The sequence below is a fragment of the Colius striatus genome, chromosome 2 (genome assembly GCF_028858725.1).
Source record: "Colius striatus isolate bColStr4 chromosome 2, bColStr4.1.hap1, whole genome shotgun sequence".
In the NCBI taxonomy this organism is placed as follows: Eukaryota; Metazoa; Chordata; class Aves; order Coliiformes; family Coliidae; genus Colius; species Colius striatus.
This window is the reverse complement of record NC_084760.1, coordinates 43950953-44011133: the sequence shown is the minus strand read 5'-3', so window position 1 is coordinate 44011133 and position 60181 is coordinate 43950953. Positions and strand designations below refer to the sequence as shown.

Below are 60181 nucleotides of genomic sequence, written 5' to 3'. Positions count from 1 at the left end.
GCAATTGGTAAGGGCCTCTTGTGCATTTCAAATGCACAGATATACAAGACTGCAGGTGGTATAAGAGACCTGTTGAAATCATACAAAAATAACACTATTTGAATCTCAAGTTGAGTATCCCAATTAGAATAAGCAATGATTAGCCTGGAAATAATCTCAGCCTATACTTGAGGCCAGCTTTTCATCTGGGATAAGCCTGGACAGATCCTCTGAAGATGTCAAAGCTGCAGTCTTTGCCACCACCTGAACATTTGGCCCTTCAGTTCTGAACACATCATCATGGTAAAACCAGCATAGCATCTAGCTAAACCATGTACAGGACTAGTGAGAACAGTCACTGGCTCTATTTTATGGTGTATATTTCAGTGTTTAAACATTTTATTTGGACAAATGTTAGTGGCTTTGGTTTGTCTGTGATTAAGATTTATCTTTTGTGAAGATAAATCACAGAAGCCATCTGTATTAACCCTACCACGTTTTACACAGCAACACAGTGCACAGGTTTCCTGTGAGCATTTCACTCGCGCTCACAGTGCTCAATGCTTCCTGTGAGAAAGCTGTTCAATGTTGGAGATAAAGAGTTTGAGTCATAAACATGCTTTACATTTGCTGAAACTTGGACTGAATATTTGAAGAAACTCAGCTAGGACATCTTTGTTTGAATATAATGGCTTTTCTCTTTTTTTTCCCCTCAGTGTAATGTAAGATTGATTTTAAAAACACTTTTTCCTGTGTTTCCTGTGGCTTTCATGTAACATAGTATTTCTGTAACTGGAATGACAAGCACATATCTCCAGGAGAGATGTTAAGGAAGCAGTTACCTTTGGGCCACTATTAACCAGGTAGACTGTTTCTCCAGGCTATTACAGCCTGCTCATGCGGTTAATTTGCATTTCATATGGATGTAAAGAACCCAAGAAGGTGTGATCAGGTTACCACAGTCACAAACCAGACATTGTGTCAGGAACACACACACCACACCACACCACACCAGGTAAATCTGATGCTGCAACTCTGCAATCTTCTACCTTGACAAATGAACATGAATTTTCCCTCGTGGTTTGGGTTTTTTGCAGCTTACAGCCAGGAAACTGCTGACACTGTAGCATGCCGGCAAAACCGAGGCTTCTGCTCCTTTGTTGCCTGCTCTGCTCCTCTGGTTGACATTGGGACCTGCCGTGATGGGAAGCTGAAATGCTGCAAATGGTAAGATGAATTCCTCCAGAGAAATGCTGCTGCAGCAAGAGCAAGTAGACTGTCTGGGCTTTTCCCTCTTTTGGCATGCAACAGGCCATCTTCTCCAGCCTCTTACATTCTCCAGTAAAAAAAAAACCCAAACAAACATCTCTGATGGGATTTGTGCTGGTAACAAAAAAGCAGGGCCTTATTATGTCAAAAATGCCAATCTGCTTTCTCTGAAAAACTACAGGGAGAAGTCAATGAGGAGCAGGAAGGAATGTGGAGTTTGCATATCTAATATTGCTAACAACATATCACGTATCATTAGCAACTTCTTCCAGCATTCTACTAGAAGCTGGTACCCAGGCAGAGCCATCTCATCCTCAAACTCTGCCTCTCCTAAGCAGGGTGGACTGAACTGACTTGAGTCAGCTCTGAGGACTTCTCCTCAATCCACACAGACAGCAACATGGAACTTCTCCCTACTCCCTCCTCCCCCTAAAAAAAGCTTTTTGGCACAGAACAGCCATTAAGCAAGTCAAGACTCATACCAGTGATACAGTTCTCCCTCTGGGTTAGTTTATCTGTGCCAGATATTAGTCCAAAGTGCCACAGGATAATTTCTACCCTCTAGGAACAAAGTATGTTTTCATCAGCACCAGTGAGAAAGCAGCTGCGTTTATAGGAGGTGTGCCATACACAGTGATGCTATAATATCTGCAGCTGGTGACATTAATATCAAAGGAACTGTAACAGATCTACCCCTTTTGGGACCCCATACATATTTTTCTTATTATTTCTTACTATTATTTGCATTTATAGTTATTGTATAATATAATAAAGATAAAATATGTAATATTTAAAATAGAAAATATAATGTAAGATATAAAATATAAAAATTATCATATTTAATACACAATATAATATATATAATTTGTATTTAATCTAATTGGGTTTCTGTGAAGCATAATTTTGAAGGACACAAAAGAAAGTGATAGGCCTTGTCACCCTTTTTCATAGAAAAATGCCACAGAGGGCATGAAGGAAAGTGAAAGGATGAATCACTTTATCCACTTCAGCTCTTTGTGTCTAATCTAGTTTTATTCTTCAACAGAACCCTGGCAGGTATTCTGGGTCATCAGCAGCTGCAGACAGATAGCTGTGCTGTGTGCTGAGTGGTAACATCCACATTCTCCATTGTATCTGCATTTTTTTTACAGCCAGAAACACAGTCCAGATCATGAGAGCCTTTAACCCTGTGTGTTACCCTATGTCTGCGGTAGTGTGAGAGAGAAAGGTTTAATTTGCTTGTTTAGATGGAAGTAGATAGACTAGCTAAGCCCTTGATTTTTCTTTGCAGGACACCTAGTTCCTAAAACTAGCATCTCACTGACCACACAGAAAAGAGCTTTGGGACATCTAAGTCATCTCTCATTTTTGACGTCATGAATCCTGGCGTCAGTGCAAATCTGAGAAGCTTTGTCCATGAGGATGAAGAACCTTAGGAGCACAAGAAGATCTGAGGAGGAGTTCTTGTACTCCGATAGATTTACAGCTTCAGTTCTAATAAAAGCAAAACACTGTGAAACTGCATTGCTGACATTTGCTTATGTATGTCAGGGTGTTTTTTTCCCTGTTCTTATTGTCTATAAAAATCAACCTGTAAATGAAGTTTATTTAACTAAAGTAAGTTAAATTAAGAGCACGTGTCATTGAGTCCTGTTAAATCGTCGTGCAGTGTCTGGGTTACAGCAATTTGTATGGCAACATTTTTATTAATAAATCAAGAAGCGCTAGACCTCAAACCCTCTGCCATCCAGGGCACAGGGCTGAGGTTCAAGATACAGGCTTGCTCCTCCACTCCTCATCTGCTATCCCAGTCTGAAGTCCTGGGAATGGCAATACAAAGAAAGCCCTGGGTGGATGAGCTTCTTTACATCCTGAAACCACCTCACCACATTCACGACATTCTGCTCTTGGTTCCCCTATTCAGCCCAGACCAGTATCATGTCAATGGGACTTTACTCCTCTGGATCCTAAACTAGTCAAACTATTTATCATTGCCTTGTGATATCTGAAAGCAGTGTCACAGAATCTCAGAATGGTGGGGGTTAGATCATAGATCACAGAATCATTTCGGTTGGGAGAGACCTTTAGGATCATTGAATCCAACTCCTCCCCTCACACTGCCAAGCACCTCACTGACCCATGTCCCTCAGCACCTCATCTATGCATCTTTTAAATATCTCCAGGGATGGTGACTCAACCACTTTCCTGGGCAGCCCATTCCAATGCTTAATAATTCTCTCAGTGAAAATGTTCCTCTTAATGTCCAATCTAAACCTCCTCCACTACAACTTGAGCCCATTTCCTTGTGCTCTATCATGCATTACTGGAGAGAAGAGACTGACCCCCACCTCCAGAGCTCATCCAGCTCAACGCCCTGCTAAAGCAGGTTCCCCTTGATCGGGAGGCACAGGAATACGTCCAGGTGGGTTTGGAAACCTCCTGAGAAGGAGACTCCACACCCTCCCTGAGCAGCCTGGGCCAATGCTCTGTCGCCCACATCAAGACAATTCCTCAGAGCTATAAGGATCAACTACAAGTCTTCTGGACCAAGTTTATTAAAATTTATTGAGATATGTAGATATGAATTATGAACACTCCAGCTAGCAATCAGTGTCTCCTGGAGAATTAGTTTTCCAGCGCTATTCACATTATTGCTTAGCTAAAATAGTGAATATCTGTTGTGAGGGCCAAATAAGAAACTGCTCTGTATCCTCTTATGGGATAGACTTCTGCATCTTGGTGACCTGCCCTCTGGGATAGATGATGGTGGCTACAATATGGTTTCAGTAGAAAACCACCGTAGGAAATATTGGTCTTTTCCGAGTGATTCAAGAATTGCTTTAGAGTTTCCTCAGACTGAAAAGTTTGTTTGTGGAGAGTCTCTTTGCTTTCTGGTGGTTCGTGTTTTGGCATGTACATGTGTGTGTACGCATATTTTCTCTCAAAATTCCAGATTTTCTGTTGAGATGATGTGTCTCTTAAACTGTCAGAAGCTCTGCTTAGCCCATCTGAGATGTCTGTGGTCACTAATCATACTGCAAAAAAAAAGATGAAAGAAGATTTAAAGTTTTATACTTATAGCTCGGAAAAGTTTTGAATTAAAAGTGCAGATGGGATTGAATGAGCACCAAGAGCTGTTATTCCTGAATAACATGTCAGTGTTTAGTAAGATATTCACAGTCCTGCTGCTGCTGAACTTTAATCATAAACTGCCTCTCTATTTTACTTAATAATGAATTGCCCAGCCTCTGTACCTGAAGCTTCCTATTCATGTTGAAATCTCTGTCATAGAGAGGAATTTCCACTGCTCACATGCTCACACTTTGTTGTTAACACCTCTGTTATTAATATTCAACAAAGCTTTTTTAAAAGCCTCCAAATATAAGAGTAGCTGTAGCATCTTAGAGGTAAAAAAGAAACAGGAAACGAAATATTAGAACCAGTGGAGTTATAGTGTAAATTTTCATGGAATTTTAGTCTCTGCAGTTTCATGTTGGACTAAAAGATATAGGCTGAACTTTAGGATTCCAGTAAGGAATTCAAGAAAAAGGTACCATTTAATGTTTTGGTTTTGTCTAAATGGGGAGAAACATGGAACTGGAGAAAACATCTAGCAGGAGTGCATCACTTTCAGGCTGTTCTTACTGAGAGACCTTTCAGACTTTGCAATGGGGAACATGCACATTTCCTGTCAATCTGACTGAAATGTCCCAGGTCTTCAGACAGTGTGCACATTAAGAGATGTATTCTTTGAGGCCTATGTTGCCCATCATGAGCAGTTTGAACCAGCTAATAGGACCAGTGGAACAAAAAGAGTTAATTTCTAGCTAAATTCTTCCATCTGCCAAAGAGATTTTATTGCCGTCTTTCCCATGAGGCACTCGAGCTACATCATTAAGGTTACAGAGAGAAGTAGTGAGGAAATTCTCAGGAAATTCTACATCTGAATGTACAATCCCTGCTCCCTTGCTGGCTTTTTCACTAGAGATGTTTTAGATCTAAGAGACCAACTGGACATGTAAAAGCGAATAATAAACCTGTTCCCCCAAGAATCTTCATCAACTCTGTAACTCACCACAGTTCGACAGCAAGGGACTCCTTGCTGGCAACGTCCAAAGGACCTCATCTTGGGTAGAGGACAGTGGTTGATGGAACAGGTCCCCCCAGCTTGTTTGCACTGTGCAGCATTACTAGGTGCACGCATGAAACCTGCACAAAAAACCCCACTCAAACTCTTGATTTTCCTTCTCAAAGAAGGCTAAGAAAAAGTTAGGGTTATAGTGTGACAGCAATAATCTAGACTGCCTGCAGGCTGAGCCAGTCTCTACCATCCTATTCCCTTATTTTGCAAAGCAAGATGGCTCAGGGCATCCAACAGACCCATTTGGCATATCTAGCTTCCCTGGGGCAACAAGCAGTAACCCTCCCTTTACTCCCACTTCTATTTTAGCTTCTCTGTACTCGTAATCTGCCCTCTGCATTTCGTTTGATTTTGTGTCACTCTTACCTGAAGTGCCTTGGAGCACTAAGAGGAGAACCACAAAGAAAAAGGAAAAGATCTTCATATCTGAATTCGGGGCGACGAAATACAACAGCTACTAAGAAAAAGCCAGAAAAAGGTCATGCATTTAACCTGCATTTGCCATTACCCAGTACAAACACTATACATAGGATACCATTTGCTAATAAAAATTTACATTTATGCAATAGAGTAAGTGTTCTAGAATAAATCTATTGAAACATCACTGTTTGAGGGAAGAGATATTTGAAAGCACTTTACGTAAGATCAAGAAAATGAATTTATGCCTGTAAAATTCAAAAGAATTAGATGAATATTGTGATATCCTATTAACAGCAAAGATAGTCTACACCAGCTCCAGTGAAGGCTCCTGTATTTGTCGTTATTGGCTGTAATCATCAGCCAAATACATTAGTGAAATACCGAGTGTTGTACGTTTCGGTGGTTTATCAGGATTTAATTAAACCACAAAATTATGCATCTTGAAACAATTAATTACCTTCTAAAGAAGCAAAGAATATTATCAAAAAACATGTACTTTTCTCCACATCAGTTGAAACTGCTGTGAAAACTACACCTTCAGCTCAGCCTAGAGGACCTCAGGACATGGGGCATGGTGGCCAGTTTGTCTTACCTGTTTCCTCCCAAGCTTCACAGTGTGATGTCTTGCCCCAAACCAACTGTTTTTATGTGTTCCTGTTGATGACAGAGCTGCCACAGACCCACTGGTCAAGGACATGGATTTCTCACAGCAATTCCCAGCAGTCAAAATGTCACTTCCCAGCAGTCAATGAGAAATTGTGGCCACTCATGAACTCCCTCCCTTCTCTGGCAAATGAGATGGCTCTTCCAAAAAGCAACTTGCATCACCCCAGGTTGTGTATAACACCCTGATCCATCACAGGCTGTGAAAAAGGTATCCTGGGACATATCCTGAATGCTACTGCTTTGGATCCAGTGGGGACCTAATCCGATAGGGCTGTCCCACAGCCACAGTGCCTGGTGCTGACTGCAGAAAGGTCCCCTCTGAAGCCTGGAGATACCTACCACAGCTCCTAAGTGGCTACATTAGGAAAGACTATCTTTTGCACAGGAATTTTTAAGAAATCCAACTCCTGATAGGTCTTGTGAACTTTAGATGATGTCTGGAGAGCAGAGGGGAGTTGAGCACCCAGCCTAGTGCAGGCAATCCTTTTACAGCAGGTCAATCACCCAGGTCAATCACCTAGAAGAGCACATTTATCTGTGCACCAAGAATATTTTCATTTTTGTGCATTTACATCTATATTCCAGTCATTGCAGAGGAAATAACTATCGTTTGAATAATTGAATTTTCAGGGAGACATCCACTTACACTTACTCACTTGTTAGGTGGCCAAAGGAAACATCCTTCACAAAACTTGTTTTGGACGGATGTGTGCCCACAGAGGGTTTGGAGTAGAGGGACTAGTGGCAGCACTGGACCCTGAAGGCACCCAGGTGAGCCCAGAAAAAGGTGTTGTGTTTTGATCGTCATGCTAAGAGTCTAGAAAAAAAATACAGCCACCTCCTACGCCAGTCCTTCCAAAGAGCATCCATCTCCACAGGTCACCTGTTTCCCAGAAGAGGGCAACGAAGAGCTAATACTGAAATATCTCCAGCAGCATTCTTCAGTCTAGCATGTAAACTATTCTGACAGCAGGGTTTATGGACTTTCTTCTTAACTTTACTGATGTCTTCTTGTTCCTAGCATTGATATCTTAGTAAATTATGCTTTCTGACTATCAATCTGCTGTGGACTCTTGCAACGGACAAGAAGCCAGTCCTTGCTCTGAAAATCATGTTGAACCTATTAGATAACAAAGCTAGGTCCATGGAGAAGGAGTGTAGGAATGCCTTTGCCTTGACAGCCAAAAATGAGCACCTTAGGAGGTGGGACATGCTTGGTCCCTCTAGAAACCATCAGTTTCTGTGTGACAGGAATCGTATTTACTTAGGCTCAAGTGATATGATAGGAAACATTCAAACAGGTACTTTAGCCACCCAGAAAGCAGTAGTTATTTAAAAGCCCATTCCAGTATCATTTAATTGATGGAAGTTATGTGTGTGCTTTACATTAGTCAGAGCATGTTTCTATTATTTGGGTTTGGGTTTTTTCTTAAAAAAAATTACTTAAACAATGAAATTATGAAATGTAAAGAGGCAGAAATAAACACTGTGAATATTAGATCTATGAAAGCGTTCCTAGAGGTACAGGATTCAGAACTGAGCTTTTGGGATCTGGCTATCAGTCACTTCCTGAAAAGGATCTTGAAAAGAATAAAATTTATCTTTCCCCTTTGTTTCCTGCTTTGTGCCTGTACCACCTGCCCAAAGTGGTTCAAAACAGATCAAAGCTCAAATATCATAGAATCATAGAATGGTAGGGATTGGAAGTGACCTTTAGAGATCATCTAGTCCAACCCCCCTGTAGAAGCAGGTTCACCTAGATCAGGTCGCATAGGAACATGTCCAGGCGGGTCTTGAAGACCTCCAAGGAAGGGGCCTCCACAACTCCTCTGGGCAGCCTGTGCCAGGGCTCCCTCACCTGAACAGTGAAATAGTTTTTTCTTATGTTTAAATGGAACTTTTTGTGTTCCAGCTTCATCCCATTACCCCTTGTCCTGTTGCTACCTACAACAGAAAAAAGGGATGTCCCAACCTCCTGACACCCACCCTTTAGATATTTATAAATGTTAATAACATCTCCCCTCAGTCTCCTCTTGTCCCAACTAAATACCCCCAGTTCCCGCAGCCTTTTCTCCTATGAAAGATGGGATAAGATCTTCAACTAATTAATTGTATCTTACTTTAAATTTCTTGAAAATGGCCGTTAAGTTGTTATTTTAATTACAGTATACTATTATTGATTCTAAATATTATTTTGGCTACAGAATCTCACAAAAGTGATACATTTCCCTATGTATTTCTTGGTAATTAAACACGTGAATATTGGATGTGAATTAATACTATATACTGCAAGCTGAATATCTGATTCAGTTCAAAGCATTTTGACATCTGAATGTCTGATTCAGTGTCCTTTCTCTGCAGTACTGTAAAGGGTACTGTGTGGAGCCCTAAAAATCCTGTTCTTTTATACAGAGGACATATGCAAGCACATATATATATATGTACATGTATATATTTGTATGCCTGTGTACATATTTGTACATATTCATAATATATAAATATTCTAGGAGAACTAAAGCCTATATTTTCTGACTGCTTCATATTTTATCTTAGCTGAAGAACATAAAAATAGAAAATCACAAGCCAGATATTCTAATCTGTTATTTACTCAGAAATAGAATATTAATTTAATTCACACATATTAAACTTAACACATATTCTATAGTGGTGGCATTTCTTTCTCTATTTCTTCACAATCCTAGTAGATCCACATTGTATATATATATATATAAATGTTGTTAATATTAATAGATGGGAGGACTCTTCTAGATCCCAGCTGTCTTTTTATCACTCAACATTCCACAGACTCCCATCCTTTGTAAATGTTCAGGCCCCAATCCTTTTGCTCCCACTCAGCCAAGTCCCATCCAAGATGCCACCCAAGTGTCCCACCTGGCCTCCCTGGCTTCTCCAGCAAGGTTTGCTCTCCTCTCTCCTGACCCTTTCCCACCAGATCCAAGTAGAGTCCAGAGTGTGAGAAATAGCTCTAGATGTTGGCATGAGGGCAACTAGGTTAAAAGCTGTGTGTCTATACATCACTTCCATCATGCTGCAGCTTACCTCTGATGATGGGATGTCCTTGGCCAGCTTGAAGCCGCAGGATCCTTCACCTTCTCTTTGCCATTCTCTTCCTCCAGCGTCCTCTGTTCAAATGACAGGAAGGGCAGACAGACCTTGGTACAATTGCCTAACTCTTGTCCTCACAGCATGTCCACAATTTACAAAAACCAGTATGAAGTCCACTGTGGGAATCGTCCTGTTGTCAATCCAGTGGCCTTGACCAGACTTGTGGAATCCTGCCCAGATCTGACGTGGCCAAATCCTGCCTGGAAGTCAGAGTTACTTCTCTCCCCGAGCACAGAACCCGGGCTGCATCTCTCCCGTCTGCAGAGACACTCACTTCAGAGAAGACACAAGCAAACACAAAGCTTCCAGTTGTTTCCAAATCCCTTGAAATATGCAGGTAAACATAAGCAGAAATTCAGCTTTACATCTACAGAGGAGCAGTAATATGTGTCTGTGCTTCACCAACGGTATTGCAAATCCAGGCTTTATGTCATATGGGGAGTTTACCCAGATGGAACCAAAGCATAGATTTAGACAATTTGAAGGTGAACATCAGAGCTGCCTTTCCATTCAGGGCACTCAAGCAACTACCAATCTCATACACTGGCCTTGAGGAAAATGTTCCCAGTACTGAGATTTCTTAAAATCACTCACATAAGTGTCCCATAAAGAGAAACAGTGTGTTCCAGTTCCCTTCCTCACCCAAGTATGCCATCCCTCCTGGGCAGCAAGATATATGTTCTTTCTGTTCACGTGGCCCAGAAAGTCTATAAAGCACCACAGCAATCACCAGAGGAAGTCAGTGACACCAGCAGTGACACCTGTTTCATTACACATTGACTCTTATTGCAGTGGGACATCATCTCAAAGACACAGTTGGTGTAAAGGGAAAATTCAAGACTCCAAGACATCATAAAAGTTTTAGGTTCCTCCTGTTCCTTTTGTCTGAGGTGATTGATAGCATTTTTACACATATGGTCCAATTTCAGAGCAACAAAGGCTCATAAAAGTTTTGGGTTGCTGCAGTACTGGGTTACCTGGATCAGGAAGAGTGGCGACATCTTTCAAGCAAACCTAGTTTTTTTCCTTCATACAGAAAAGCTATAACAAGGCAGGCCCTGGGCACTCCTGCTCCAGCCCAACATCACCACTGCAATTAATGTCTGTGAAATTTGGTGCCACTCAGCTCTCATCTCCAGCACCAGCCTTACCCAGAAAATTACCCTTCTATATTATCTTCTATAACTTCTTTACAAATCCATGTTGCTTTTTTCAAACCAAACCTTCCCCCCCCCCCACCCCCCAAAGGAGACAGCATAGACATAGATGTGCAACTGTTAATATGGAAAACAACCAGAATGAAACCAAATCAAGTCTCCAGGAGAGAGATGGGGAGCTCTGCTCCTTCTGCTCATGCTGCAAAACTCAGAGGGGAGCATCTTTTGAAGGTTGCTGTTAGTTATTTGAAAAAGATTAGCTACAGATGCTGTAAAACTAAGCACTGTGCGGCAGGGAAGTAAAAAGGAATTAATTTAGTATTTTCCTACAGATTTTTGTTTTGTCTCTCCATAAACCCTCCTGTAACTTCAACGTTCCAGGTCTCAGCTCCTCACGACACAGCATCCAGCTCTGATCCAGCCCAGCTGTACAACAAGGTCTGGTCTAAGGATTTGAGCAAGATGGGTTTAAGAATTGTAATACATAAATCTCTCTGATAAGTCTCTCTTTGCACACTTAAAGATTCCTGAGAAGGAGAAAAAAAAAAAAAGACAAATGGAGATTTATGCAAACATGAGCCATCAAATAAATAACCGCGATGCTACTGTAAACCCACTCATCCCATGTGCTGTTAAATTTCTGGTTACAGCTGTGAATTCACAGTTCCCTCTCACTTTTCCTCTTTACAACACCAGATACAGAAGCACTGCACAGCCCCGCTACAAGCTCCAGGCCAGGACACCAGAGATCCAGAGCTCCTGCCTGGTAGGACCCAGCATAGCCTAGTGTCTGATGGCCCAGCTGACAGTAGCCATGGGCCTATTGGTCTTCCCACCATAGTCCTAGCACAGAAACAAACTCCCAGTGGTGTGGGTTAGCAAATCTACTGCTGCAAGACATGGCTTGAATTTAGGTTGTTGACTCAACAATAGTTGTTGATGTTTTTTAGAGAGTAAAACTTCTGGAGAGGAGTGGCATAAGCAGAGACACATCCAGAGGAGATGGGGTAGCACAAGGGAGTGAGAAGGTCCCAAAGGACCAGGGATTGGGCATCTTGTCAGGATGGGCATAAGGAAAGGTGGAGAGAAAGGGCATTTCTTGCTGTCATGGAAATGGACTATGTGAGGTTTATAATAACCAGAAAATACAAAACCCACAAAACCTAAAGGAAAGGTTTGGTCACCAGTAGGCTTGGGCAACAGAGAGATCTGCATTTTCACCTTTTGAGATCTCTCCACTTTTTGGCTACCATTCAAAATTGATTGGATTAGAAATGAAACTTCTTCCTAGTACACTGCTTATCTTGTATAGGTTATTTGAGAAAAATACATGAGGTTAGCAGGTGTACTGGTTATCCTGACAGAGGCTGGGAAGCCTGAGGAAGACTGAGTAAAAGCTGATATCAGAATGGCAGTGAACAGGGAAAACAACAAGAAAAGTAATCCAGAGGGGAGGTAGTAGAAATGAAAATGTGATCTATTCTAAAATTGTATGTGAAAGATTGTATTTATGTGTTGTGAGTCGACGCTGACTAGATGCCAGGTGCCCACCAAAGTCTCTCTGTCACTCTTCTCCTCAGCTGGACAGGGGAGAGGAAATATAACAAAAGGCTCGGAGATTGAGATAAGGGCAGTGAGATTGCTCAGCAATTACCTTCACAGGCAAAACAGACACAGCTTGGGGAAATTAATTTGGTTACCAATTAAACCAGAGTAGGATAAAAAAAATTAAAACCTGAATATTAAAACATCTTCTTCCATTTCTCTCTTTTGTCCAAGTCTCTCCATTCTCCTCCACCACAGTGGTGCAGGGAGATGGGCAATGGGGGTTATGGTCAGTCCATCACTGATGGTCTCTACTGCTGTTTTTTCTCAGGCAGAGGCCTCCTCACACTTCCCACTGCTACACTGTGAGATCCCTCCCATGGGAGACAGTCCTCCACAAACTTTTCCAGTGTGGATCTTTCCCACAGGTGGCAGTTCTTAAAAAACTGCCCCAACATGAGTCTCATCCACAGAGAAACATTCCCTCAGGAACAAACTGCTCCAGTGTGGGTCCCCCACGGGGTCACAAGTCCTGACAGTAAACCTGCTCTGGTGTGGGCTCCTCTCTCCACGGACTCTCAGGTCCTGCCTGGAACTTGCTCCAGTGTGGGCTTCCCATAGGGTCCCAGCCTCCCTTGGGCACCCACATGCTCCAGCGTGGGATCCTCCCTGGGCTCAGGTGGGTCTCTGGTCCCCTGTAGCCTCCATGGCTGCAGGGGCACAGCTGCCTCACCATGGGCTGCACCACAGTCCAGCAGTGGATCCATCTTGGAGCCATCAGGCATTGTCTCCATCAGACACAGGGGAAGCTTCTGTCAGCTTCTCACAGGAGCCATCCCTATAGCTTCCCACTACCAAATCCTTGCCATGTGAATCTAATACAAAGTTTTCACTTCATACATCATAATTTCATCATGCACTAAACTATTAACTTTGGATATAGTAAACTGAAAAGTAACAATCATAGAGTCACAGAATCATGGAATGGTAGGGGTTGGAGGGGACCTTTAGAGATCATCTAGTCCAACCCCCCTGCAGAAGCAGGGTCACCTAGATCAGCTCACATAGGAACATGTCCAGGCGGGTCTTGAAGACCTCCAAGGAAGGAGACTCCACACCCTTCCTGGGCAGCCTGTGCCAGGGCTCCCTCATCTCAATAGTGAAATATTTTTTTCTTATATTTAAATGGAATTTTTGGCATTTCAGCTTCATCCCATTACCCTTGTCCTGTTGCTAGATATCATAGAAAAAAGGGATGTCCCAACTTCCTGACACCCACCATTTAGGTATTTGTAAATGTTAATAAGATCTACCCTCAGTCTTCTCTTTTCTAGACTAAACAGCCCCAGTTCCCTCAGCCTTTCCTTGTATGAAAGATATTCCAGTCCCTGATCATCTTTGTGGCCCTGTGCTGGACTCTCTCCAGAAGTTCTCTGTCCTTCTTGAGCTGAGGAGCCCAGAACTGGACACAAGACTCCAATGCTTATTCTTTTACTTAAGTGGCAAATAGACAACCAGAAGGTTGGATGTAAAGGAGAAAATGTTATGAAGGGAAACAATGACAACACTATGACTGCAAATTGGAGAACAAAGCTGCATACCAAAGGCAGAACAGGGAGCCACAGGACTGAAAGGAGTAGTCATTGCAGGCTCTCAGGTATTTTGCATAACTCTGTGGCCTAACGCATCTTACATAAACTTGGATGGTCTAAGATGGATTGCACAAAGATCAGGGGCTTTGCAGTGAAAATAGTCTCAAAGCGAACCCTCTTTTCTCATTGGACAAAACCCATCACCCAGAAAAGGACAAATGTGATTGGAAAAGGCTTTTTTCATTGGCCACTGACTGCACTGACTGCATCCCCAAACCTTTATATTAAGGAGGTGTATTTGAGTCTGGTGCAAGCTGGAGAAGAGAGAGACAGAAGCAGTGATCCTCCATCTCCTTGCTGGTAACTGGTTCTGGTCCTTCATCTCTTTGCCTTCATATACTTCTTTTCCTTTAATTAATCTCCAGTGTAACAAGTATACTTCTTTTCTTACCCTCTCTCCTCTCATTACTTCAGTGAGTGCATCCATCCTATAGGTATTATACGGAATCACGATTTTCTTACTTGCAGGGCTTGCAGGAGGAAATTGTCATTGCTGGTTGCCAAGATGAGTAAGCAGAGACCCAGAAAACCTTGTTCAAGGCATCAGAGAGATAGCTTTTTGGCTAAGAAATGTGTAGTTTCCTACAGAAACAGGCATCTACTGAGCACAGCAGTTCAGAGTTGCGTTTTGAGCTACATATCTTGCCTGAACTCCAACAGCATTTTGAGTGAGTTGTCACCTAAAGTGATGTTCAGGAGGTGCCTGTTTTAGGCTTTCCTAAGGTTAGCTTGGCCTACGAACACTGTGATTTACCATAGGTTGAACGTGAATAAATTTGTGGGTCTGTGTTGGTACCAAAGTAACCTGCCTGTTGTAACAGAGGTCTGGAAAATAATTTTTAAATAAGACTAATATTAAGAAAAAAACAACACCAAAAGACCATAGACTCCTAGAATAATGTGGGTTTGAAGGAAATCCAGGAGGTTCAAGTCTGAGTCCATGCTCAAAGTGGGGCTAATTGGGTCAGGTTGCTTAGAGGTATATTCACTGAAGTTTGTAGTGTCTGCAAGGATGTAGTTTTCACTAAAATCCACTGGATTTTATAAGATTTTGGCTTTGGTCACTCAGGATAGGTTTTAAACAGCTCCACATCTCTCTGTCAGGAGGGAACTCTCCCTTCAGCGTCTTTCAGTTTTGTGGTCTCTGCTCATTACAGGTAAGGAATTTACATCCCAGCTGTGGCCATGAGGATCATTTACCAGCTCCTGATTGTCCTCTTCATAATGCTCCAAGGAATTGCAGGTAAGATGTGAGGGGAGATAGAGAGGAATTACAAGAGAGAAAAATAATTCATCCACCTTTTCTGACTTCCACAATAAATGACTACTCTCTTTTCCCTGTGCAGGTCAACATAGGCCATTCAATTCTTGTGCAGCCCAAAATGGATACTGCACCCCAGGGACATGTCAGTACCCATTTCGTCAGGTTGGAAGATGTCCTAATGGATTTTCTTGCTGCAGAAGGTATGTAGAAGTGTATCAAATGCCACGGCAGCAAGTGACATCCTGCTTATCTTTTCTTCAGGCAGAGCTCCTGACACCATCCTGTCTCAATTCACCAATGCCAAACCTATGCTGATGACATGAAATAAAGACAACTTCATTGCAGAAAACCTACCAGTGGGTAAACTGAATTTCTCTCTTCTTCTCCATGCAATAGGTGGAGGCGCTGAAGATTCCCTGGATTCTCCTTGGAAGCCTTTTCTGCTTCTGCTAAAAGACCTCTAAATCAACCCCTTGTGACCGCAGTTCCTGCTGCAATGAAAAGTTCTCATCTTCCTATGCATTGAAGCAAACATCAGCATCTACAAAAACACAAACTTGAGCCAGGCAACACTGCAGAAATTCTTTCTTTCCCCGCTTTTAATAAAATCAGTTACAATGGCATTCGTACGATTGAATATTGGGTGATTTTTTTTAGGGAAGGAGGGGAAATTTTGTAGAACTGCTCACATCATGGGTTGTAACACACAGGTGGGCTGGTGGTTTTACAGCTAGATTTTTCTCTACTTGCACCACACTGCACTCTCAGAGAAAACAGAGGTCACTTCATCCCCTACTTCCCAAATGGACATATTCCTGGAACATTCCCACAGTGACTGAGAGATGAAACCTAGCTTCTCTTTGTGATGATTTCATGGTGCTTGTGTCCTGCAAGGGACTGACCTGCTGGAAAGCAGCTGTGTTGAGATGACCCTGGGAGTTCTGGTGGGCAGCCGACTAACCATGAGCCAGCAATGTCCCCTCATGGCCAAGAAGGCCAATGGCATCCTGGGGACATCAAAAAGAGCGTGGGCAGCAGGTCAAGAGAGGTTCTCCTCCCCTTCTTCTCTGCCCTGGTGAGGTCATAGTTGGACTCCTGTGTCCAGTTCTGGCCTCTCAAGTTCAAGAGAGACAGGGAATTGCTGGAGAGAGGCCAGTGCAGGGCTACCAAGATGCTGAGGGGACTGGAACATCTCTCTGATGAGGAAAGGCTGTGGGAACTGAGGCTGTTTAGCCTGAAGAAGAAAGAGAGGGGATCTCATTAACACACATATTTAAAAGGTGTATGCCAAGAGGATGGGGTGACACTTTTTTCTGTAGTGTCCAGTGACAGGACAAGGGGTAATGGACAAAAGTTGGAACACAAAAAGTTCCAGTTAAACACAAGGGAAAACTTGTTTGGTGTTAAGGTGAGGGAGCCCTGGCCCAGGGAGGGTGTGGGGTTTCCTTCTTGAGAGGTTTCCAAAGCCTCCTGGATATGTTCCTGTACCCCTGATCTAGGTGGACCTGCTTTAGCAGTGGACTGGACTAGATGATCTCTAAAGGTCCCTTCCAACCCTTATCACTCTACGAGTCTATGATGATATGATTCTGGTAGTTTCCAGACTGCTTTTTAAAGAGATTATATATTTCTGACTGAGAGGTTAGAGAAGGAATCCATTCTTTCATTCTCTTTTTCCCTGCCATCATGGTGTAGTAGTGTAAAAAATGTCAAGATATCTCCAGATGCTTCCTTCAGAAGGCCTGGAGGCATCTGACAAATTTCACTTCTCAAGGGACCTTATGCAAGTGAAAACCAAAAACATTTTGGATAACATCAGACCCTTGACAGTGACACAAACCAGAATAAAGTAACAAATAAGGAAAGAGACTAGCAAACACATTTCCGAATGTTATGGATGCGTTAACATAGTGTTTTGGCCATTATCTTCTCAGATGTAGTTGCTGAATATGCGCAGAACAGTGTGCAGTCAAATATATTATCAAACCAGGGTGATTTTGACTCTCGATAGCTTACTAGGGGGGTTTGAAGAGGTGCCCAAGTATATAAAAAAAGCCTTGAAGGGGAAATGCTGGTTTTGTGAGAGACACAGATCCCTTTTATACTGTTCTACAGAATGATTGCTTATGGCTTTTCAGCTTACAGGAGACTCTGAAGCACAACATCTCCTAATGTAATGTTTCTGGATTTTATACGTTTCTTACTGTTACTTTCGCTCTTATTCTAGCACTCTTATTGTAAATGCTTATACTTCAGTTTAAAATCTTGTAAAGAGTTTCTCTCCACTAACTGTAAGGGATGAGCAGTGAAACTAGCTTGGACTTTGATGTTTACCCCTAGAACAGGTAAAGTTGGTGTGATCACTCCTGTCATTTGTCTCTAGAAAACACAATTCAGTTTACATAAATTCTTTGTTTTTTAGAATCTTTAGGTTATGTACCGAGCTTTGAACACACACTGCATGCCTGCCAGTCACAGCATGGTCCTTAAACCAGGAGGCTCAGCCCTGCACCAGTACCCTGATACCTTTGATCAGCTGTCAAGTAATAAAATAAAATAGAGGGCAAATTTGTTCGTATAGATCTTAATTTCAACTTTTCTCCCTCGTTATTCAAGATAGCTATGTTATCACTAAAGTCTCAATCTTGATTAAATACTTTTTGTTACTGTTTGAAGTTTATACTGTGTATCCATTCATTGTCAGTGCAGATGATCTAACTTTGGATCAACACTTTATCTGTTAACTAACTTTTACTATACACCTTGCAAAATCATTTAGATAGAACAATATCTAAATACTGGTTATCCTCCTTTTGATGGATATGCTTTGGCAGTGTAACTGCTAGTAGCTTTTGCAGCTGATCTAGGGAAGACTGAATTTCTGCACTATACACTCCACAGTGGCATCAAAACACCTTGATGTCCTGTGCATGGGTTATACTTATGGCTAGAATTCAGTTCAGTGCAATGAAAGAGGTTAAGGGATTGAGGAGCAGTCTGTAGTTAACTAGGCCAACAGCCATCACTGTTACTCTATGTAGCTCCTCTTTGGAGCACACTAAAACACCTGCTCTTTGACAAGTTGCTAGGGCTCAGCCTTTTGTTGGTCCCAATGTTCTAGTCATGCCTGTGTAAATTAACTTCCAGATGCCTAGAGTCTTCATTGCCATGAAAAAAACATCCTCTGGAGATCAAGGATGGAACAGTAGACAGGTATTTAGTGTGATGGCATTTTAAACAGAGGAGATACTGCTGAAATATGTCCATAATATTTGCTGCTTGTTTGTTTTGGTTTGTTTTTTTTCACCAGAAAACTGCTAGGAGCAGTTTGAGATTTCCCTTTTGCTCTTAATTGCCTCATCTGCTGTGCTAGATACAGATTCCTAAGATGGAAGCAAGATCCTCCCTCCTATCTGGGAAGTGATCTTGGCACAAATGTCTTAATCTGAAAAGGATGAAAGCCATTTCTCCTCATGACACTCTACAGTCTCATTGTGAAGACGCTTCCCTCAATATTTAATACTTAATATACTTCCTATTTGCATCAGACAGATCAGCACTTCAGGCTCCATCTAACAATTCTTGTTCCAGGGCTCTAAGTACTATATTATCACATCAAATGCTGACCCTATCATAATATTTCTCTTCCTCTAAAGAGGACTGTGTAATCTGGATCTGAAATGGGTGGGGGAGTGTGGCATTGTTGGTCAACTCCAGTTTAAAGAAGTTAGAGCAAAGTTTGAGTGAAGTTGGAGTTAGAGTGAAGAGTTGCCATGGAGATAGAGAAACGTAACTGTCTAAACGTTACTGAAACAAACAACAAAAACCCCATGTTATTTCATCAGAAGGAAACTCTCAATGAAGATTCCCTTTTCCTCTGCACTGAAGATAGTGAGAAAGTAGATAATGATTTGAGTACAGAGGATTAATTACCTAATGTCAAGAGGCAAATGATTATGAGGTGCTGCCCAGCTTAGCTGGGCTGGATCCCATGAACTTTACTACCCAAGTACCTTGGATGAAGGAATATGTAGTTGGTGCTACTGTGATCCTGGTGTAAGTCAGGTCTACCAGAAAAAGACACTAGAGAAAAATGCTGAGATTGTGCAGGGCAAAACACTCCCTTCTGATGTACAAAACTGGTTGACTCCTGCTCATAAGAACAGAAGCTGTAGGTGGGGATGGAAAAGTTATCCACCCTAAGAGCCATAACCTAAAATCTAGGTAAGACTGCCTCATTACAATGAATTTTGGATGAACAAAGCTGTTCCATCTCCTCTGCTTCTCCTTTCCCATCTTTCCCCAGGCAGAGGTATTTTGATGGTAACAATGGGAGTGACCATGTAGAATTGATAATTAACAGTCTCAAGACTGCACAGTATTAAAGCCAATTCCTTAACGTTACTCACAAGAGGGACCTTCAATGTGATAAAAGTTAAAGATACATCTTTGTTTCCTTGAGGAATCAGGTTGAGTAACAGCAACAGTTGGCAGGCAACTTAACCACAAACTTTTGGCAAGCTGTGAAGTAACTGCAACTTTTGCAATTTTATTCTGTGCATTTTATGCTTTATGGACAGAAGTTCATAGACACACCAGAAATCCAACAATCATTTTTATATGCTGCAAAAATAGTTCACTTTCAAAAATATGTAGAAAATAAGATATGTAGAAAATATGCCACAGCAACCCCAGGCAACGCTCCAGGCTGGGGCAGAGGGGCTGGAAAGCTGCCCGCAAGGAAAGGGCCTGGAGGGGGTTGGTGCCAGCGGCTGAAGATGAACCAGCAGGGTGCCCAGGTGGGCAAGAAGGGCAGTGGCACCCTGGCTTGTATCAGCAGTGGTGTGGCAGCAGGCCCAGGGCAGTGGCCGTGCCCTGTGCTGGGCCCTGGTGAGGCCGCAGCTCGAGTGCTGTGTTCAGTGTTGGGCCCCTCACTGCCAGAGGGACACTGAGGGGCCGCAGCGTGTCCAGAGCCGGGCAGCGGAGCTGGGGAAGGGGCTGGAGCACAAGTGTGCTGGGGAGGGGCTGAGGGCCCTGGGGGTGTTCAGCCTGGAGAAGAACAACATTTGTTTGTTGACTGAAGGGAGGTGTGAAGTAAAATATGATCCAAAAAAATGTTTCATATCAGTGTCTTTGGATAGTTAGTTGTCATGTTAGCAAGTGACTTGGAACATCAGTAGGTAGGAAAGGATCACTAGACCTTAGAAAATATGATGAGGTTCCTCAAATCTTCTTTATATTGATTTATGAATTCAGATAGATTTTGCTATTGAATAAACTACAAAACAATGTAAGTTGGAATGGGTATTTGAAGACCATCTGATCCATCCATCCCTCCAATCAGAGCCAGTTTCAAAGACAGGCCAGGTTGCACAGGGCTTTTTCCATTTGAATTTGAACATCTGTACCGGGTTTCAGGTTTTATTCATTCTGTTTCCTGGAACTTATTACCATATTTACACCGTCATTTGGATTCATAAGGGTCTCTTTCACTGGTCCTTGGTGGTTGTAGAGACCCCTGCCAGTATTTTCGTAGTTGTCCTCTGAGTGAACTCTTATTTTTATTTCTTTTTGAGCAACTCCTTGTAGGTCAAGATATCTGGATCACTCGTGCTTCAAGTTTCACAATGTTCCTACCTTAATAGCCTCACTATTTCAGGCATAGCCTCATTGTTTCAGGCATAGCCTCATTGTTTTAGGCATTTCACAACTACTCCCTTGTATACCAGCTAACATTTAACTTTCTCTTTGGCATTAAAAAAAAAATGAAGTTTATATCCTAAGGTATCAGCAGTCACTCTATTTCAGTACATTTTGTGCTCTTGACTTAAGCATCCTAGGTGGCCACTGGCCACTAATCCAATGGACATTTGCCTTAGTCCACTCTGTGTTATTCTGTATTTACTGAACAGAAAATAAAGTAACTGAGTGTGCAGAGAAGCACACAGATAGTTTGTATTGCAATGGATTATGTTGCTCCAAAGCAGGAACAGTTCAACGGACGTTCCAAGATGTTTCATATATACCGTGGTGGCTTAACGTATCTTACACAAACTGGAGTGTCACAACAGGTATTACATGAATAACCTGGGACTTTCCAGAAGAAAAGCTTCATTTGCTTTGGAGAGAAATCCTGATTTTTCACTGCAAAATGAAAAGCAACTTGAGTCACCAAAAAGATGGGTAATTTTTTGATTGGCTCTGTGTGTACTTACTGAGAAGAGAAAGCAGTTGTCACTTCCCCTAGGGAACACATTATAAAAGAGGCTCTCCAGCTCAACAGTCAAAGCCCTCTGGAGGGAAGGAACCAAAAGTAAGTCCTGTCTGTCTTCTCAGCTCACCTGATACCTGGTAATTTCTCAGTTCTTTTCAGTCTTTCTTTTTAAGTCTGCTATTGTCTTTTCCTCAAAAGAAAAAAGAAGCCAAACTAAAACCCCAAATTTCTACATTATTATCCTAAATTAATAGGTTAGTAAAAAAAGGTTAATATAAGCTGTCCAGAAATTACACAGGTTAAATAAGCAGTTAAAATACATGTTAATACCTAGAATACTTTGTTAAAAATACTTTGCTTACTATCTTCTGGCAAAAAAATCTGGCTGGGACAGGTTACTTTAGAGAGGTCTGTGGTCCAGAGAAATGTATGGAAACCAGTACATATATTTTTATCTGTGTCTGTGTTAAAAGCTTTCTTTCATTTTCATTATTGCTACCTTTGACTCATTCTTTCTCCTGATATTTTCTAATTTATAGACATTTGTTTGAACTTCTAATATGAATTACAAAGCTGTTTTGTACCATCCCTCTACCATTCCCCTCTACCATTTAGTGAAATGGTTTAGTGGTGGATGTGGTAGTGCTGGGTTAACAGCTGGACTTACTAATCTTTACATGTTTCTTCAAACCTAAATGAGTCTCTGATTCTATTATTCTGTTTGTACAAATACATTTCAGCACATTTCTCTTGCTTGCTTAAGAGAACATAATTTGTAACAGATCAGAAGATTCTTTAATGCCAAGATATGTGCCATTAGCTACCCCTTCTTTATCCATAAGCCCCCTTCCAGGCTATCTTATCACATTTTGCTGATATGACTTCAATTATTAAGTCTTTCAATGAAGGCATTATATGGTTGCTTTTCAAATTTCATTTGTCAAATGGGAAATGATTTGGTTGTACATTACCATTCTAAAACTGCTGCCTGTACAGTAAGACTGCAGATTTTGAGCAAGCTGATTTTAGCTGTTGTTTCTTGAAAAAACTGTAACACTGCAAAATGAATAGGCTTTTTTCCCCTGAGGTTTTTAAGTTTGACTGTATAATCACCTCATTTTGCTTAGTGTTGTTTATTAATAAAACTATTAGCTAAAGATAGAACGATGATTTCATTTTGGCTAAGGACTACTGGCAAGATGTAAAAGAAATCCAAGCAATCAAATTATGAAAATAACTTCACAATCACATAACCTGAGAGCATGTTGCCCCATATTCATACATTTCCAAAAAAACACTCACACAGAAGTCACCATGTCATATGTATCTTACTGGTTCTTTTTGAAAGCTTCAAGAAAAAGGCAATATAAATGCTATTTTGAGTGACACAGTATTTGTACAGTTCAGAAGCCTGTAGATCCCTGGGACTATCTGTCACACATCTTTCTTGGTCCTCTTCCCTACAGCAACACAGCAAATCTGCAGTCATGAAGATCCTTTACCTGCTCTTTTCTCTCTTCTTCTTGGCACTCCAGGTCTCTCCAGGTAAGATGGAACAGAGATGCTAGAAGGGGATTTTTGAGCACCTGAGATAAACTTCTCAGCACATTTTAACCACTATTGGTTAAGATTATTAGAAACTGAGCAGGAGTTAGACAAAGAATTCAGTGCCTGTGCTCCCCCATGAAAACTCTTTCAAAGGTGGTGAAATTATGACTTATGAAGAAAAATGATTTTCACTTCCACTGTCTTCCTAAAAATATTGCGCTAAACACTCTTGTGTTACACACCTGAGATGGTCTCTGTGATGGCCACGATTTTTAAATAACAGTAGACTCTGCAGTGCATATGCAAATAAAAATGAAGCCGGGCCAATTATTTTCCGATAGGAGCCAGTATTAAAGCCCCTGAATCCGTGATCCTTTTCCATAAGGTAAAGGACAATGAGTTACCATTCTCCATCTGGACTTTAAGGCCATCCATTTAGATGTGCTGTGATCTAAAGATCCTACCTCTGCAAGGTGTAGATCTACTTTATAATCTCAGCTCCTACATGACCTTTCAACATGGTCAAATCTAGGTAACAGCCCTTAAGGCAGGTTGATGGTGAAGGCAGCTCTAGAGGTGCTAAACCCTGTTGGCATTACAACTGCACTGCCCTGCTCTTCAGAATAAGAGGGAAGGAATTTTTGTTGTTGTTATTGTTGCAGGTTTATCTTCACCCCATCGGAAAATGTTTCTCTGTCGAAACGGGTCCTGTCATTTTGGAAGATGTCCCATCCACCTGGTTAGAGTTGGAAGTTGCTTTGGGTTCCGCTCCTGCTGTAAATCGTGAGTGTGCCATTCACCAGGGCTTTTGTGCAGGCTATTTTGCCTGTACTCTTAACTCTAAAATGTTCAGATTGGATATAAAGTGAAAACCCTGTTATGCTATGAGGACAGGCAAGGGTTGAAGGACGTTGAGCTCCACACTACTCTTTCCCCTGAGATGATAAAAACATAATAGAAAGATAAAGTGCAGTTGGAGCTGTCAGCTGTGTGCTGTCGCAGCTCTGTTTGACCCCTTTGCAGTTCCTGTGCCAGAGTCAAATACCAGGGTTGGGTATTTGCAGAACTGTGCTGCTGTGTTGTATGAGGAACAGAGGGGAATTCAGTTCATAGAATCGTAGAACGGAAGGGACCTTTAGAGATCATCTCGTCCAATCCCTCTGCAGAAGCAGGTTCACCTAGATCAGGTGGCATAGGAACATGTCCAGATGGCCAAGGAAGGAGACTCCACAACCTCCCTGGGCAGCCTGTCCCACTGCTCCGTCACCCTCACAGTAAAATAGGGGTTTTTTTATTTAAATGGAACTTTTTGTGTTCCAGCTTCATCCCATTACCCCTTGTCCTGTTGCTAGCTACAGTATGTTGCAGGGTGAGCACAGATCTCCGAGTGTCAACAGATGTGTGCAGAAAGTGCAACAGTGTCATAAGAGAAATTTTGGAAAGTATTTATACCCAAGAGGAAAAGATGTGTGGACTGAGAGTAAGTAGGGAAGGAATACAAGCAGAAAGAGAATCTGAATCTTACTTTTCTTCTTTGCACAGGCCATGGCAGATATAAAAACTTCATGGACTGTCCATTCAAGAGCAATGAAAATAGGAATTTATTTTGAATCTCCACATTGCAAAGACCATCTGATCCTGCTACAAAGCCTCATGTGCCTTTCGTTTTTAATGCAAAAAGCCTTATGATGTAGAGTAAATCCAAATGTATTCAGCACTGCTTCCCTTCCTTTTGAATAAATTGTTGTTGCTTGGCATTCTCGTCACTCAAACATGGGTGTCTATCGCACGGGCTGAGAATGATGATCTTATCTGGGTTTTGACATACAAATCTCAGAGGGCAATAATTCACAGTACAAATCACTCTTTCATTTGAGCTTTTCTGAGACATATAGCTGTCCAGGGCTAGACAAATATGGACTGAAGGCCTTACCCTCCAGTACCGAGAGACAGGCTAGTTGGAAGAACTCAACTTCCCTTTACAGGAACATATTCAGATGCCAAAACCTTTTTTTTCTTGCTATAGAAAAATATTGGAGGCAGGGGTTGGGTAGAGAAATAGAAATAGCTTAACACTCAGTCACTCACCATCCATTCAAATATCAGCACATGAAACTCAAAGTTCAGGCTTCTGGAAGATACCCATGAGCATCCCAGGAAAGATACAGGTTTTTTTTTAATAGTGCGACACATTGTGCTAGTTCTTTTCCCTCCTGAAGTTGTTTGTCCTGTGATTTCACAGTAGTGGAGGTAAGTTTTGCTTCTCTTTTTCACCTGTCCCTCTGAGAGGATGCATAAAAGATAATAGATGGAGAACAGTTTACAGTGGTCTCTTTTCCTTACCTCCTCTCTCTGTCCTTCTACCATACTCCCCGAGTTCTCCATCAGGACAAACACATTTCTGAAATGTTGCTCAGGAGGGGATTTTGTCTACCTGTCACAATGACAGCATTTATATGTCCTGTGAATATTTCTTTGCACGCCTTAGCAAGGAACAAATTTATCTTCAGGAACAAATTTATCTTCAAATTTATCTTCACAAATTTATCCACCTTCTAGTCCTCTATGGCATGATTTCCTGTGTTCAAGTCATAACTCAAAGTCTGGAAAATGTGTTTGGAGGAATACACGTCTGGGCAAGTTGTAGACACTCTGCCTGGTGCTACCTGACAGCAAGACTGTGTTGTGCAGTGAGACAGTTGGCAGGGCTTGCTCACACATCAAAGGAGGTCGAGAGGGTACCATTGTCCCCTAGAGACAATTGATCTAGAAGAGGCACTAAACATCCAACATGGTCATGCATTGAAATAGAATCTCAGGCTTCAGGCCTCTCCTGCATGCATTTACAGCAGCTTAATTGCGTCCGCTCTCAAACAGCAGTTCTAAAGTGATTTGGCACATTAAAAAATGCCTATGAATGGGTTTTATGAGTGTTTTTTTATGTGAACTGTAGACTTGCTCTCTATCTGACACTGCTAAGAGAAAAACAAAGAGAATGTGTAAAAGCTTTATAGTTGAAAGCAAGTCTGGCACCCTACATTAAGAGGGGGAAGTGACATCAGAACAGAGCAGCGAAAATCTGTGCCTAGAAATCACCAGGGTATTTTAGTTGTCATTTGCAGAAAAATACAGTTGTACAAAGACACTAGTTTACAAAGAACACAGTTGTTCAATAAGCAGGATAATTATGTTGTATTATATTGTACTTACTTTTAGCCAAAAATAGGTTATACAAATGCAACATTTAGCCTGCTATTCCTTTTACTATTTCTGACAATAAACAGTGTTCAGTGGTGTAAATGAACTATATAGAAAAGATCATTAGACGATCTGACCTATGACATTTAAAATTAGATTTTCATTTTCACAATCCTCTAATAGACAGGGCTTGCAAGAGCTTTTGACTCTTCCATAATAGCACGTGGAGACTGGGTAGAATATCACAAAGCACTAGAAATGACACTCTGGTCAACAGTCAAGCAACTGAATCCATCCTCACTTGGTTCTCCTGACTCAATTGGCTGTGACACTCCTGACTCTACTAGCTATGGGAGTTTAGCCACCACTGTGCCTGTAGTCACTCAAATTAAGTCGGAGGGACTGAATCCCCCCATATGTGTTGCATATTGTATATGTTGTGGGAGAGCCGCTCTTTGGGGAGGGACTTGGGAGTGCTGGTGGGCAGCAAACTAAACATGAGCAGCAATGTGCCCTCGTGTGCAAAAAGGCCAATGGCATCCTGGGATACATCAAGAAGAGTGTGGCCAGCAGGTCAGAGGAGGTTCTCCTCCCCTCTCCTCTGCCCTGCTGAGGCCTCATCTGGAGTCCTGTGTCCAGTTCTGGTCTCCCCAGCTCAAGGGGGACAGGGAACTGCTGGAGAGAGGCCAGCAGAGGACTACAAAGATTATCAGGGGACTGGCGCATCTCTGTGAGGAAGAAAGGCTGCGAGACCTGGGGCTGTCCAGCCTGGAGAAGAGAAGGATGAGGCTGGAACCTCATCAATGCTGAGAAATCCCTAAAGGACGGGTGTGGAGAGGATGGGTCAAGTCTTAATTCTGTAGTGGCCAGTGCCAGGACAAGGGGTAACGGGCACAAGATGGAACCCAGCAAGTGCCACTGGCACAGGAGGAGAAATTTGTTTGCTGTTGAGGTGAGAGAGCCCTGGCCCAGGCTGCCCAGGGAGGATGTGGATACATTCCTGTGCCCTCTGATCAAGGGAAATAAGCAGGGGGATGGACTGGATGAGCTCTGGAGATCCCTTCCAACCCCCACCATTCTGGGATTCTACCAACAGCCTGGCTACTCTTCTCCCTGGCAAGTATTTTGGTCACACACAGATCCATGCAGACACACGTTCACCTGCAGCTGCAGCACAGCTTTGCGTACTGGATTGTAGAAGGGCTGATATTAGTGTCCTGTAGCAAAGAGCAACAGGGCTGTTCTCTTGTGGTCTCCAGAGGGGAAAAGAGAAGTAGGAAACTTGTTTCTTCCCTAGAAATCAGGAAATTTTCAGCTATAGGTTATCATCAGCAAGCTTGCAGATAACACCAAACTGGGACGAAGGGCTGGTACTCTAGGAAGTTGGGCAGGATGAGGAGGCTGGCCCTTCCTCTCTACTCAGTATTTGTGAGGCCAAATCTGGAGTACTGTGTTCAGTTCTGGGCTCCCCAGTCCATGAGAGATGTGGACATTCTGGGGAGAGAACAATGAAGGGCCTTCAAGATGATGAAGGGACTGATGCATCTCTCCTTTGAGGAAGTGCTGCAAAGCTGGGACTGTTCAGGCTGGAGAAAAGAAGGTTCATAAGGGTATCTTAATGTGTATAAATATCTGAAGCAGGATGCAAGGACAGAGCCAGGCTCTTTCTGATGGTGCCCAGTGCCAGGACCAGAGGCCATGGACACACACTGAAGCACAGGAGGTTCCTCTGAAGATCAGGAAACACTTTTTCACTGTGAGCGTGGCCCAAGCACTGTCACTGTCACAGGCCCAAGGAAACTACAGAGTCTCTATTCTTGGAAATATTCAAAAGCCATCTTGACATATTCTGCAGTAATCAGCTCTGAGTGGTCAACTTGCACAAGGGGATTGGACTACGTGAGCTTCAGAGGTCCCTTCCAGCATCAACCAGTCTGTGAAACTACGTCTTTATTGAATGTGAGAAAAGCAGACTGCCCAAACCACTTCAAACCCATGAGGGAATGTCTCCAGTCTAGGAGTGCCCATGAGCACCCAACAAGATCAACACTTCCACTCCTGCTGTCAGCCCACCTGGGACAGCAGAGCAGGGAAGGGACAGGAGAGTAGGACATACTTCCAGGAGCCAGAAGTGAGGGAGACATCCTACTGGGAAAGTCCAAGGATCCATCACCATTTCCTGCATAAACAAAGCACATTTATTTCTTGTGTTCCTTTTTTGTTTTCCTCTGATAGTCTCTTTGCCACTTCCATTACAAGGATCTACAGGGAATTACCAGACAATCCTTCCTCAAATAAACTCTAATCCTTACTGAAGATGACTTGGAACTGTTCTTTCCTTAGTGGTTGCAGCCTGGAACCCAAGGCTCTTGAGAAACCCCAAGGAGATGGTCCTGTCCCTTACACTCACAAAGATCAAACTTCACTTTCCAAACTGCACTTTTCCAACACCACTTTTCCAAACTTAATTTTCCAAGACTTTTCAGCATGGGAAGTCTTCATGAAAGCTGCCATCTAGTTTCATGGGTCTTGAGAGCACTGGGAAGGTCTTGGTTGATTTTGGGTTGCTTCAGCCCGACACAGCGCGAGTTCAAGTAGATTTATCAAGGGAATGTAACCTTCCTTGCTTGGCCTCTGCCTCCCAACAGGAGGCTGTTATTCAGTAGTGTGGATGTAAAGAGAACAGTAGCTCTGTTTCAGACAGCAAAGCAGAGGGCCAGTGCCTCAATGTTTGACTTTACAACTTACCTTTTGCAGCAAACCATAAATGTTGAACATCTTCCAAAGATGTGATCAGGGTGATAGCATGTCAAAAAACTGCAGAATCCCCCTTCTTGCTTACACTGACCTTCATTCCCTGGATGCAGAGATGCACCTGTACAGAGAAACAATGGAAAGGGAACTAACATTTGGGACAATACTCTGTAATTCCAGAAGGGCTTGCACTCCACCAGGATTTCAAACCCACTTTGTGGACCATCTATTAAAACGACCACAACTGCACCTTCATTAAGAAGTAAACTTCCTAGAAGAGCTGCTGGCTAAAGCCCTGAGGCGCAGGTATCCCTGACTGTTTGTGAAGCAAAGGGATACTTTCTGTCCTCTTACTGTCCCTGCAGAAGGAGCAGCTCTTCCATAGAGCATTGGCTATCTCATTAAGCTTTGATATCTCAGAATCACAAACATCTAAAGGTCCTCAAAAGGTGTAAATGTCTGTGATTTCCCTATCTGTTTTTTTCACGAGTAGGGAAGGCTGCACAGGCTGAGACTCCAGCAATTGCAATGGGAGCTCATCTGGAGACACCCCCCAGAGCAGCAGCTAAATTCTTCCCTAATCCTCAGAAGAAGCCAAGATCTTATTCCTGGATGGCTTTCTCCACACACCAGCTCCTCAAAGGAAGGGCCATTGTGAGACCATCCTATAGTATATCCCATAACGTGGCTTTTCAAGCTGGAGGAAAGCTGCAAAACTGTTCCCTGCTTTGAGCATCTCTAAAAGACATGGTCACTTCCTGGGATGTAGAAGACCTCACGGATGGGGACTCGCAACTCACCCCCTCACCTGCATCATCCTGGAGCAACAGGAGAAAGAAGGGGAAGAGCAGGTACAGGATCTTCATGACTGATGCCTAGTCCAGGTCTTCACAGGGCTGTAGAGGAGACACACCAAGGCACCAAGGGCATGAGGGACTCCCAGTGACGTAGAAGCCTGCCAAACTGCAGTTGTGTTATCCTAAACCAACGAAGATGCTGTTGGCTGTAGCCTATTCACAAGAACAATGGCTACCAATGCGACCTCATGACCAGCCTGTCAATATTTCAGGAAGTTTCAGGCAAGGCAGTACCTGAACAAAAATGTTTCGGTTCTCTCCCTTGTGCTTTCTCCCAAGCCCAGAGTAGACACTATATCTGGTGATTCATGCTGGTTTAAGTAAAAAAAGCAGCTGGTGCTATTCAGAGAATGCAGTCAGAAAAACTTATCTTTAACTCTCTTGGTAAAAAAGTTCTTCCTAATGTCCAATCCAAACCTCTCCTGGCACAACCTGAGCCCATCTCCTCTTGTGTCATCACACTTGTCTCTAAAACAGACCTAAATATGTTTTCTAGGGAGACGGAACCAAAGGCATAGACTAGGTATGCTTTCAAGTACGCTCATCGTGTAAGGGTTATGTCTAGTGCCTGTGCTCTCTGGGTTCTGCATCTCCTTATCAAAAACCAAAATACAGAATGCTTGCACACTTCAGAGATGATTGTGTCAATACTGGATGCAAAAGCAATAGCAAAGTTATGGTCACAAAATGATTCTGTGCAGCAGCTGCCCAGTTAGGAGAAAGAGGGGAAAGAAGAGTCTCCGTGGACAAAGAGATCAGGAAAACCTGACCTTTCAAGTTAATTGAAGAGTGAAAGGATGGAAATTGTACTGCTGCATGTAGAAGTGTCTCTTCCCTTTAAGTTATGGAGTTCCATTTCCCCAGAATACAAGATCCTGGTGTCCCTCTTCAAACACCACAGAAATAGTCCAATTTCTCCTGAGCTGAGGAAACCCTGGATCCAGCTTCAGCAAATTTTAGGCTCTAATAAGGAATTAATATTTTCAATTTACTCTTTTTCCCTAGAAAGCTCAGATTATGTCATTTTTCTGAACAGATATATCCAACAATTTGATATTTAAATTATTTCACTATAATGAGACTTGAACTGATGCTGAATGGCTGACCAACCTGAAAGAGATCCCATAGTTACTTGCCTGACAAGACGAGGTCTTGGTCTTCAGGCAGCAATAAACGCAGCAGGAATCACTTGCATTCAGATACCTTTGGGGCCAAGGAATGCTGCTTTGCCCAAAACACCTTGGTTTTATGCCACTGCTGCTTAGTGAGATGTGCTTATTCCCGTGGCCACATCTTTTCTTGGCCAATCAGAAAGTGACCCATTGGTGTGGGTATGGCGAGACTGCACCTCATCCCCTCTGAAGCAATGGCAGAGGCTGAGGTACCTCCTGACCCTGTTGCAATCTTCACCCTTATCCTCATGCAACACATCTTGTGACACCCCATTGCATGGGGGGCAGAGGAGCTGAGGTGGCTCAGCGTCAACTGCCCAGACTTTGCCTGGTATAGGCAGCATCAATTCATCTTAACAAAAACCCAACCAACCAAACAGAAGCTTTCTCTGCTTGTCTCCTCCAATCTGACAAAATTATCAGCTAGCACGGGATGTGCAAGAGTATGAGGAGTGTGATAAACCTTCTTACTTTTTGAAATTATAGAAAGAGCTTGATCTCTGCTTTTATTTGAAGTTTCATCAGATGTTTGGTAAATAACACATTGGTTGCTTCATGTGTTCATGAGATGATGTTTAAATACACACATATTGACAACTCCAATTCACTGCTTGTCAGCCATGTCATATCATCAGTAACAGAAAATGTCATCTATCCATTGAGCTTTCTACTTTTTATACTCTTTCTCCTCTACCTCTACCATATTAAATTCACAGGATGACTTACCACAACATCATGAGTCTGTTCAAAGAAGCCTATGGGGCAGTAGAACAGCTTCATGCTGCTGAGATAACGGGCGTTCATGGTGACTGGTAAACTTTTGATTAAATGATATAGGAATGAACATGAAGGAAACAATTCTAGAAAGTCAGTGGGAACCTGCTGTGCTGGATACAGGACCTGGACATCAGGCTGGGAGCTGCTGTTGGATGTGAGGAAAGACCCTAGCTGACGTGGACACAGCTCTTGGGGCTGTACTCACTCCTACAACTCTTCCCCCGGAGTTTACGTCACAGAAGACTTGGATGTTCTGAATCCAAAAGGCACCTTCAACTTCAGGAACAGAGCCGGCATGCCCCAGGAGCAAATGCAGGAGTCAGCCTTGAGCTGTGGGAAGGGCTGCTGTAAGGGGTTTGAAAGGCAAGATTTTGGTAGCAGGGGGGCTACAGGGGTAGTTTCTTTGTGAAGCTGCCAGAAGCTTCTCCTTTGTCTGATGGAGCCAATGTCCGTTGGCTCCAAGGTGAACCCACCACTGGAACAGGCCGAGACAGTTAACAAGGTGGTAGCACCTGTGTGATTAACATCTTTGAGAAAGGGGAAAAAAACATACTGAGCAGGAGAAAACTTCAGCAGCAGGAGAAGGGACTGAGAATATGAGAGTAACAATTCTGTAGACCCCAAGGTGAGTGAAGAGGGAGGGGAAGTGGTGCTCCAGGTACAGGAACAGAGATCTTCCTGTAGCCTGTCGTGCAGCTCATGGTGAGGCAGCTGTGCTCCTGCAGCCATGGAGGCCATGGGGCAGCAGAGACCCACCTGAGCCTGGGGAGGACCCCACGCCGGAGCGGGTGAGTGCCTGAGGGAGGCAGAGACCCCGTGGGAAGCCCATGCTGGAGCAAGTTCCTGTCAAAACCCATGGACCTATAGAAAGAAGCACACTGCAGAGTAGATTTGCTGTCAGGACTTGTGACCCCATGGGGGACCCACACTGGAGCAGTCTGTTCCAGAGGAGGGCAGCTTGTGGAAAGGAGCCACAATTGGAGCAGATCATGGAGACACCCTTCTTTCTCCCTCCGGGACTGTACTTGTGGACATTTCCAGGTTGTGGTCCACAGGACCCTTTGGAGAGGTCATTGAGGAGGATTTGGGCCAGCCTGAGAGACCTACTTCCCTCTAGGAACTGTAAGAATTTCCTTGTGTGTTATCTGAGGGATCAGGCCCCTCCAGGAGACATGTGGCAGGGCCAGAGGCTTTGGGGCTGGTAGAGGTGTTGGTACTGCAGTGCTGACATCAAGGAGGGACACTCAGCAATGCTCTGCCCCACTACAGGTGAGAGAGATGGGGAATCCATCCCACTGGGTGGTGGGAGCTCTGAGGCCTCTGGAATGGGTTGAGTGGAAAGCCTGGGCCATGCCCACACAAGAACAGACCACCCAGAACAGCCTTGTGCATGAAGCTGTGGCTGTCAGGGACAAGGAACACTCATGACCAACAGGACCAGGACAGGGCTCCTGCTCCCCAGATGGAGCAGAGCAGCACCATCACATCTACAGCAAACACCCAAGCTCAGAGTTCCCCCATACATCCATGCAAGAGTATCCTCAGGGACACCCACAGTGTTCACCCCCAGCATTTCTCAGGCCTTTCTCCTGCCACCAACCCACCATCATCAGGAGCCAGCAGACACAGCACAGCCACCATCACAAGGGAATAGACACATGTTCCACCCGCTGCAATGCCAAAATGCTTGTCTTTATTGAAGCCAGAAAAAGCAGCCTCTGCCCCAACCCTGCCAGGACCATGAGGAGATGTCTCCAGCCCATGAACACCCAGCAGGATCAGCACTTCCAATCCTGCTGTCAGTTCACTTGGGACAGCAGAGTAGGGAGGGGAGAGGATGGCAGGAGACGGTTCCAGGAGCCTGAAGCAAGGGACATGATCTGCTTACGAGACTTCAAGGACTCAGCTCCAGAGACTGCATGGAGAAAGCACATAGACAGATCAAAGTTTGCACCTTGCTTTTCTCCTATTCTCTCCCACCTCCTCTCCTGTCACAAGCAACCATCTAGTGCAGCAGAATCAGGCTAAACAGAGGTGATACTCTAGTCCTCAATGCTACCCAAGGACAGTTAAGGCTTCACTCCTTGCAACATAGAATCATAGAATGGTATGGTTGGGAGGTACCTTTAGAGATCATCTAGTCCAACCCCCAGCTAAAGCAGGTCGACCTACATCTGGTCACACAGAAACAGGTCTAGGTGGGTTTTGAAGGCCTCTAAGGAAGGATGACCTCCAAGGAAGGAGTTGGGAAAGCTTCTGTAAAACCTGAGTGAGTCTACTGAGGATGAATGAGGGTGGGGAGGTGCTGGCTGACCTTGGGCTCCTTCAGCTCCACTCAGAACAGGTCCAAACAATTTTCTTTCTCTCCCTTGGTGTTGGTCTTGGCCAGTGCATGTGTAGCACTGAGCCACGAGTTAGTCATGGGCATCTGCCATGACTGATCTGCCATCTGCCATGACTCTTTTTGCCATCACCATAACATTTGTATTTCCAAAACGTACCTTTTGCAGCAAAAGAAAAACCTTGAACATTTTCCTTTGACAATAAAGGGGAAAGAGCACTTAAGAAATCCACAAAAGCCTTTGGCTCGTTCGCATTCTTTCCTATTTCCTGGAGCCAGGGAGGTTCCTGCACAGTGAAAGAGGTCAAAGAGTCTGAATATGGGATAACTGTACAAAAAATGCATGATTCCACAGAGGCTGATACTCCCCCTGGATCTCAGTCTCCCACACGCATGGAGCATCAAACACAACACCTTGACATCTTTAATAGGAGGTTATCTTTGCTGCAGTAGCGTGTGTGCACATGGGATAAGTCAGAGGGAAAAGCCAGTGAGAGGTCCAGGAACTGCCATATTGGTTCCTCATCTGCCCAGCTGTCCATCAAAGCCAATCCCTCCCAAACGCTATATATATCTCTGACAAATCTGGTCACTTCATGGGACATAGACAGCCCCATTGATGAGGACTCGTATCCCACCCCATCTTCCCATTTCCCTTCTCACCTGCAGCCCCCTGGAGGAGCAAGAGAAAGAAAGGGAAGAGCAGGTACAGGATCCGCATGGCTGATGTCTATCCCAGGTCTTCACGGGACTGCAGAGAGGACACATTAAGACAGCACAGAAGGGACACAGACAAGGTTGGGCACACACAGTGAGCCAAAAACCATAGTGGGATCTCCAACAGAAAAAAGATAATCACAACTGTTAGCATTTGTAACTTCCCAGTGACTCAAAGCACAGACTGGGGGACTCACGCCTAGCTGTTGCCATTTTGCTCATAACAACATTCACTGACGCTGAGATTAGAAGGGAAGAAAAATTGCTTTTACAAGTTATAATCCCTCAGATCTTTTGTAGGGCATTTGTCTGTCTCTTGAGCTGAATATTTTGGAGAGAAAGGATCAAGGTGTGACACAAGATATACTTCCCTACACAATCAGCAGACAAGAATTACCATTTGGGCCCTTGCCCTCTCCCTTCTGCCTCTTCGTAATCAGATGCCAGAGCGGTAAAGGTTTGCACTTCAGGACGCCACGAGTGTCATCACTCAGTGCCATACCAACAGCCAAACCAGGGTCAAGAATATATTGAAATGTCACACTTGGAGATGCCACACTATATGGTTAGCTGATGCTCTCCATCACTGCAGCGAGCCCAAAGCTGGCTGACCAAAACACCCTGCCTGAGCACCTCTGTTTCTCTGGCCTCAGAGAAGTCAGCCCAGCTCAGTTTTAGAGTGACCATCCTCAACTCCTGACCATTCCCAGGCTTCCCAGAAAAGACACTCCCCAGTCCCACATTTACTACCCATGTCCCATGCACCACCAGCACAGGTTGGAGCAAGAGGACAGGCAAGATAAGTTAACCTTCCGATTTCATAGTCTGAAAGTACAGACATCCTCTACAGTACAGTGGGAAAAGTATCTCCTTGCAACAGTTTGCCATTTAGACAATTCCAGGAAGATGGATTTGCACAGAGAGTCTGAATGGGTGGCCAGTCTGGAAGACACCCCGCAATCACCTACCTGATGAAGGTATTGGCTCAGAGTGCACCAAGGCAGCAACAGGCTCTGACAATCTGACCAGGAATCTCTTGCACCCAGAAGTGCTGGGATCATCACTTTGCCCAAAACACCCTGGTTTTACACTGTTGCCAGTGGGTGGGACACGTGCTTATTCCCATGGGCACGTCTATCCTTGGCCAATCAGAAAGTGACCCATGGGAGTGATGGGGCTGCACCTCATCCTTCTCTGAGGCAATGGCAGGGGCTGAGGTACCTCCCGAGGCTGTTGCAATCTGCACCGTTATCCTCATGCAATACATCTTGTGACATCCCACTGCGTGGTCGGCACAGGGGCTGCTGTGGCTTGAAGAAAAATCTTTGGGATAGACACAACAACTGTTTGATGCAGACACCAGCCCAGTCCCAGAAGAAAGGAGTCTTCATCACTTCTGATGAAATAATCAACTTAGCGTGTGATGTGCAAGAGCATACTGGATATTGAAAACTCTCTAACCATCCAGATATTGAAAGAACACCCTCTGGGACAAGATATCTGTGACCTAACATATCAAAAGTGGTAAGTATGACTGTCTCTCTAGTGACTTGTGCTTTAACCCCAGCCAGCAACTAATCACCATGCAGCAACTCGCTCACGTCCCACCTATGGCCTCCGGTGGGATGGGGAGGAGAACTGGGAAGAAAACCCGCAAACTCATGGACTGAGATCAGGGCAGTTTAATAACAAAAGTGAAATAAAATATAATAATAACAATAAGGATATAGTACTGTGATAATAATGGTAATAAAAGTAAATACAAGAGAGAGAGAAATAAAATCCAAGGAAAACAAAACCAAGTGATGCCAAATGTGATTGCTCACTCCCCACCAACCAAACAGCAATGTTTTCTGCTCCCTTCCAACTCATCCCATTTTCTATAGTGGGCATGACATCCTTTGCTGTGGAACAGTCCTTTGGACAGTTTGGGTCAGGTCTCCCAGCAATGCTCCCTTCCAGCTTCTTGTGCCTCCCCAGCCCACTCATTGTCAGGGCAGGGAGAGAGGCAGAAAAGGCCTTGATGCTGTGAGAACACTGCTCAGCAAAAACCAAAACATCCTTGGGTTGCCAACATTCCTCTCAGTATAAATCCAGAACACAGCCCTTTAACCCTTACTGGAAAGAAAATTAACTATTGCAACCATAAGCAGGACATGATTACTCAGATAAAGTGAGAGTAACATCAGGATACATGCTAAAGTCTCTAAAACAGGTGATCCAAGAAATCTGCATCTCCTCCTAAAGCCACCAAAGGTGAAGAAATATAAAATGAAAGTAGCCATGGCTTGTGAAGCCAATGTGTTTGATGACTTTTATGCAACTGGGCTTTGCTGCATCCCTGACTTGCCAATTGCCTCTCAAGGTATTTGGAAGAGCAGTCTGGTCCCCAGAAGGGATGCTGCTTCTTCTCTGGTGGGGGGAAAAACAGGAAAAGGAGATTTTGTGATGGACATTTTGAGGTCCTAGAGACTCCAGTCAGTCCTCAGAGCTCGCCTCCTGATTCTCCACTGAGCAGCAGGTAAAATATGAATTAATTCATGCATGGAAAAATGGACAATTAATCCGATACTGCAGTGAAGTTGCCCAGTGGAAAATGAGGTACTCCTATAGAATCATATAATTCTTTTGGTACTTATAAATGTCCATAAGGTCCCCTCTCAGCCTTCTCCATGCTGAACAGCCCCAGGTCCCGCATCCTTTCCTCCTCACAGAGATGTTCCAGTCCCCTCAGCATCTTGGTAGCCCTGTGTTGGCTCCTCTCCAGCAGTTCCCTGCCTGTCCTGAGCTGAGAAATCCAGAACCAGACACAGGACTCCAGATGTGGCCTTACTAGGTCTGAAAAACCTTAAGGTTAGGAAATCCACCTCCCACATATTCTGGGCCCTTGGGCTCATAGGCAGATTTATTCTCTTTCCTAGGGATCTCTGGTGGCCTAATTACACGCACAGATACTTCCAACAGCTTATCATTTAGCTGCACTTAGGGTGATGGAGCTTGAACAGAGAGGCTGAATGGCCAGTTTTCCAGAAAGAGACATCATAGTTACTTACCTGATGAAGATCTTGGTGTTCCAAGTGCTAACAAATCCAAGAGGAATCACTCGAGTCCAGATGTCCTTGGGTCCAAGGAGTCCTGTTCTGGCCAAAACACCTTGGGTTTATACCATTACTGGTGGGTGGGACATAGTGCTGCTGTCACATCTCCCCTTGGCAAATCAGAAAGTGACCCACTGATGTGGGGATGGTGAGACTGCACCTCATCCCTCCCTGTGGCAATGGCAGAGGCTGAAGTACCTTCTGGGGCAGTTGCAATCTTCACTCTGACCCTCATGCAACCCATCTCGTGACACACCATTGCACAGCAGGCATAGCAGCTGTGGTGCCTCAGAATCAGCTGCCCGGGATGAACAAAACAAACTGGCTGGTTGTAAACACCAGTAGCAACTAATCCCATAAAAGGATAAAATATTTGTCTCTTCCTCTCCTCTCAGTTTACTTTGGTAAGTGTGTGACCTGCAGGATAATGTAGAATGGTTTACCTTTCTCTCCTTTGGATGTTAAAAGCCCAGCTTCATCCTTGCCAAGGCAATTTGCATTTGACAGGCCAAGAAGTGACAAGCATAAGGTGACCTTTCTGATGGCTACTCAGACAAACAAACATCAGAGGAAAAGCTACTACATGAGACCACAACTCACCTGATTCTGTCTGAATTTATTACTCCTACAAGTGTCGTTTCTGGTGCAAAACTTGGAATTGTATTTCATCAGGAGAAAATCTCTATGTAAAGCTATGCAAACCAAGAGAGACTGTTGATTGAAGGGGGATAGGACTTACGAGGCCTTGGAGGTGTGGACCTGATCAAGAGAGTCTGTAGATTTGTAGGAACTATGTGATGCTTCAGAAAGGTAAAGATGAAGATGGATCATGGAGAAACAGATCAAGCAAAACAGAGAGAAGAGATGGGCCAAGCTCATGTAAGTAGGCTGCTGGTCAATATGCTTCTCTGGCCATGCCCTACATCTGATCACCAGTTCATGTCCTATATTCCTAGTCAACTATTTTTTGTACAAACAATCTGTCTATGGTGTGTTTATGTGCTTGTTCAGTCCTTTAGCAAACTTCAAGCCAAAGTACTGAGTACGGGAGACAATACCAAGAGCTCTGGTTCAAGCTCTGGGAGATGGATCCTGGAGAGACAAAGGATCTTGAGGTTGGATACGTCAGAGACCAAAGGTCTGGTGCCAACTATCAGAGATGCATGATGAGGATTCCCTGGGCACCAGTCCAGAGAAGGAGGATTGAGTGTCCATGGTTTTATCTTTGCCAAGTGTAAAGGTCTTGGGAGCATTATCACTCCTGCAGGGAGTGTCAAGCTCAAGACTAGTCTAGGGACAGTTGATTATGGTCTGGAGAGGGCTTCTAACCTGCACATCAGGGAGACCATGGCTGGAGCTAGTCTGTGCCCAGTGGAGCTGCTTTGAGCTGGGAATCGCATGCTGGATCTTCACCAGTGCTGCAGCTTGTCCCTGATGATCCGTAGCTGATGGTCCTTGCCTGACCTTGACCTATGCCCAGAGAGATGCCCAAAGCCCTAGGCTGAGGTTGCTCCCAGCCTCCTTGGTCTACCCTGCTGCAAGGCTGGGGCAATGGGATGAATCTTGCCCTGCCAGTCCCAATGATGATGGCTCTATGACAGTGCAGAAGCCACGTCCGTGGCCTCCCTTGAGATGAGCATCATCAGTCTACCCAAAGACTTGCAAACCATGTTGACCCACAGCCTGGCCCTGGGCTCCTTACTGGCCCCCTCAACTAGCCCCAGGTCTTGAACTCCCCCTTCCCAGCACTGACTCCCAACACAGTCCCAAGTTCCTGAGCAATCCCCTGGCACAGCCATCAGTGGCTATTGCTATATAACTTCCCACCCCTCCAATTACCCTTGGACCTCACAATATACCCCTGGTGCTACACACCCAAGCCGCCCACCTGGAAATGGACTTGGGGACACTGGAGTGCCATATCCTATGAAAAAGACCCATGGAGACTCCTGACCCAATTGGGGACCCAATGGACAACCATCAAGCACCCATGGAGTTAGGGGCTCATAGCAACACCATTCATTCCTGACTTGCGATGTGAGCTGCAGAGATGCCCTTGGTGAGGAAAAAAGGTGGTATTTGAGTCCCTGTGGGCACTCTCCCCTGCAAATGGGGGGATGCTCCTGTAGTTTGAGGCAAATTCCATCAAATCATTGAGTTGGTTTGGTTGGAAAAGACCTTTAAGATCATCAAGTCCAACTACTCATCTCACATTGACAAGCATATGGCGAAGAGAGTAGATTAAGGTAGAGGGAATGTGTGTGTTTATGGGTCTGTGCTTATAGGGAATTTACCCCTTCTTCTCTGCCCATTTCCTGCACACAGGGAAAAGAGAAGCATGCCTGCATGCCCGTCCCTGAAGAGACACACACACACAGAGACATCTTATCAGTGAGAATGCAAATCACCACTTTTTATTGGGGATGCTAGGGTGAGGGATTCCCACAGGAAGGAGGTTGGGCTGTCCAAGGCCACCACTGCTCCTGGTGCTCTGTGGTGCCTCCGTGCAGCACCACCACCACCACCGTGGAGACCGGTCTCAGAGGGCTACTTGGAGATTGGTGCTACAGACTCAGGAGCCCATCATGGATACCATCTGCTGCAGAAGGAAAGGTCTGTCAGTGTCTGTGCCAATCAGGGCAGCAGTGAGAGTTCAGGAGTGCCCCTGTGCCCTTGAACTGCACATTCTGCCCTCTTTCTCCAACAGTCTCAACTCTAACCCCAACAGGCAGTAATCTCAGCCCTTCTGGCAGCCCTGAACATACCTACGACAGCAGAAGTCGTGCTCAGAGCAAAGGCCAATGCGACCGATCCCTGGCGGGCATGATCTGGGAGAGCAGAAGCCCCCGCGGCGCTCACAGTCCTGGGGTGATCCACGAGCAAGGGACAGCCCTACAGAGCATAGAAAGACGAGATCTTCAGCATGGCCCTGCCAAGATGCTGAGTGCAGTCCCTGGTCCCTGCCAGGTCACAATTAGCCCAGCTCCCACCAATGCCCAGGCAGTCATCTGAAGCAGAAATCAGACTGATGCTCATGGCACTTGGGAGACACTACCATTCCTCAGCACCATCTGGATGAAGTTTTCCAACACATCTACTAACTTCCTCCTGGCACAAGGGAGGACTTGAAGGGTGGAAGCAGGATCATAGAATCATAGATCATAGAATAGTGTGGTTTAGAAGGCACCTCCATAGCTCATCCAGCCCAAGCCTCTGCTAAAGGAGGTTCCTCTTGATCAGGGGGCACAGGAACGTGTCCAGGTGGGTTTGGAAATCTCCCGAGAAGGAGACTCCACTCCATCCCTGGGCAGCCTGGGCCAGGGCTCCCTCATTTGAACAGCAAATAAATTTTTCCTGTTTTTTAAAGGGTCTGCCTTCCTCCTTCCTTCTCCTCTCCAGAAAGGCAGCTTTGCCCACTGCTAATAACTCAGAAAGGCAAAGGCCAGGAGGTATGGTGAAGGCAGCAAACCCTCATCTGTGCAGTGCAAGAGCTTTATTACAAGGTCACAGCTCTGGTCCCAGCTGCAAGAAGGTGCAGCAGGATCCTTTTCTTAAAGGTATGCGGTGTGAGGGAACCCAGAGGGGACGGTACAGCAACCAGAAATCATACATGACTCATCATCTCAGCTGGGAAATCCTGCCTACAAAATATTGACAAAGGACAAACCCTCCACGTTACACCCCACATTTCTTACCTGCTGCTCCCTGGAGCACCAGAAGGAGGAGAGCAGAGAGGAGAGGCAGGATCCGCATGGCTGGAGGTTGCTGGCAGGGTCACAGCTCTGAGGAGAAGTGAAATGAAGAGAAAGGAGGAAGAGATGAATGGGAGTGTCTTTGCCCGGGTGTTGTGTAGCAGGTGCTACAGGGATGGGTCTGAGGAGAGGAGATGACCTGTCCAGGAGGAGATGTGACCCGGCAGTGAGAGGATGCACTCAACAGCCCAAGGACAGGAACCTCCCACAGTCTCTTCACTCCCTGCAGCAGCAGTTTGGTCCCAGACAGCTGGTCTCTCCACCTGGCAAAGTGTCCCTTGGGATGACACCTCAAAACATCCAGCTGAAAACCTCCTTTTCCTGGTTCTCCCCCAGTTCAAAAGAAGAGTTGTTTTTCTCTTCTGTCACCTCTGAGAAGGATTCCAGGCCTCTAGCTCGGGGTCTTGTGTCATCCCACTTTGCATAAAGGACATTTGGTGCTGTTGTTTGCCAGACACATCTTGGGACACACTGCTTCCCTGTTCTTTAGACCTTGGCAAACGATCTGCTTTTGCAACACAAAGGAGCTCTGTACTGCTCCCCAGCAGTGAAGCGTGCTCTCTATGCTTCAGTTGAAAATAACTGGGGAGGTGCCGCATGGGATGACAGCCTCGTCCAACTGGCAGGCCCATCAATGACAAGCTTTAATTGTGACTTTGTTGTGTTAAGAATTGGATGTTTGTAACCCTTTATTGGTTCCCAATGTCTTGATGGTGCCATCTTCATCTTTTTCAGCCTTGTCGCAGATTCAGCAAGCCTATGTGTATATATATATATACATGTATATATATATGAAAAACATGTCATGCCTAATGTAGTGATTACATGAATGTACCTTTTATCCAAATGCCTCAGCATATCTCATTGCTCTTTCCTGTCTCAATTTCTCTCTCCATATACTTGTGCAAGTGTTTGCAAGTCTGGGGGGACCAATGTTACTCTGCCATGGTGGTCAGGGGCAGGGCACTCAGGACAGCCTCTTACCTGCTCTGCCACCCCAAAACTGAGCTAGCACATGTGTTCAAGAGCAATGGAACAGAAATGTCGTTAATTGCCACCTTAATGAAGGAGCATGACCACCAGATGCAGCTGCTCCCAGCCCATCGCCCACTGTGGCTCTGATGCCCTGAAAGCTCAGCAGACATTAAAAAAAAAAAAAAAGAGCCAAGGCCTTTTTATCTTTTTCTGACTGCAGCTGTAGGATCAGCGTGGCATCAGGACAAGTGTCTGGAGGGGGCTGTGCTGAATGCTTGAGTTTTAGGCTGGCCCTACTGTTGATTGAAGAATACTACTAGGGGCTGGGAATTTCAGCAGTGGAGGTTGGAAGTTGGGCTTTACCTTGTCAAGACATCAAGTGCCTGTGTGATCCAGTCACTGTAGAAGTAGTGGAAGACAGCTGCTGCATGTCTGGGAGAAGCAGAGGAGCCCTGGACCCAGCAGGTTGCTGAGGAACACGGGTTAGTTCTGGGCTTGGCAGCATGAGGTTAGTGTTTGGACGTGATGATCTTAGAGGTCTTTTTCAACCAAAATGGTTCTGTGGCTTTTCTGGGAGACAGACGACCTCTTGTAGGGGCCCAGCAATGACACAATGATAAGAGCTGTGGAGGGTCCTGGCCATTGCTCTTCCAAGGTGCCATCCTGCTTAGCAAAGCAGCTCGCCAATATCTGCTGCTGTGTGCAGGGGACTGAGGTGACAGCCTATCAACATGTACCTGGGCAGGACTCAACTGGTCACATGCAAATGTTGACAGTGATGAAGCAGTTGGGCTGAGCCCTTCACCTCCTGCTCCATTTGCATCAGACAGAGCACAAGTCACATCATTCTCATTATGATGCCCAAAGCAGGCCTGGTGAATCCCATTGACAAATCTTCTGTTTCTCTGACATGGTCTGTACAGGGAACACCATCATTCACTGCAGATGAACCCACTCGTCCTGTTTTCAGCTGGGATAGAGAGAATTTTTTAGTAGCTACTATACAGGGCTACATTTTGGCTTCTCAGTGTCACTGGTTGGAGGGGAAAGGTGAGTGAACAGCTGACAGAGACCTGGGAGTCCTGGTTGATCATAAACTAACCATGAGCCAGCAATGTGCCCTAATGGGCAAGAAGGCCAATGGCATCCTGGGATGCATCAAGAAGAGTGTGGCCAGCAGGTCAAGGGAGGTTCTTCTCCCCCTCTACTCTGCCCTGATGAGACCTCATCTGGAGTCCTGTGTCCAGTTCTGGGCTCCTCAGCTCAAGAGAGACAGAGAACTGCTGGAGAGAGTCCAGTGCAGGGCCACCAAGATGATCAGGGGACTGGAACATCTTCCTCATGAGGAAAGGCTGCGGAACTGGGTCTGTTTAGTCTGGAGAAGAGGAGACTGGGGGGGGTCTTATTAATATTTACAAATATCTAAATGGTGGGTGTCAGGACGTTGGGGCATCACTTTTTTCGATGGTATCTAGCAACAGGACAAGGGGTAATGGGATGAAGCTGGAACACAAGAAGTTCCACCTAAATAGAAGAAAAAACTATTTTACTGTGAGGGTGACGGAGCAGTGGCACAGGCTGCCCAGAGGGGTTGTAGAGTCTTCTCTGAGGTCTTCAAGGCCCTCCTGGACACACTCCTATGCAACCTGATCTAGGTGACCCTGCTTCTGCAGGGGAGTTGGACTAGATGATCTCTAAAGGTCCCCTCCAACCCCTACCGTTCTATGATTCTACGATGATTCTATGAAAAAGGAGATGTGCCACGTGGATCTTAAGGGGTGAGGTTTCAGTCTGTGTTTCACTCTAAGCTGTCTGTTGAAGCCATTCCCCAGGAAGTAATGCAAGGGCAGCTCTTTCTGGCAGTGAGCTAAAAGTGTGGTGATACAGTATTCTGCGTGATGCTGGCTACAGTCACTGGATAATCTCCAGACCTTAATCTAAAATAACAAGGGCTGGACATTTTCTGCAAAGTCCTCAGTCCTTGAGCAAAGCATCTTGTGTCATTCCAATTTGTGAAAGAAACATTCACCTACCGTGGATTGTGTAAAACTTCTTAAGCCATAAACTTGAAATTGCTGGTTTGATTCCACTTGGCAACTTCCTCAGGTCTGCATCCAGGGAAATCCCTGCAAGGTGGCCGTTGGCCCAGTTTCCTGTCCTTCACAAGGCTGTGGTTTCAGTGGTGGCAGAGCCATTTGCAGAAACATCTGCTTTGAAGAGAGGCCATATGCTCTGCAACAAATGGCAAGCTCGGGCCTTCAAGTCAACCCTTTCTCTGTGTGCACCTGGACTAGTTGTTTCCCTTAAAAAGACAAACATTACTGCCCCAGCCTTTGCTGAAAATCCACAAGTGCTGTCCTTCACATAGGCCATGGAACAGCTGAGGTCAGTTGCCACCCTATTTCAGAAACACATGCATCCCCCTTCCCCACAAAGATGTGCCTTAATCGCAACCGTCTGGCAGTGTTTGCTATTACAATCCTTCTGTTTGTGGGAAAGTGTGGTTACACCCAGACTGATATTTCAGAAAGGTCCTTGCACTGTGCCAAGCCCCAGAGTTATTCTGGCACAGTGCTCACTGGTCTGGACTCAGTCCCAGGCAATAGCTGGGCAAGATTTGGAAGACAGCATGAGCACAGGGCAGTTGGGAACAGGCTGAGGTTGCCCCTGCTTTGGAGGCTGAGTTTGGCTGGACAGACACAAGCTCTGCCCTGCCAGCTTGTCCCAGGGCAGAAAACTATTTACTGGTCATAGCCACCAAGTGCTAGTCCAAAGGCTGATTTGTTTGCAGAAGGATGTTCCTGACCATGCAAGAGCAGCTGCAAGGACAGGAGCTCAGTGAGCAACCTGCATCTACTGAGTTTTCTGCCAGGGTTCTGAGCAGAACAGAGGCAACTTCTTTCAAGAGGACTGATTGAAGTAGAAGGGCTATTGACATTTCATATATATTGTCTGGTTGTCTCAAGCGATAGTGTAGTCTAACTCCAGTCTCCTAATTTGCTAGTGCAGCTGATTTTGCAGAGCCAAATTTACGTCAGACAAAAAACCCCCCAAAGGTAAAACCAGGCTTCAGATATTAAAATGGGGTCACCTGCCTCTTTTTGTTCTGCTCAGTGTCTCCTTCTTAGCTCCTAAAAGGAAACAGGATGCTCTTCCCAGGTCTGAAACCTCAGGACCAGGGGGTGGGAACCTAAAGTTTTCAGAGCAGAGGTTCTATGAACCATTACACTGGAGAAGACTTCTGTGTTCACTACAGAAACAGTGACTGAGTTCAGCTTTGGCTACAGCCGAGGATTCCTAGCAGGTATGGGTGGAGAACATACCAGCATTCATATGATCAGCAATCCAACAGGAGAAAATATTTCAGTGAACTGCATTCCTGATAGGCTTAACCTGATTTCAGAATTCTTCAAATTTCTAAAGGGAAAATATACTTCTAGAGAAATGAGTAACAAGACCACACACAGCCGACATACAGCCTCCCCAGATCTTGCTTTTATTGAAAGAAGAATGATAAATCCTTGATGACAGGTGCAATGATTCCCTGAATCCAACGATGTAAAAAAAGGATCATTCCCAGATCCCTGGAGATCCTCAGTTATTAGTCACATTATAACCTACACAAAGGAAATAAAATTTCAGGGTTTTCAGGTTTGTGTTGATGGGTGGAAATCCCAATACACAGGACTTAACTGAAAATTTGTAAAGTCATCTTTGCCTCAGTTAGGTCCTAAACTTACCATCTACAGCAAGAATACCCTGGACGACACACTCCCAAGTAAGCATTGCTACGAGGGCATATCCCAGGGTGGCAGAAAGTCCCACGATATCCACATCTCACAAAAGATCTTGGAGGTTTTGCAAAGCCTGTGCCATAAAAGCAGAAGCAGGAGACAGTTGTTTCTGGCAGGGTTTTGCATTTTGCTAAATTCCTGTGAACTGTCATCACACTGGTGTCCAAAGTCATGACAGTCCTAATGCAAGTATAAGAGGAGGAGGTTTTGAACAATTAAATGCTTTAATCCTTTATTTAGATGTAAGAAAGGTGTCTCCAAGCCCAGGACTCCCCTAGGCACTCAGGTTTCTGAAACAGACACCAGAGACCTGACAGAAAACAGAAGTGGACAATTACCAGCTCTTACTATATTGTAGGTCACAATTAAGAAGAGAATCTTATAATCCCAGGATGGTGGCGGTTGGCAGGGCCCTGCAGAGCTCATCCAGCTCAAGCCCCTGCTAAAGCAGGTTCCCCTCCATCAGGGGACACAGGAACATGTCCAGGAGGGTTTGGAAACCTCCCGAGAAGGAGACTCTTTAGGTATTTAATCAGTATTGATGAGGTCTCAGCCTTCTGCAGACTGAATAGTCCCAGGACCCACAGCCTTTTCTCATAACAAAGATGCTCCAGTCCCCAGTCATCTTGGTAGCCCTGCACTGGCCTCTCTCACCTCTCTCCCTCGCTGGCCAGTAGCTCCCTGTGTCTCTTGAACTGGGGAGAAGCACCAGCTCAGTTGGGAGGCTTAAAACCCATGTCTTAAAACAGGTCCTGGTCTCTAGCAGTCCATATGGATTGTCCCTGTACACCAATAAACTCATGCATGCAGAATGACCACTTCCTTATCAGTGAACACAGCTCACCAGGCATTGCCCTCTGTGTCTGAAGCCCAGCAGATAAGAGCATTACTTTTATCTACATGGTTAAACTTTCTTCCCCATTAAAATAGGATAATTGGGTTCAGATATCGTCCTGGGAATGGCCACCAGCCTGTGCTATTCCCAGAAGAGGTTCTGTCTGTGAAAGTGCTAGCTGTCAGGGGCCAAAATTACCCTGGGGAGCATATTACCAATTAGGCAGCCTGTTGCCTGGCCTTGTTTGGTTAATTAATAGAGATGTAGCCTGGCAGGCTGATGCAGTCTGAATTCACCTGATTGATTGCATATGAACCAATTAATTCCAGTTTCACAGCTCATTCATGCAACTACACTAAGTCTATCACATCCAGAAAATTGAGAGCTTGTTCCAGCAAATAGACCATGAATACTACATATGTACAGTAGATCCAGTCCATCCCTGGGGTGTTAGATTCAGAGTACATTAGTGCTCTGGTGCAAGAACACCGTGTAGTACCCATAACATCTCAGAAAGAAATGCAGGAATGCTGAGAAGGTGGAATAAAATCCTTCTGGTCCCAAACTGTGTCTGTGGGGCATTGAAAAGATGATTGTGAGCAGTCTCAGCTCTCAGAAATAGCTTCTTCTGGATAAATTTCTTGCTTTAGTTTATCCAGAACATGGATCCTAGTGAAAACAGCTCAAACATTCACTGTGTGTATCTGGATGTTAAATAAGGACATAAAACGCAACAAAGGAACACTTCGCAATGTCCTGCTTATGACAACTGTCATAAGCAAAGGCTCAGGCAAGTATAAGATCAGACCTGCATACACGATACTTGTCCCATGTTTCTGGTCTTCTGCAGTTCACCACAGCCTTTTCCCATCCTTGCTCCTGCTGAGTGCACTTGCCATCCCATTCCCACAGAGATCAACCCCAAAACTCCACTAGCACTTGTTTGTGCACACCATACCTTCCTACTGTAACTGTGCCATTTTCATGGCAGTTGTTTAAACACAGTCCCTTTTTCTGGACAGTAAGGTGGGTTTTTGATTCCAGACCCCTTTGCATCCCCTAAGCAGACACAGCCTCATACCACCACTTATGGTTGCACAGATTTCTCCATCAAGCAGAAGCTACTGGTAGCATTTCAATATTGACTCGTGATTTTCTGCCTGTCCACCCCATGTATGAGATTCTGAAGCAAAGGATATTTGGAGCGAATAAGTCCAGATTCCTTTTTTTGTATGTGGCTTAAGAAAATTTGATTATGAATGTTTGCTGTAGTATATCCCCGAGATTGTTTTAAGCATAAGAGTCTGCAAGCTTTAACGGAGAAGGAAAACATTGTCACTCAATGGTAATTTTGGGGCTGCTCCTAGTGCTTTCAACTCAGGCTGAATTTCCACAGAAGCAGCAAAGACACTGAACTGATGGTTGGAGTGTGTGCCTGCTAATTTCATGTGTCATCTATAACCTGCCTAGAAGTTTTGATGATATATTCAAAGATTCTTTGCAGGAGGCAGCTTGGTCACTTCCCAAAGGGGACAGGAGTTATAAGACACCAGTATCTTCCTCTACAGCGTCACTCATCTTCATTTACATCTTACCTGCAGCTCCGTGAAATACCACCAAGAGGAGAGCAAAGAGAAAGGAAAGGATTTTCATGGCAGAGGGTGAACTCCCGTCACTACAGAGAAAGGAGACCAAGAGGTTAGTGTGTCGTCCCTCCACAATCATAATGGGCTGAGAAGTGACTTACAGAAACATTCTTCAAAACCAAGCCTTTTCTAGAAGAGGTTAGGGTTGTAGTACAGGAAGAAACTTCCATGCAGAAAAAGACAGTTTCAAATCTTCCTTTCATTCATGTATTATTGAACTAGTTTGCTTGATACTTTGCAATACATAGTAATATATTTTATTTGCTTATGGTAGTTAAAGTTGTTAATTCAGAAATAAAAATAAGACCTTTTTGCTGTATTTATACAAAATAGCCCATTGCACGTTCTCAAGCTTTTCTAATTTAAAAAAAAAAAGCAGAAAAATGTTCTTCACATTTAAATTAAAATCCAGCTTCTCCCTGCTCACAATAAGAGTTAAGGCTGTAACATTGAAATGTAGCTATATACAAAAGATACAAAGTCTCCAGGCCCTTTAAGGACAGAACTTTCAAGAGAGGCTGAATAATGAGAAGATTTTGATCGTTACCAGGTAAGAGGAGGCTCTAGGTCGGAACAGTCCTTGGATTGGTGTCAGCCACCTAGATGCATTAAGATGAAGGAGCAGAGTTTGGCTTTATGCTGTTTCTGGAGGGTGGTGAAGGATGCTTGATCTCCACAGCCTTCTGGTGGCCAATAAGACAGTCTACACAACTTCAGGGTGTAGACATGGGGACATCCAATGAACCCGTTACTGTCCTCCTATGAGGAACCAAGTTATCGCTTTCAAAATATTACAGCATGGCCTCAGGAAATGTGCTGAGCTGTATGCAATCCACCTTGGGACACCTCCTTTTGTGCAACGGGTTTGGCCACAGAGCTCACTCTGGAGCCAAAGCTGCTTAATGGCTGAAGCTTGGTGGTAGTTACCCTCCAGCATGATAAAACTATCCATATAGGCTGCTATGCACTTGGATAGTCATTCTTTACACCTCCTTTGGAAACTAAGGCTTTGTGTTGGGATCCCTCAGGGAAATGATACCTATCAGGATCTGGTGGGACTTGCCCATCAAATTTCCACTCAGATGTCCTCAGAATTGTGTGTCTGAGAGGGTAGTACAAAGCATAGAATCATAGAATAGTTTGGTTGGAAAAGACCTTTGAGATCATCAAGTCCAACCACTAACCTCACCCTGCCAAGCCCACCACTAACCCATGTCCCACCTTCCACATTTTGAGGTGCACATAGGCAGACCTTGGACACGAGCTCAGAGGCAGATATATATAGGTTGTGCAATCCTTTGTTAGAGGACATGATAAGTCTATCCCTGTTGTCTTACAGCACAGCCTCCTGGACCTCTGTGATATTGCCAGAGTCAAGGAGAAAGCAATCTCTACCTTAGATCTGTGGCAGATTTTCCAGTGTGCCTCTCAGAGAGAAAAGAGGAGAAAGCCTCTTTCTGTCTGAAGTTTCTGGTGCTCAGCAGGATTAGACTCCGGAATCTTTCAGCTAGATCACCACCATTTCCTTTTGGTGAGTCTTTCCACGCTCAGCCATGGATGGATTCTAATCTTCACAATGTCAGAAGCTAGTGTCATAATTTCAGCAGAGTTTCTTCTGATTTACACCTCTCAGCACAGTGAGAAGCAGAATACCATCCTAAACTGTAGAAGACGTTGCTCTGGTTACATTTGTGTATTTAGCTTGAATATTTTTGCTCTCAATTTCTCTCCAAATGTCGAGCTTCTTACAGACATCGAGGCTAGCCTTGTTGTGGTTGAAGCTTTCTTCACCATCTGTCCAAGGCTCACTGCAGCTTCTGCCCTTCCAAGAGCATGAAGCAGTAGCTTAGGTCTTGTGAGTGATGATTCTGTCAGCACTCAGGTGTCACAGTCTGGAAAGTAAAGCCATCCAATGACAGATGCTCTAGAGAGCAAGTGAATTAATTAAATAGTTAATGAGTTCAGTGTGGAAAGGATTTCAGTATCACAACAAAGGCAAAATCCATGGAAGCTTGCACTGATGGATAGTCAATTCAAAGAAGCTGAGGGCTGTGTGAGCGATCCCATTGGGGTATTTACCACAGGTTTCTCCATAAGAAAGCTCTCAGTAGCTGAAGTCCCCTCTGTCACCTTCACACTGCCATCAAGAAGGTTAGAACCCCAGGCTCTTCCAAGGGCTGCACACTTTCCTTCATGGCACATAACTGGAGAGAAAAATGGCTTAAAGATTCATTGCTTGCAATTAAATACCTTAGTTGGCAGCACATTGCTGCTGGTCTGCCTCCAGACACTGAGCACCCTCCCTTGTCCATCTCTGGATGCTGGTTTTCCTTCTTGGGAAGCCCTTTCCATGCCTTCTCTTTGTCTTCTCTTCCCACGCTCTCCCTGCTGTTCAGGAAGAGCATGTGAGCCAGGGCACTATCTGTCGGCCAGGCCTCTCATTTTGCTCCGGCATCCATAATTGCAAAATTATGGATGTTGCAGAGAACATCCTTGCCCATCTTTTCAACACCCATTTAAGGGCCATGGATTTGTCTAACTCTTTTTAGGCCTGCTGGTGTTGCCTACCTCCACATCCTCCTGTGCCAGCAACGTCCAGATATTCACAGTCCATATACTTCATTTTCGTTGTAGCCTTTACCATCTTGCCACAAGCAGAAGAGTGTGCTGAACCAGAGCATGCCACCCCTAAGTCTCCTCCTACTCCTTTCTCATCAAGGACTCCTCCAATGGCTTCCTGCATTCCATACATTTACAGACATTTCTACTATCAGCTCAAGTAAGAGACACTTAGGGATCTTTTCTCTTCGGCTCTTTTTCCTACTTAAATTTGACCTGCCACATTTTATGGGAATTGTCATTTTCCTCTGTCAACTGTTCATTCAATACTGAGCTCTTCCTTTCCAGAGCCTCCTTTGACTTGCCCTTCATGCCCTGCAGGGTTTTTTTTTTTTTCTGAGATCTCTTTGTTTTCTTTCCCAACCAAAGCAAATATTTTACTGAGGTTTCTAGCACAGTCTTTTTAACAGCTTTTAGCTTGCCTGCAGCCTTCTTGTTCCTCTGGGCTATTCCTTTCAGTGCTTTTCTTTCCCTACTTGCCCTTTTTTAAGATTAAATTTTCAGAAGGTTAATGTATTTTGTCCCACAATATCGTTAATCTAATTGTGCTGTGGTCACTTTTACAGAGCAGCTCTCACAAACAACTTTTGAATTAGGTCCTTTGCACCACTCATGGGCAAATCCAGGAAAGCAGCAGCTCTTCTCGTGGATGGCAGGACTGGTTCTTCTGAAAAAAATCACCTAACTTTAACTGCAACAAAACTTTGATCTCTGCATCTCCCACCATCACCTACAGTCACCCCTCACAACTGCTCTGCTGCATCACCTCAAGGAGGAGTATGATCTGCAAAAGATGTGACCTGCTGTCTGGGTCCATGAGGGAGGGACTGCAGTTTAAACCTTTCTCTAAGGTGTTGCGAAAGTTTTGTAGCTGGGATGTTGGAGCACAACACAGGTTGAAAGAAGTGCACACATGTGGCTCAGCATGTGAGGGCAAGCTAGGGGCCTGAGATATGCTCTGTAGGCAAACCAAGACTCCCTTTGCCTTCACTACCTCCTCTCCTCTGCACAGGGTCAGTGTTGACCAGGGCATGTAGTTTTGCAGGTGGTTTAAAAGGGCATGTAGTTTTGCAGGTGGTTTTGATGATCCTTATTGTTCCTGTTCACTGGAGGGAACTTCTAGAGAGAGGCCAGCGCAGGGCTACCAAGATGCTGAGGGGACTGGAGTGAGTGCCGGGTCCTGCACTTGCACCACAACAACCCCCAGCAGCACCACAAGCTTGGGGAGGTGTGGCTGGAAAGCTGCCAGGCAGAGAGGAACCTGGGAGTGTTGGTTGGCAGCGGCTGAACATGAGCCAGCAGTGTGCCCAGATGGCCAAGAAGGCCAAAGGCATCCTGGCCTGTATCAGGAGCAGTGTTGTCAGCAGGAGCAGGGAGGTGATCATTCCCCTGTACTCAGCTTTGGTGAGGCTGCACCTCCAATACTTGTGTCCAGTTTTGGACCCCTCTCTACAAGAAGGACACTGAGGTGCTGCAGAGGATCCAGAGACGGGCTACCAAGCTAGTAAAGGGTTTGGAGCACATCTCATATGAGGAATGGCTGAAGGATCTGGTGCTGTTTAGTCCGGAGAAAAGAAGGTTCAGGAGAGACCTTTTCACTCTCTACAACCACTTGAAAGGAAGTCATAGTGAGGTGAGGATCAGTCTGTTCTCCCTAGTAATAAGCAATAGAAGAAGAGGAAACGGCCTCAAGTTGCACCAGGGGAGGTTCAGGCTGGATATGAGGAGGAATTTCTTTACTGAAAGGGTTGTCAGGCATTGGAACGGGCTGCCCAGGGAGGTGCTGGAGTCAACATCCCTGGAGGTGTTTAACAGATGTGTGGATGTTGCACTGAGGTAAATGGTCTACTGGTTGACAGGGCTGGGACAAAGGCTGGACTCAGTGATCTTAGGGGTCTCTTCCAGTGAAACGATTTTATGATTCTATGATCTTTCTCATGAGGAAAGGCTGTGGGATCTGGGGCTGTTTAGCATTGAGAAGGCTGAGAGGGGACCTCATCAACACTTGTAAGCATCTAAAGCATGAATGTCGGGAGGATGGGGTGATACCTTTTTTCATAGTGGCCAGTGATGGATCACAAGGTGATGGACATAATCTGGAACACAAAAAGTTCCACTTAAACACAAGGAGAAACTTGTTTGCTGTTGAGGTGAGGGAGCCCTGGCCCAGGCTGCCCAGGGAGGGTGTGGAGTCTCCTTCTCAGGAGTTTCTAAACCCGTCTTGACACATTCCTGTGCCGCTTGATTGAGGGGAACCTGCTTTAGCAGGGGGTTGGGCTGGATGAGCTCTAGAGGGCCAAGCCAACACACACCACTCTATGATTCTATGACTAAAGAACAAGAGATCCAACTCCTCAGTCTTGCTGAGGGCCTTAGACTGTGAACCCCCTTCAAACAATGTAGGCATTTCCAGTTCAGTGTAGCCCTGACTCTCACATTATGCATCTTTCCCATGGAGTGAATCTTCCCGAGTTCTGTAAAGATAAGATTTTTCCACGCTGGCCATGACATGGCTATTCAGATTTCTGGATGTGGCAGCCAAAAATCATGCTCTGCACCAAAGGATTAATTGTCCCCAGTTGCTGGGCACAATTAAGAATGATTTTCACGCTATTTTGTTAATGATGCCTGCATTTCTTTTAAAAGGGGATAAGCAATTTAGGACATCAAAGCACAAGTCCCAGGATCTTTCTTCTCTTGGCTGTAGGTGACCAGGAGGCAATCATCTTGCTGGCACTTCCCCATTCTGCACCCATTTCTTCATCAGAGCAACATGAGTAGCAATTCTTGCATTGCCTGTCAAGCACTTGATTTCCTAATTACAATTATTATACAACCACTGAGGAATCTCTCTTACAATTCCTGAAAGCCAGCCCCGTGACAGAGTCACTGAAACTTTTTGGCAATATTTCCTTCTGTGCTATTATTATTTCTTACTCCTGACCTAAAAGCATTAAAATCAATCCCGGGCGGAAGAGGTTGGCTTAATCACAACAGCAGGTGCCTTCTGTTTGCTTGGCTACCTCCTACAGTGGTGCAAGCCTCAGTTCACCAGTACAAAAGGCTTACAAATTGATAGATGGAAGGAGTGATTAAGGTTTAAATAGCACCTTCAGGCTTAGAGAGCTTTATTACTATTAATGATTTTTTCCTTTGTCAGTGGCAATGTGCCATACAACAATGTCAGCTGCAGAACATTCATTCTGTGCATGGAGAAGCTGATACACAAAAAGCAGCACAGATGTCTGATAATATTTTTTTTAAGCAATTTCCTAGACTGAACAAATCTAAGCTCACTGATTGCAGTTAACGAAACCTGCTCTTGACCTGAGCTCAGGTAGGAGATGACCTAGAACCTTTCGCAGATTTTGGAGATGCCTGACAAGGAGATGTGGCTGGATATAGAATGATCATATTTTGATTGGAAGAAACCTTTAATGCCAAGTCCAACCCCTCCCCTCACAGTGCCAAGCCCACCACTAACCCACGTCCCTCAGCACCTCTGCTACATGGCTTTGCAATAGTTCCAGGGACAGGTACTCCCTGGGCAGCCTGAGACAGGGGCTGACAACCCTCTCAGGGAAACAGTTCTTCCTCAGCTCCAATCTAAACCTCCCCTGGGGCAGCTTGAGGCCATTTCCTCTTATTCTTTTACTTGTTACTTGGCAGAAGAGACCAACCCCCACCTCCCTATAGCCTCCTGTCAGGCAGCTGTAGAGAGTGATCATGTCTCCCCTCAGGCTCTTCTGCAGGCTGAACACCGCCAGGGCCCTCAGCCCCTCCCCAGCACACTTGTGCTCCAGCCCCTTCCCCAGCTCCGCTGCCCGGCTCTGGACACGCTGCGGCCCCTCAGTGCCCCTCTGGCAGTGAGGGGCCCAACACTGAACACAGCACTCGAGCTGCGGCCTCACCAGGGCCCAGCACAGGGGACGGCCACTGCCCTGGGCCTGCTGCCACACCACTGCTGATACAAGCCAGGGTGCCACTGCCCTTCTTGCCCACCTGGGCACGCTGCTGCCTCATATTCAGCTGCTGGCACCAACCCCCCAGGCCCTTTCCCTGCGGGCAGCTTGCAGCCCCTCTGCCCCAGCCTGGAGCGTTGCCCAGGGTTGGTGTGGCCCAAGGGCAGGATCCAGCCTTTGGCCTTGTTAAACTTCATTTCATTGCTCTCAGCCCATTGTTGCAGCCTGGCCAGGGCCCTCTGAAGAGCTTTCCTGCTCTCAGTCCTCTCTACACAACTGCCCAGTGTCACGTCATCTGTGACTTTACTGAGGGTGCGCTCAATCTAATGAGTTGTTTAAAGCACTTGGTGTCATTGCTCATGCTTTATTAGATACTCATAAAACTCATAATTTGCAAACCACAGTCTCTTTGTGCACAATGAATACATGTTAGAGGAGGGACAAATAGCACATACCACTTCAATACTAGAAGACTCAGATATTTCTCAGAGACTGCAAGAGGGCAGAACATCCCTGAAGACTTCAGTTTCCACCCATTGCTGTAGCATGATGGGGGTCAAATGAGAGCTGACCAGATGTCTCCTCCAGAACAGGGTCTGAATCAGACAGATGTCCTCTGAGAAGCTGGACAAATGGCTGAGGCATTTCTGAGAATATAGGATGGGAAGGGAAGATAAAACACTTTAACTTGAGATTATAAGGAGAGTAAATAGTCTTATGGAAGAGAAAGCGTATCCTACATGAAAGATAGGAAAATAAGTCATTTCACATTTACCCATCTGTTCAGGAAAGACTGCCACCTTGCATGGAGAAAGTGGGAAAGTTAGACATTAACCAAGATATTCCTAAATATTACATTGGCCGGAGCAACTCAGTGCCCCAGGGGAGACAGGAGGTCTAACCAGAGGAGATGGGATCTCACCTGTCTAGTGAGGATAAGGGCCGGACACAAATCAAAGGGAGGAACATAGTGGGAGAGAAAGCAGTGACATCCCTGCCTCACATTCCTTTGGCATGTGGTGGGTGGAAAGGGCAATGCAGAAGTCCAAGGGCTGGAGGAAAGTCCCAACGGGCTGCACTGTCAGATCTGGGCTTCACTTAGCACCAGTCCTCCATACTTCGCCCCCACCATGGGTTCAACCAAGGTGAAAGAGTGGGGCATAACAGGAACTCCCTTCCCAACTAAATCTCTTCAATAGTTGAAAAACAGCCTGGTGTTCTCTTCTAGGGACCCCAGGGTGGCAACTGAGGCCATCAGGGCTCCATGGGTGGCTACCACAGGAAAGCATATGGGATGGATGAGATCTGCTGTGGTGTCTGAGCATTACACAGGACATATCACACTCTCCCCCAACACAATGAGGAATTCTGCCTGATTCACACCACAAACCACCTTTGACTGGGAGAGGAGTGGAGAGGAGCTGCCCAGTTTCAGGCTACCACTTCAACCCTGCCTTGATGATAACGGAGAAACAGGGTGCAGTGGATGAGGAGGTTCCACACAGTGAAAGCCCAGTTGTGAGTACACAGGTGAAAAGCAAGCACATGGTCACATACAAATGTAACTTTCACCACCTCTGAGGAAAGCCAGCACCAAAAACAATACTTACCCATGTAAGGAACAAAACTGTGCTACTGCTGCTGCAAGCCTGGGCACAGGCTGTAGAGGGTCACCAAAATGGCCTGCAGCACTTTGCCAGTCCATTGTAACAGGTACCCTTGGGTCTCTTAAACATGGGACACAACAGGAATGAACATTTGCCTTTGGTCTTCCGACACATAACAGTGTCTGATGCTGTAACTGAGAAAAAAAAAAGCCAGTAAGTAAGCATCTTTCTTTGGATTTGTACACGCGAAGAAAGCCTGTCCAAATGTTTGCAACAGATTGACCTGCAGATGGCATGTGGCATCCCAGGGAGAGCATCAACTTGCTGTTGAGTTTTGCTGTCATGTCTGAAACCATTCATGGGTTCTACAAACTTTGCTGTTCTCCCACTTAGCACTGATGAAGGGGCTAACTGGAGCTTGACTACTCTGTGCCAGGCAGACAGGTTCAATGCCAAGTATCACATCAGCTGTGCACATATCTCAAGTTCCTTCCTTGTTTACAGAATCACTCCCTGTTTCCCAAACACAAAAACACCCATTAGTTGTATTTACACTTACCTGCAGCAGCCTGGGACACCACAGGGAAAAGAAGAACCAGTAGCAAGAGTATCTTCATAGTTTTCATTGACATTGTGAAGCTTCACCACAAAGCTTCTGAGACAAAGTGACACTGCCAGAGGAAGGAATTAACTTGTATTTATAAGGCTCTGATGAATGCCATCTGCAGGGATTTAGCAATGGTCTTTGAATCCAAACCGTATGTTTAAAGGATGCAGGTTGTAACCTCTAATTACAACCTCTTGTGTGAACGGATTCAACACAACCCCACCCTGAAAGGAATTATCTTCTAAACACCAACACACCTTCTGGATTCTATGTCCTGATCCAATGCATCATCTCCTCCACAAATAGCACAGACAGGCAGATATTTCAGCAATAATTTAGTCACAGTCATGACCACATGCACAAGGCCCAGTTCACTTCAAGGTATCTGCACAATCAAATCTCAATAAGATGAATCTTTGCCTCCATAAATCCAGATTCTACACAGAAAGGAATATTTGTTCCCATTTTAGACCCCCGAAAAAATATTCCCCAAAGCAGTATGAATTCAGAACCAGCTCCACCAAGGTGTTACACCTAACACCTACCAGGTCTCTGCAACTACTTGTGCTCTCACTTCAAGAGGGGATCAAAATATGAGAAGGTGCAGCAGAGAGTCCCAAAAAGTCACTTGAAGGCTGGAGAAACAGCTTTGCATGGAGGAGCTGGAGGACCTTCATTTGCCAAGCTCAATAAATAAATATGAAGAAATGACTTCACCATCCTCTGGATGTAGCTTTGTTGGAGACCTGAGGGGTTTTTTTAGCAAGAGAGTATCCTGGGTGCTGAAATCCAGAAGAGAAAAATGTAGTCAAACCAGTGGCTGGAGGGCAGCCAGAGCAACTGGGACTTGGTAGTGAAACTGTGGAGGGTGGCTAGCACTGGGAATAACTTCTGGAAGGCTTTATGACTTTCTCCTTCTCTGCTTGGCATTGTTTCGGGGCAGTAATTGCACACCTCATGTGGCATGGGAATTTATTTCTGGCAGGAAGAAGGACCAATTTTGTCATTACTCGCTTTGAGACTGAGAAACAGATATTAGGAAGAAGTTCTTTTCTGTGAGGGTGGTGAGGCCCTGGCACATCTTGCCCAGAGTGGCTGCGACTTCCCCATCCCTGGAAGTGTTCAAGGGCAGGTCAGATGGGGCTTGGAGCAACTTAGTCTAGTGGAAGATGTCCCTGTCCATGGTAGAGGGTTGGAAGGAGATGAGCTTTGAGGCCTCTTCCAACCCAAATCATTCTGTGATTCTATGAGGCACCTCAGGGTGGCTTCTTCTCAGGACTGATGAGGGTGGAGGGCAGGGGGTTGAGACGATGAGGTTCACACATCTTCTGTGGGTAACAAGAAGTGTCATGTCACATTGCACCTGCACGAACCTGTAAAGACAACACAAAGATAGTTCTTCAACAGTCTACCTTCAGCTTTGGAAGAAGATTTGGCACCCATTAGAGGCTTCATTGTGCTTTGCATGCAAAAGGTTGGAGTTTCTAGGAATGCGCATTTGGCAGCTTTGGTATTTCTTACACTACAAACTGTGGAGGGCAAGGCTTGGAGACAACCAAGACTAAGCATCACCTGGTTCCAAAGCCCTATTTACACCTCTAACTTTATTAAAATGCTTCCCTGGAACTGGGTCCAACAGTTCATAAAACACTTCGCTGAATATGGCCATGGCAGCAAGACAAGAGGAAAAGTGACTTTTGAATCTACTGACTACCAAATCCACTGGAGTTGAGGCTGCCAATATGCAAAGTTCTTACATGCTTGGTTAAAAACCAGTGCTGGAGAATGAACAGAGACCCCAGTGATGCTCCCTCAGGGAGAGACAAACAGGCAAGGACATCTCCAAGCAGTTTTGTCTTCCTGGCCAGCAGCACATCCATGGCCTTGAGCACACACAGGGTATTTAGTCCGTCACTCAAAAGCAAATAAGGAAGAGGAGTGTTTCAGAGGATGGCAGGGACAGGCATAATGTACTAGGGGCCTACAGAGAACCCTGGAAACTGAGCTTTCCTATTTCAGCAAATCCCTACTCCAGGATGCAGTAGAATGGGTGAGAAATGTTGGTCCTCTTAAGCAGCAGAATCCAGGTTTTGTTGACATGAACTTCCTAAAATCTCAAAATACATCAGGAAATGCATGAAAGCACCAAACACAGGTACATCCTGACCACCCAGCTGATGTCCAAAGCTTTGGGAGCTTCCTGCAGGATTTCACAAAAGCGATGACAAAACCCTAGGTGATATTTCAATAAAAAACCCTTCATGGCCTTTCTTGTAGCGACTTGCTGAGGATTTATTGTCTGAAGAGCATGAGCTTCCCAGGGGATGGAGTCTGCAGGACTGGGAGACTGGGGGGAAGGAAAAATAGGTAGGACATGTCTCTGCAAACCCAGGGGCACCTGCAAACTATTAACCGTTGGGTCCACGTTTCACAGAGGTTCCATCTCTGGGATGGGGGGAAAAGAACCAGCTGAATTAATTCATGGCTCT

The 60181-nt window shown here is 44.9% G+C and overlaps 8 protein-coding genes across 8 annotated transcripts in view; 3 read left to right on the top strand and 5 right to left on the bottom strand.

Moving 5' to 3' along the window:
• The window catches only part of LOC133624846 (gallinacin-9), a 2357-nt gene extending 1147 nt beyond the window's left edge, over positions 1-1210 (top strand). Inside the window, exon 2 of the mRNA XM_061989600.1 lies at positions 1077-1210. Coding sequence (XP_061845584.1) covers positions 1077-1210 — 134 coding nt within the window. The remainder of the gene's footprint in view (positions 1-1076) is intronic.
• Positions 1211-4274: 3064 nt separating this feature from the next.
• Positions 4275-5813, bottom strand: LOC133624845 (gallinacin-8-like). The gene is made up of 3 exons (XM_061989598.1): positions 5756-5813; positions 5324-5457; positions 4275-4283 (listed from the first exon to the last, which is right to left on the bottom strand). Exons 1-3 carry the CDS (start codon positions 5811-5813, stop codon positions 4275-4277), a joined length of 201 nt encoding a protein of 66 aa, XP_061845582.1.
• Positions 5814-14218: 8405 nt separating this feature from the next.
• LOC104557070 (ostricacin-3) lies at positions 14219-15831 on the top strand. The gene is made up of 4 exons (XM_010201196.2): positions 14219-14255; positions 15113-15198; positions 15302-15419; positions 15616-15831. Exons 2-4 carry the CDS (start codon positions 15141-15143, stop codon positions 15626-15628), a joined length of 189 nt encoding a protein of 62 aa, XP_010199498.1. The 5' UTR covers positions 14219-14255; positions 15113-15140; the 3' UTR covers positions 15629-15831.
• A 5682-nt stretch (positions 15832-21513) lies between these two features.
• Positions 21514-24702, top strand: LOC104557149 (antimicrobial peptide THP2). The gene is made up of 4 exons (XM_010201306.2): positions 21514-21570; positions 22900-22978; positions 23644-23764; positions 24524-24702. The coding sequence occupies exons 2-4, from the start codon at positions 22921-22923 to the stop codon at positions 24537-24539; spliced, it is 195 nt and encodes a 64-aa protein (XP_010199608.2). The 5' UTR covers positions 21514-21570; positions 22900-22920; the 3' UTR covers positions 24540-24702.
• A 5106-nt stretch (positions 24703-29808) lies between these two features.
• LOC133624844 (antimicrobial peptide THP1-like) lies at positions 29809-35843 on the bottom strand. Its single transcript, XM_061989597.1, has 5 exons — positions 35766-35843; positions 34744-34831; positions 34241-34367; positions 31689-31779; positions 29809-29829 (listed from the first exon to the last, which is right to left on the bottom strand). Exons 2-5 carry the CDS (start codon positions 34799-34801, stop codon positions 29809-29811), a joined length of 297 nt encoding a protein of 98 aa, XP_061845581.1. The 5' UTR covers positions 34802-34831; positions 35766-35843.
• Positions 35844-40319: 4476 nt separating this feature from the next.
• Positions 40320-41678, bottom strand: LOC133624947 (gallinacin-5-like). The gene is made up of 3 exons (XM_061990516.1): positions 41591-41678; positions 40661-40787; positions 40320-40491 (listed from the first exon to the last, which is right to left on the bottom strand). Exons 1-3 carry the CDS (start codon positions 41646-41648, stop codon positions 40479-40481), a joined length of 198 nt encoding a protein of 65 aa, XP_061846500.1. The 5' UTR covers positions 41649-41678; the 3' UTR covers positions 40320-40478.
• A 4680-nt stretch (positions 41679-46358) lies between these two features.
• On the bottom strand, positions 46359-49628 carry LOC133624957 (gallinacin-4-like). Its single transcript, XM_061990576.1, has 3 exons — positions 49445-49628; positions 48847-48926; positions 46359-46489 (listed from the first exon to the last, which is right to left on the bottom strand). Exons 2-3 carry the CDS (start codon positions 48902-48904, stop codon positions 46359-46361), a joined length of 189 nt encoding a protein of 62 aa, XP_061846560.1. The 5' UTR covers positions 48905-48926; positions 49445-49628.
• Positions 49629-57148: 7520 nt separating this feature from the next.
• Positions 57149-57717, bottom strand: DEFB1 (defensin beta 1). The gene is made up of 2 exons (XM_061989596.1): positions 57645-57717; positions 57149-57279 (listed from the first exon to the last, which is right to left on the bottom strand). Exons 1-2 carry the CDS (start codon positions 57715-57717, stop codon positions 57149-57151), a joined length of 204 nt encoding a protein of 67 aa, XP_061845580.1.
• Between the last annotated feature and the right edge of the window lie 2464 nt (positions 57718-60181).

Coding starts and splice junctions, on each gene's coding strand:
- LOC133624845 (XM_061989598.1), bottom strand. CDS start 5,813: ATGAAGATCTTTTCCTTTTTCTTTGTGGTTCTCCTCTTAGTGCTCCAA. Junction 5,458..5,755: donor AGTGCTCCAAGGCACTTCAG/GTAAGAGTGACA, acceptor TTTTTTGTGCAG/GTTTCATGCGTGCACCTAGT.
- LOC104557070 (XM_010201196.2), top strand. CDS start 15,141: ATGAGGATCATTTACCAGCTCCTGATTGTCCTCTTCATAATGCTCCAA. Junction 15,199..15,301: donor AATGCTCCAAGGAATTGCAG/GTAAGATGTGAG, acceptor TTCCCTGTGCAG/GTCAACATAGGCCATTCAAT.
- LOC104557149 (XM_010201306.2), top strand. CDS start 22,921: ATGAAGATCCTTTACCTGCTCTTTTCTCTCTTCTTCTTGGCACTCCAG. Junction 22,979..23,643: donor GGCACTCCAGGTCTCTCCAG/GTAAGATGGAAC, acceptor TTATTGTTGCAG/GTTTATCTTCACCCCATCGG.
- LOC133624844 (XM_061989597.1), bottom strand. CDS start 34,801: ATGCGGATCCTGTACCTGCTCTTCCCTTTCTTTCTCTTGCTCCTCCAG. Junction 34,368..34,743: donor GCTCCTCCAGGGGGCTGCAG/GTGAGAAGGGAA, acceptor TTCACTGTGCAG/GAACCTCCCTGGCTCCAGGA. Junction 31,780..34,240: donor TTTTTCTTTTGCTGCAAAAG/GTACGTTTTGGA, acceptor TTTAATCAAAAG/TTTACCAGTCACCATGAACG.
- LOC133624947 (XM_061990516.1), bottom strand. CDS start 41,648: ATGCGGATCCTGCCTCTCCTCTCTGCTCTCCTCCTTCTGGTGCTCCAG. Junction 40,788..41,590: donor GGTGCTCCAGGGAGCAGCAG/GTAAGAAATGTG, acceptor TATGCTCTGTAG/GGCTGTCCCTTGCTCGTGGA.
- LOC133624957 (XM_061990576.1), bottom strand. CDS start 48,904: ATGAAAATCCTTTCCTTTCTCTTTGCTCTCCTCTTGGTGGTATTTCAC. Junction 46,490..48,846: donor GGTATTTCACGGAGCTGCAG/GTAAGATGTAAA, acceptor TTTATGGCACAG/GCTTTGCAAAACCTCCAAGA.
- DEFB1 (XM_061989596.1), bottom strand. CDS start 57,717: ATGTCAATGAAAACTATGAAGATACTCTTGCTACTGGTTCTTCTTTTC. Junction 57,280..57,644: donor GGTGTCCCAGGCTGCTGCAG/GTAAGTGTAAAT, acceptor TTTTTTTCTCAG/TTACAGCATCAGACACTGTT.